Source organism: Callionymus lyra, chromosome 4, assembly GCF_982586985.1.
Source record: "Callionymus lyra chromosome 4, fCalLyr1.hap1.1, whole genome shotgun sequence".
In the NCBI taxonomy this organism is placed as follows: Eukaryota; Metazoa; Chordata; class Actinopteri; order Syngnathiformes; family Callionymidae; genus Callionymus; species Callionymus lyra.
The window spans coordinates 21,894,469-21,964,874 of record NC_141821.1 but is presented as its reverse complement, the minus strand read 5'-3'; the positions used below and the strand labels follow the sequence as shown (position 1 = coordinate 21,964,874).

Below are 70,406 nucleotides of genomic sequence, written 5' to 3'. Positions count from 1 at the left end.
AATCCAAACTTATCAACCCTCTAGGACGTTACAATCCCTAAACACTGATCTATTAGTTATACATCAAATCTCTAAATGTAGATTTGGAGCCAGGGCCTTCAGTTTTCAAGCCCCTCTGCTGTTGAACCAACTACCGGCTTCAGTCCGGAGGGCAGACACCCTCTCTATGTTTAAAAGCAAGTGAAAAGCAATTTTTGATAAAGCCTATAATTTGGGCTCTGTCTTAATCAGCCCTTTTTGTTTTTCTTAAGCTGCTATAGGCTTAGAATGCTGGAGGAGTTTTAGACACCAAGCTCCTTCCTTTTCTGCATTACATTCATCACTTGTGCAGTTTAAACCCAGACTTTTTATTTCTCTCCCGTAGATCCAGGGCTCCACCTCAAGAGCTGCTGCTGATCCAGGATCTCCACCACGTCATCAGATCCAGAGTTCTCTCCAGCACCTCCATGGACTCTTCTATACTCTCCTCTTTTCTATCACTGTATCATCCCTCACTCTTCTCTCCATCCATCTGTCTACCCCCCCATCCTTCCTCCCGGTCACAGCAGGAGGTCATCAACAATGAGTCTGGTTCTGCTCCAGGTTTTTGCCTTCTAAACAGAAGTTTTTCCTCGCCAATGCCACACAGTGCTTTACTCATGATTGAGTTGCTGGATCTGTTTTTCCTTTCTCGACTATAGTCTTATTTCAACTGTAAAGTGTCTTGAGATTACTTTGTTATGATAAGACACTTTGAATATAATGGAATTTAATTTAATTTAATTAAAAGTAAAAATCTTTCCATTCATTTGCAACCGTGTTTCCATGTCAGGTTCCTTCTGAGGAAGCACCAACTGAGAAACATTTTAAAACAAGAATATGAAAACCAAAGATAATAAGTTTAAGTAACCGGACTAAGGAAATGAGGCAGAAGATCACATTCTGGTTGAGCAAATGAGTTAAATATGAGCATATCTGACTTGTTTGTTATTTTGATAATTAAATAATATTATTTTGTTAAATCTTTTCACTTCCGTGTTCAAACTACTTTCCTGAAGTCATCCGATAATTGATGTTGCTTCTCGTTTCTTCTCGCCTGAAGTGCAACTACCACGAAAAGAGAAGTGCACACAAGAAATAATATTGCGAGAAATTATGTCACATTTTGGTGATTTGTCTGAAACTAAAGTTCTCTGAGTCTGAGCTGAAGTTGTCCTCTTGATAACCACAAGTACTGGCTAAAAAGTCTAGAAAACGTTGAGTCTGGATCACTTGATAAAAAAGCAGCACACTAATTTCACGTGAATAATAGTCACCTAACATAACTCCAGTTCTACGAATGCTCCGCCCCACTGTCTCTGTTAATAGGCTGTTCTATTATTAACCCCTGCTGCAAGTCTTCTTTTGCAAAACAAGTGATTTAAATCAAGACCTTAAGTGAAAGTCTAGAAATATTTTTTAATTTGTTTCACTAGAATAAAAATCTTGAGGTATTTTTAAAAACACAACATAAAATTACATGAAATAAAGTATTCTTTTGTATTGACTCAAGTGTATTGACCACTGCGCATCAGCAACATAAAGATCTGCACTTGAATGACACATTTTGTCATCACAGTCACATGAATTTATTTTATTTTAAAATCAATCTGACGCAAAAGAGCAAAGTTAAAGTCAAATGATGTTATGAGTCACCAGTAACAAGAAAGAGCAAGAGATGTCGACGTAAAACAAATAAATAAAAGTAATAAAAAGCATCATTTCAGGCTCCATTTCAACAGCACCGGTTGAACACTGGTATCGGACAAGGGCTACATAAAATTAACTATTAATCAAACTTTATTTTGACATAAAAAAAGTGCTAAAAAGGGACAAAAGAGTGAAAATATTAACATCAATAAGTGTTAACTTTTGACTGGGTCACTTTTAGTCTCTCGCTCTGACCTCACAGGGGCCACAAAAATACAGTCAAAGGGCCGAACTTTCCCCAATCCTGACATGGACTTCCCTAGTTCAGAAATATCCATCATTTCATTTCTTGATTTAAACTCTTGGACGTAAAATGTGATCAAGAGTGTGATTGATTCCTGTTGAGCAAGTGTCCCTGTAACCTAGCAACCGTCAATCACTTACGTGACAACCAGGACGTGGTGTATTTAAAGTTAAAAAAAAAACAAAAAACACTCTCAACATGCTCATTACAACGCGTCAGGAATAATGAGCTCCTGCCGCGGACTTCTTCACACAACCGAAACCCCCTCGATCCCTGACCCGGTGCAGGCGAGAGAGGGAGACGCTGGAATGTGTTGTTGTCACACAGCTGTGGTTTTATGGAGGAAATGCAGTGTGTGTGTGAGTGCTTCCTCCGTGTGTTGTTCCCTTTGACGCTATAGAAACAAGAGTGATAGGAAGTTCATCAGAAACAGTGTTTTTCACGACGGGCCCCTCCCCCGCCACGGCTGTTTCTCACCTGCGTCTCCTGTCAATTATTGCCTCCCCGATGAAGCAGCTGGATACCTCTGAATGTGTGTGTGTGTGTGTGTGTGACATCTTTCTCGCTCTAGATGTCTCAATATTCCTGAAAAAAAAAAAATTGTGAGAGGAAAACGTCTTATCACCGCTCCTGACCCGTCTTCAACTTCAAGGAGTTCCCGTGTTTGACTTCTGCTCACCTGACGGAGACGGTCTCCTCCTCCGGTCATTTGCACACAATGGTCAGCGACCGTCAATATCTGCACACACACCTCCACCTCAGAGGGACCTGCGGTCTTCACACATCCACCTGGAGTCGTTCCATCACACACCATGGAAGACAGAGATGAAGCTAATAAAAATAAGTCCAGTAAGAAGTATCTAAGGTTTAATCCAGAAGTATGGAGATAAAAACCATCCATCATTTGAGCTTAATGTTCAGTTACTTAATGTTCAGGCCAGGGCCGGGTCTAGACAGGCATGTATGAGGGGGCAGCCACAAATCTTGAGGGGGCATTGTGCTGTTACTTACTTACTTACATGTAAGTTTGAGGGGGCACAACATTTATTTGAGGGGGCCAGGCCCCCTCTTGCCCCTGCCTAGACCCGGCCCTGGTTCAGGCTATAGAAACTTAATAAAACGACAAAATGTTTTTTTTTTGACATGTTTGTTTTTGGTATTAAATAACTCTTTCTCAATTTGTGACCTGTTGTCGTTCATTTTAATCCATGAATTTGTTAAAGCTAGCTCTGTGTTTATTTATAAGCTGATGCTAGTTAGCGCTGGATGCCGCTGCTGGATTTTTACATTTTACATAAATGAAAAATTTGGATTAATTTAGGTTCAACGTTTGGTTACCAGAGCAGGTTGTACTCATTGAAAGAACAACTGTCTACTTAGCTAAGGTCTAAGCTATATGACCTATTCTTGTAAATGATTTCCAAAAGTTCTGTCGATATTTGTTGGTTTGTTTCAGAAAATATTCATTGGACAGAGTGGATTCATCTCAGTCTATTTCACTTCCTCTGGGTTCTTAGTATCAGGAGTGGATTCTCGACTGGCCTCTTCCTGTATTTCAGTGTTCTTTGATGCTTCTTGTTGTTTTACCTGTGGAGACTTTGTATAAATGTTTTAATGTGTAGTTAAGCAATTACAATTATATTAATTTAAATGAAAAAAGGCAATGTGTTTAATAAAAAAAAGGGATAAAACTGCCAAATAAAACAATTTAAAAAAGAGTCTCAAGCATGTTTACTATGTTTGAAACGAATAATTGAAAGAAATGTTGATTCATTTAAAAAATATTGCATCTTTTAAGTTTATGTATTTTATTCAGTCATAGAAAGGCACTGGGACAGCAACAACTCAGACCAGGGTCTCTTTTTCATAGCTTTAAATAAAGTTTGAATAAATTAATGTTTTTTTAATTGTTAAAACCAGGAAAATAATAATGTAAATCTGATTTAATTAAAATGAAGTAAAAGCTAGCAGCTCCTTCAGAGCGCCCCTGGCCCTCAGAGGTTATTCCTATACGATGACATGGGAAAGACTCTCATCAGGAAACTTCGGGAAATCCCCTCTGATATGATCACAAAGTGCATCCAGACAAAAGCTCCGTACCTATACATTTAGCATCGCGCCGAACAATGGAGGCCCCAGAGGATTCAATCCACAGCTGAGAAATGGCATCCAGATATACAGACTGAGTCACTGAATCAATATTCATGTTTAAGTGATGAAGGATTGTACATTCCTGCATGTTGTTGAATAGTCAAACATTGAAGGCTTACTTTAGATCATTTAGAAGTTTAGAGATGAAAGAAAATCATTATTTTTTTTAAAGACAATATGTTTATTTATTTATCACATAGTAAAAAGTAGTAGAAACATTTTCCCTTTAATTCACACGTACAAGTTTCCAATACTGTCTTTTTAGATTTGTATCGACTCTTGCTTAAAACTGAAGCAATGGTTTCTGGGCCGGAACACAGGTTGTGAGTGAGTTACTAAGATAATGTGTGGGACACACGGGTGAGATCGGAAACAAGACAGAAAGAAGAACCGGCAAAGTCCTGTCACCTGAAAGGGTGTTATTGAACAGCGCTCGACTGTTGATAAAAAAACTAAAATTAAAGAAGGTTAAAGAAATTTTTAAACAAGATCCTTCCATACTCGCGAAAAGTTTTGATGAAAGAAAACAGTTTTTTGCTTCTTTTAGTACGCGCAGTTATCTATTCAATTAAAATATCTACACATTTATGTCGTCCTAATTAGGGAATTAAAAAATACAAAGAAAATAAAATTGTGCAATTGTAATTAGATGTATTAATAATAAGTTAATCTTTTTTTTGTTTGCTTTAGAAATGGATTTGAAATTCTAATTAAAAAATAAATGTAGTTGACGTGATGATACGACTTAAGATCTTAGATGAAACTTTGGTGATGGAAAGTCAAATTTTTAACGATAAAAACTCTTGTTGGAAATGATTGATTTGGATTTCACACTGAGGTTAGAGATAATAGACTTTATCTCTCTATCCCTTAAGCTATATTATTTTAAACTTTATTTTAACAAATGTCTTTGCTAAGCAGTCAAATAAATCCTTTATCTAATGTAAGAATACTTGAAGTAATTCTACCACAATATTCAAAAAGACAATGTCATAGTTTTAATACATTGAGATGTTGCGGAAAAGACAGACGGCAAAATTAGACTATTAAAATACAGGTTAACACGCTAGTACAGTAGAACAGATGAATCAGATTTTACTCAAATTCAAGAATTTTAAAGATGCTAAATGTATTTCCTCTAAAGAAATAATTGTTGAACTGGTTTCCGTCCACGAACAAATGTATTTTAATGCGATAGCTTGTTGATGGTGAGCCGTGAGTCATGATTCATTCCGTATCCGTAGCTTTGTATTGTCACGACTAGATTTATGGAGTAAATCAAAGCTGATCGGAGGAAAAACCCTTCGTAGGAGAACAAGTCGATTATGTCGTACCCTCCACTTCCTCTGCGATAAATAAATACGCAAATCTAAACAGCCACTTCAGATTTATTGTTCCTCGGTGTAGCTGTGAAGTAGAAGCTGCCTTGTTTATAATAAACAAGTCCATTAACAGACTCGGACCAGGTGGGCGAGCTGAAGGGGGCCGTCCACGTAAGGCGGCCACGGTCAAGGAAGCTGGCGGGGTCAGCGCTGGTTTGACTGGGCCGAGACCGTGTCACGTTTTCGGGAGTGATAAGAACAGGAAGCTTGCGATGGGGCAGGAAGGAAGTGAGCCGGGGTCTGGGACGAGGAGTGGGGGGAGGGTCTGTGGAGACGTAGAAAAAATAATATTTACAGAGAAACGATGAGAGCCAAAGAAATCTGGAGGTTTTATTTACCTCTCCAGCGCCGGCTCTGTGGTTTCGGTCGGCGCTGGTCGTGACGGCGGGATGACGCCGAGCTCTGCTGGGAAGCTCAGAAGGGAACCTGGAGTCCAGGAGGAAGTGAGCGTCAGACCGAGGCCGCAGTCACACACATCTGCTACAAACAACCGCTCACTCTTGTCAACACTTGTGTCGAGACACAACAACGTCACCCACTATTACGGTGAATATTTAACCCGTAAATCACTGATACCAATTCAGTGACTCACCAGGTGGCTTAACAGGAAGTCACTAATATGATTGTTCAAACATCAAAATGATATAATTTTTAAAATAATGGGTTACCATGAATCTCTCTACAGTAAATGTGGTCATTAGTAGCTCTCTTTTTTGACCAGGTTTAACCTTCTTCAGGCACAGTAACACTATTTGTTTTTGAATTTATCCTTTTCTGTGGAAGTGCTACGTCAACCTTGATATGTGAGGCTCTTACACTGAAATACAAGGTTCACAAACAGGAAGTTCTGTCTGCTTGTGTGTCGCTAGTGCTAAAGACCTTTATTATCCCATTTTTTTTCAAGATGATAACCAACATCACCAAATGGATAAAAAAACGATGCTAGTTTATGTGATAAGAAGACTCATTCACCCCAAAGTAAAAACTGGACTTCAGTAGCTCCGACTTTTGACCAGGTTCAACCTCAAAATTTAAGAAAAGTCTTTCTTTTGTAGGAACTACTACATTTATGTTGTCATCTGAAAATGTTGCACTAAAATACAAGGTGCACAAACAGGAAGTCGTGTCTGCTTGATGAATAAGAAGACTCATTAACCCGAGTCACTCTGACGCTAAATGACTCAAACTAATTTGTAGACATGACTTTAATCTATTATCTGTCTCACTTATAGAACAATTCTTCATAACATTAGGACCACCAGCTTCTAAGTGAAGGAGATAAAGTGCATGAAGGCTCCTCCCATGATGCAACACTAATAGACCCAGGGACTCATTAATTCCTCGTGCTATTAGATATAATTCTGAATTTGGGGGCAGGAGTGCAGTGAAAAGATGATTCTATTCCATGTTAAAATCTTTGTATCATTTTCTTTGTTATTTTCTTTTGCTCTATCTTCTTTATCTTTAGATTTAGATTGTGTCATCTTGCACTTTCTTTTTATTGCACTTTGTCCTTGTTCTTGATTTATGAATCTATCTTCTGTGTTGCTGTTTGCTGGCTGGAAAGACAATTTATTATAAAGGAAGTTTTTCCTCGCCATTGCTCACTGTACAGTGTTTCGCTTCTTGCTCTTTGTTGAATTTCTGGGATCTATTTTTCCTTAATCAACTATAGTCTTATTTCAACTGTATAGTGTCTTGAGATAGCTTTGTTATGATAAGACACTTTAAATAAAATTGAATTGAATTGAATTGAATTGAATTGAATTGAATTGAATTGAATTGAATTGAATTGAATTGAATTGAATTGAATTGAATTGAATTGAAGGAGACCTCCAGAGGGATCAATAAAGTTGATCTACTTACTATGAAAGACTTCTGCAACAAGGTAACCAAAGCAAGAAACATGTCTACTGCATATCCACAGTGGTTTTAGATGAAATATAAAATGTAATCCGATTATCACCCTTTTTTTTCGAGCAGAGTTTCAAGTGGTTGTCATTGTGTCGTCATGTTGGGTTTTCTGAGATTGGGTTTCTTGGGAAACTCTGGTTTCTTCCCACAGTCCAAGAAACCTATCATTATTTTATTTAAATGATTCAATGAGTGCAACCAGGACTCAGACCACATAAATGATGGACAGTTCAACAACAAAACCACATTTGTGTGATTTGTTGTTAATTGAAATATTCTTTCTTGTCTGTGGTTGAAAGAGGAACGAGATTATAATCCTGGAATGACGGCAAGGCTTCCACCCGAGCTCCACTCTAACCTTCTGATAGTCCCCGGACTCTCTGAGCGAGACCGCACACCGTTTAATCAATCCAGTCATCTAAAAAGGATTTCTCTATTTTCAGGTTTTTAATCCAACGTCTGAGTTAATCTCAGGGATTGGACTGGGGGGGTGAAAGGGGGGAGAAACCGGGAGTCACAGATACTAAATTCTCAGTGATACACTCGTCAGAGCGACAATCACACTCTCGTAATGCCTCCAGGAAAATTAATTTTGGTGAGGCCTCGGTCATGTAGGTCAGTGGATGAATCTGTGTCGCTACATTTTCAGGCTTTTGCTGCCAGATTATTTCATGGACACAGAGTGATGGACAACACCTGTGGGATGTTCAAACGCCCACGGGCATCGGAGAATTTTTTTTTCTCTGAGTTAAGAGAAAAAAACATTTATTTTGCCAATACTTTCAAAACTCTGTGAAACAAGCGCCCACGTACTGTTCATTCAACAAAGGGGGCCCCCTACTGGAGATTTAGTCTACTGCACCTTTATGACACCATTTACATTTGTATTCATACTTGGTTCACAGCATTTAGGAGAATCTTTCAGGCGAATATATGTTACATTTTCATGACAGTTGATCAATATTTTACGCCACTTTACTCGATTTCATTTGTTCATGAATATTTAATATGCATCAGACTTTTTTATTCACATACAATTATACAAGAAAAGTATTTTGAATACTATTGTATGTGGTTTTCAATAGAACTTTAACAAGAGTATTAAATGGATCTTGATATTTAATTATTAATTTAAATCACAATGTCAAGATTCTTTCACCTTGAAAAAATGTTTTCGAAAATTAATATTAGGCATCTATATTTTAAACACAAATGTCTTTCAAACATATATTGATTTATTGTTAATTATTTAATTTTTACAGTATATTTCTTCGTTAATTATATTAGAAAACATGACATTTATTCCATAATATTTTATCTAACTATTGTTTTGGATAAAAAAATGTAAAGGAATGTATTTTTAAATAAAAGGCTAAACTATTATTTGTTTTTAAATGTGTTTTTGTAATTCATATACATATTATATTTCTATATCTCTCTCAATTGCGTCTTAAACGTGTATTTATTCATTAACATTGATTTATTTAATTTGTATTTAAAGTGACTATAATAAATCTATTTGTCTTTGTTTCTTTATTATTAAACAATTTGAATTTCATTAGTGCAGAGAAGAATTTTACCGATTGTTAAATACTAAATTATCAAGGGAATAATGTCATTTTATTGAAGGCATAATCATGAATTTACAAAATCTATGATTTAATTGGTAAATAAATCTGGCAACAATAGACAGCGTAGTCATACTTGTCATTCCATAATAGTTAAAAACAAACTTCTTTACACAGACATGTGAAACATAGTAATAAACTGTTAATATTTAATCGTTTCACCTCCACATTCTTTCGGGTCAGAGTCGGAGAGTCTGACCACGACTTGCCCTCCGGAGTCTTTATTAGCGTCCATTACTGTAAAGCTGCTATCAGCCATCGAGCAGGGCAGGGGGTCTCCCTGGTCGCCACTAAGCAGTAAATAAATATGAGCCTATTGTATTCTGGTTCTCTAACTGTCCTTGTTCTCTCATGCTGAGTAAACGCTGCACTACAATGGGGGGCCGGACCACTGTGTCACTTCTGATCCCCTAAGATTTGCTCCTCTGGGTTCCTCCGCCTGGGAAAGTGACTTCTCAGGAAAGAGGAAGCAGTGAAAAGCAGATATGGGAGATTGTAGCGAGTGGCATTCCAGAAAATGTTTATGATAGCAATATTGACGTGAACAATTTTCATCTTACATCCTTCACTGACTAGCAAAGGTTGCTCATTTCCTTTGTATATTTTCTCGTTTTTTTTCTCGTTTATTTTGTTTCATGTACCGAAGACAGGACGAAGAAGGTCACGGTCACATGATTAATGGTCATTTTCTAGCACAAGTTTCTTGTCAAATGTTAGATAGACGTCTGTGTGTATTGCATCAACAAAAGTGAACTCTTTAGCGGGTTTAAAACTCTTTCAAAAGTATCCGAAGTCAGAACCGATGTCGTTTCTTGTTTGGTGGCGTAATGTCGTCCAGAATAAAAAAAATGAAAAAATGACCTTATACTTCTAGATTGTTTTTTATACAAGATTTATCTCTGTCAGCGGCACAAAAAGATCTGTACAAATGAGTTTAGAATTGCGTCTTCTTTTCTTGGTGCTCATGGACATCATCAATATTTTACAAATGATAAAAACTAAAGTTAGTTATGTTCAAATATGGAAAAGCATACAACAAACAAAAGCTTCTTGATACACTCTCTTGGCACTCTCAGAATTATTATATTTGAACGAGCTAGATATCTCAATATTATGCGTCTGAGATGTTAAGCTTAGAGAAGTTTAACATTAGTTTAAAGGTGTTAACCAAGTAGAGACTGGCTGACCTGAAGTTTTTGTTTTAAAACATTCACAAGAGCGACTGTTTAAATCTATAATAAATATAATAAATAATATAATATAATATAATATAATATAATATAATATAATATAATATAATATAATATAATATAATATAATATAATATAATATAATATAATATAATATAATATAATATAATATAATATAATAAATGAATATAGCAAGAGCAGAATAATCCAACCTTCTATTTAGAAAAGGCTGGTATCAAACAGTATGAGCCTTCTCTCCAACCATCCATTACAAGGGCTGGGACCTAACCCAGCTACTTGGGGTCAGAGGCAGGGGTCAACCTGAACAGGCAGTAGACACACATATAGACCAACAACATGTCACACACCTACTCACACCGTTGGGCAATTTATATTGATCAATTAAGTCATGTTTTGGATTGTGGGAGGAAACCGGAGTGCTCAGAGGAATCTACATTTTCCATTTTTGTATTTTTTATTTGATTTTCAGAACTTTCAGAAAAACAAGACAGATGCTACTAACATGCCTTTGTTACACCACAACACACCCTTACACAGTCAAAGGGGCCGTCAAGCCTAAAGAAAGAACATTTTGAAATACAAAAACAATAGTATAACAATAGTATTTTACTTATTTATATAATTTAATTTTCAGCTTTACATTTTCAACATACATTCCAAAAGAACCATGAATATATTTAATGTAAAAAAAAGATTTACATTTTCTTTTAATATATTTTGAGAGACAACAAATATTTACATAAAGCAAATAAAATCAAGTTACTTGTATTTGGAGTTTATTTGTAATGAATGATTTAAAATATATTCAGTTTTTTGTTATTTGTTTTACAGTTAGACCTCAAAAGTGTGGCCCTCTAGAGTACTTCTCTCAGGTCTGATCTTCAATAAAACACTTTTCAAGTAGATTGTTTTAAAGAAAAAAGAGATATTTATAATCATGACTGATTTGAAACGGTTCACTCCATGTCTCGACCCATTTGTGCCTCAAACATTCCCTCAGAATACGTTTGCTGCTCCAGAGAAGCACGAGACTCGGTTCCATCGAGTTGATCAATCTTTATTAATCGACCGATTCCTTTCAAAAGTGGCTCTGGTGATGACTGATGGTGCCGGAGCTGCTTGTTGACAGGACGTGCGCTGCAGGGACTTAACACTTTCTATTGGAGGAAAATCAAGGCCTTGAGCGAGGAGTGGTGCACGACGGCGCCCCCCCTGGGACGTCGCCGCTTCGCTCGGGCATGAGTCTGCCAGCGCCCGTCCTGTAATCACCGATGACATACGCCGAGCACTTTTCCAGATCGACTTTCCTGTTCTTCCAGCTGCGACTCGCACAGGAAGAATAACACAGTGGCAGCGCGGCTCAGGGAATGTGGCTTTTCGCAAACACGGCCGGAGAAAGAAGTTGAAAGAGCCTCCTCCGGAGCGAGGGAAGTGAGGCCACGTCCTGAGAAAACCTTCACCCACGCGGGCGACAACAACACCCTGCCAATCAAGACACGTATTCCTTGCCTTGAAGCACCTGGATTTTTTTGACTCACTTCAGGGTTTATTATGACCCCTGAACAATCCGCGATCAGTCGAGGGGATTTGCTGGATAGAGCTGAGCCAGAAGACAGAGTGCCAAAGTCTTTTCCTACAATACCTGAATCATTCCAACATGTTGAGTCTTAAGTCTTGACCCTACAGTGTCTTTTTTTCCCGCCAGAAACATCAATCCACTCGCTGACTCAGCATTATTAACCCGGGAGATTTTTACGACAGCTTAACATACAGTGGCGTTGCCTTCAGGTGCCCCCGGCAGGAAGACTCATGCACACAGTTCATGACCTGCTGTGACGACCTGCGACCTTTCACGCCCCCTTAGCTTTGCTCAGTCAATCAGGAGGGGGGGTGAGAAAGACGCCGCGTCAGCACAAACTTACAGGTGCTCAGCGAGGTAGAGGAGGAGACGGATGAAGAGGTGGAGGGGTTGTTGGCTCTGTGTGGAAATCAGGAGGTTTATAAACTTTCAATTCACAACTTTTATTTAACTACAAAAGTAATACTGATTTAAATAAGTAAAAACATCACTGCTGCAGCTTTGAAACTCATTTAGAAGGAAACTTATATGAAGTGAAATATTAAAATCATAATTTGAAGAGAAAGAAAATATGAAGAACATGATTCAATGAAAAGCCTAAAAAAGAATATATATATATGTATATATATATATATATATATATATATATATATATATATATATATATATATATATATATACAGTAAATACTTTCTCCAAACATATAATAAATGCATCATTCAATTCTCTGAGATTTCTTTAAATCCATGTATCAGTTTACAGTTTTTATTTAAAATATATTCAATACAGAAATAGTTAAAATACAATGGGTTGTAACATCAAATAATACATGTCTTAATAAATCTATTACCAGAGGAAGAAGATTCAAAACATATTTCATTAGTTTTTATATATACCTAGGAAATAAAATATAGTCTTTGAGTAGATTTAGTGGAATTCAGAATATAATGTCAGGTAGGAAAATACCATATAATAACAATTTAAAAATAAAGATAATTTCATTGAAGACATGCAGAACATTTAAAAGCATAACTGCTGTTTTGAAAAGAAAAGCTTCCCTTATCCAGTTAAAATATATATGATTTTACTCAATACACACTTGTTAGAGTTGAACTTCGATGGTGAACCAGTGGTTCAGGTGAATCAGGAGCTTTTGACATTAACAAATGTCCTAAAGCGTTTTAAAAATCAAAAACAATACACAGTTAAAATACATGCTTTAAAAGGCCAAGTCACATAAGACAAACACAGGAGTCCCAGAAAATCACCGGAATCTCTCCTCTGGTCCTGAAGCGTGTTCAGGAACCATCAGTAGATTCTGATCCACAGACCTCAGAGCCCGAGCTGGGGTGTAAGGCTGGATCAGATCACTGATGTAAGGAGGAGCCTGACCATGAATAGATTTTAAGTAAGGACCAGAATTGAAAAAGTGATCCTAAAAGAAACTGGCAGACAGTGAAGGATCGGGGAAATGTGAGTTCTTCTACTAGAGCGGCTCATGTGTTGAACTCATCATGAGCTTTAAAATAAAAAAGTAAGGCTGAAATGTAAGTATATATTGTTTGATTTTGTTTGACCCTTGACCCAGATTGTGGTAAATATTCTGGTCTCTTTGGCGGTTGAGTTTGATACCCCTGCCCTGAAGTTTGTATTTGCTCAACCTTGAAATATCATTAGGAATCAAGCACACACACACACGCACACACACACACACATACATACGTTTGTCCCAGACTGAGTCATAAAGCAGGAGACTCTCAGGAAGAAGGTGTGACGTTGTTTCCACAATAAATAATCAGTTATTCCCCCCGACACGCCACATTCCAAGTCACCGCATGTTCACACGTCAGAGTCCACTGGATGTTTGAAGTTGTTTTTTTGTATTGAACAGACATTTTTCGACCATGTTTGTGTGTTTTGGTCCTGCTAGTGTTTGTCGACAGGACTTTGAGATACTATTGTATCTGCTCCGCGGGTCACTGGACCACACCCGGTTTGTCCGTTCGGACCCGGTTACAGTAACCGTCTGTCTGGTGGTCACCGACTGACCGTCTCCCGCTCGTATTTTTGGTCCCTGATAGAAGTGGGCGTCGGTGCAGGAGCCGCTGTGTCTCTGCTGGAGTGCGACTGATTTTAATCAAATTATTTACAGTACAAATCATTCACAAACATGTCTAATATTCTTGGAAAATGTGATTTGAATATACAGTATATATATAAAAAACTACATTATATTACATAACATTATATTTCTTGAGAATTGAATACAAAGCAACTTGAGGACATTTGAAAATAAGACGCTCATTTACAGACGTGTTGTGATTATTTGTTTTTTTTTAACACAATATTATTGGCCAAGAAATAATGTATCCATTGTATTCAATACTTTCATTAGCATTTGAAATACCATTGACAGAAATTAGCTGAAAGTGACAGCTTCTGGATGGTCAGTCACAAAAAGCAAACTGACTCCTTCAAGAAACATCTCAAGACACTTTTATTTGTGTCTTGACCTTTTAAGTAAATACTTTATCGGGTATTGCTTTAATTGTCTAAGCGCTTTGTGACCCTGGTCTAGAAAAGCACCCTACAAATATTACTTACTTACAAACAGTGACAAATCCTTCAAACGAGTAATGGATCCAGATGGTAACAAGAAAAATGCATTTAATCCCTTTAAGATTTTTAATAAAATCTGCCGAGATTGTTTGCTAATAGAATAAAAAGGGCGACAATCATTTAACGCCCTTCGTAGTGTTAGTAAAAAGTAAGGTTTAGCAAAACTTGAGGTATACTTAACTGAATCCAAATTAACTTAACTAAGTTAAAGATACCTTTCACTGTTGATATTTTACTAGACAAAGCTTTGCTATGCTAGGTGTGACCTAAAGTGTATACAGTGGACTTCCCTTTTACTTGAGAAACATCTCTCCTGCATCTTCCGGGTCTGCCCGGGGCCTCCTCCCAGGTGAACACTTCCAGGAGGAGAACATCCTAAAGAAAAGCCAGAGCAGTGGTTTTACTTTGAATCTCACAGATATGTTTATTTGTGAAATCGTGTTTTCATCTTTTATTCCCATTTTTTTTAATTTTTTTACATTTTGTTGTTGCTGATCATGGGTTTTCGGCTAACAATAATAATAACTAACACTTTTTAATCAATGTTTCAGACAATACAATATCATTTTTTCTCATGACTCAAAAACAAAATGGCAAAAATCCCTGATGGCTGCTTAATTACATCGTGACCGATCAGCATTGACATGGTCGGACATCCCTCACGATGAACTTCAGATTAATCTAAACACAAGTCAGACGGTTGAAAACAAATCCCCGTGTCAGGTTTGTTTCTTTACGGGATAAGAAGCCTCTCACTTCAGTCACTTCCTGTTCGAGTTTCCTCATCTGTCGCCGCCCCAGCAGACGTTCCTGCAGGATAAGACATGGATGAGCTTTATCTGCCGACCACATTCCCAAATTTAACACTCAGCACAGGAAACCAGAGGTGACCTTCATGTTCTGGACCTAAATATAGATCTCAAGAATGTTACAAATCAGGAAGCAGATCTATTTTTAGCTTGAATAAACACTTGTGTCACTCTCAAGTTGATAACACTCACAACCTATAGAACATTTTGAAATATGTTTATAAGCATGTGAGCGAGATTCTTCTCATTTCTTTTCATTTTTGTCTGTCAAGTCCTTTGGATGGCAGAGATGGTAAATCAATAACAATTACTAATAATTTCACCAACTCATCGATATTTATTTTGGAATCACTTCTTGTTTCTTGAAAAAATAGCTCCTTTTATGTTATTTGGTTGTTTTATTTTACAAAGTGCTTTTATAAACAGAAGACATTTTAAACCTTTTAAATAGAAAAACAAACATGATTTAGTTAATGAATTTGAAAAAAAAAGTTTAATTTAATTACAAACACTCTTTATAAACTTTATTTTTCGTTGATCGTTTATTTTTATTCTTTTATTATCTATTTTATTATATTTTTTTTTTTTTCAACTGTGCTTTTGTAAAAGTGTGTTTCCCCTCTGGGGATGAATAAACATTTTCTATTCTATTCTATTCTATTCTATTTGCAGGTTGTTCCAATTGGCTGCAAAATATTTTGACATCGTAAAAAAAGCCTTCATACTTCGTCCGCCAATCAGATCCCAACTGGACATTTAATAAACATCCATCAATCTCTCTGATATCATCCTTGTTTTTCCTGCAGGAACTTCCTGAATAGGAGCGTTAATTTTTGGTGAGCAGCCAAACTGGAGGCCAAACAACAATGTCCAGGTCATATTCTGGGAAATAAAAAAAACAAATCCAGGCAGATGATCCCGTCGATGTTTTTGTTGTTTATTTTTATCCTCCATATTTTTGCACGGCAGCACATTTATGCAACCTTCTGTAATGTCGTCCAGGGAATTGAACTGACGTCAGGTTTCTTCCGCTCATTTTGGCCGGTGAGCGTGTCTTCACTTTCACAATCAGCCATCAGCGACCAGAGCCGTCATCGTTGTGCTTGTTTGGATCCAGACCAGGATCGTTTCCACTGGTGACGCAAAAGCTTCTTCCTCAGATGTGTTGATCTGTTTGTGATTGAAGACATTAGCAGTGATTACATTCCTTATAATCTATTGATCAAATACGTATTATAATCAAAGAAAAAGGGTTTATCAGGTTTGATCAAGTCATAATCTCATTCCAAATATCAAAGAAAACATTAATTCAGGCCATCATTACCTCTGCCAAGGAGGTTTTTGTTGACATCCTTTACTTATCCGTCTGACTGAGAAACAGCTACAAGGCTTAAGAATGTTAGCAAAGGAAAGTTTAGGAAATATTGTTACAAGATGAAGAAAGAAGTGATTTATTCTGGTGTTGTTTAGTATTTCCATCTGGATCCAGAAATAATTTGAAGATTTGACACGTTGTATGTGTGTGTAGTGCAAGTAAGTTATTGAACATTAAGAATTGTGCATTTTTGTATGTAAGTTCTGCTCTTTAAGCGCTGTGCTATCTCAGGGTCAACGTGACCTGAAGACAAAAAAACAAATGTGTTTGTGGTATCCCTTGTGTTGCCTCAGGGTAAGGGTGAGGGTTTGTTTTTGGGCCTTCGGGTCACCTTGACCCTGAGATAACACAAGGGTTAAAATGTGAAATTGTGTCATTTTTGAATTGGTTAATATGGATCTACAATGTGCTTTACATAAATAAATGACTTACTTACTATACTTAAACTTTATTAGAACATGGACAAGCTTTATGTCCAAAATTGCCAATAGAATTATCACATAACAAATCGACTTAAAAGGATGTTTTTTATTCAAATTACTTTCATTATTAATATTGTGACCTTGAAATGTACTTGTATCACTACATTGTTTTCATATTAAAAAACGTGTGATCTATGCATGTTTTCCATACCACCCCATAACACCTGCATGTTCTGGCTTTCACAGAGACACTGTTTCTTTATGTCACTCACATCACTCTTTGCAGGAGCAGGATCCAAGTCTCCAGCAGTCAAATTCCTGCACAAGTTGGTTTATTATTTATTCGATCTTTTTAGTACGTTTCCATAAACTAACCCATAACTCGTCATAGAAAGAAACTGTTCAAACAATGTTTTTTAACTCAATAATAAGTTGCTAGCTTAGCTAGCGGATCAAAGCACTAGCTGCAGTCATTCTCACCCGAAAAAATGGATATGTTGAAAATAAGGAATACACATCAGAGGTTTGTATTAGTTATTTATTAGAGCAACACATTTCCACACATGGTTAAATTCATTAAAAAACTATAAACTTTAAAACATTTAAAAGGCAACACAACAGTATGTGAGTAAATAAACGATGGTTCACGAGAGCGAGCGTTCTTCTCTGTGGCTGCTCTGCTGATGATGATAACTGTTCGGATCCACCGACTCGGGCACGGACGGGCCGAGGTACTGTTCGAACTCACTTCTGTCCAGGTCGTAAAGCATGTCCAGCTGGACCTGGTCCAGATAAAACTCTAGGGGGGGTCCAGAGAAGAGTCCACCGAACCCCTTCGGCTCTCCTGCGTCCATGTGAGCCACTGTTGGGTTTTGGTGGAAAGTGAGCTGGGAGTGCTGGTGGCTAAAGTACGAGTGTGGCTCTGCAGGGTAGGCCGGAGGGTAGGGGTACATGGGCGATCTATCCAAGAAGTCGCTCTGACACGAGGTGGCGTAGCCGCCGGGGAGGGCGGAGAAGTGGGTCGGGCTGTTTGGGAAGTTGTGCTGGTGGTTCTGGAGCAGGTAGGTGAGGTTGTAGCTGGAGTTGCAGAAAGTGGACGGCGTCTCCGGACTCTGCAGCCGACTGGTTTTCTTCAGCTGCTTCCTCCTGCGGGGTCGGTACTTGTAGTTGGGGTAGTCGATGGTGTGCTGGACCCTCAGACGCTCGGCCTCCTGCATGTATGGTCGCTTCTCGGCCAGAGACATGGATTTCCAGGTCTTTCCTGCAGGAGAACAGCGGTTAGTTGTCAGCATACACAAGTATTTTGAACCTACTTCTACCACAACTACTTGCTAATTTTAATATTTAAAGTTGTACTTCAAATCCTACATAATCTTCAACTATAAATGAGTGTCTCTATCACTACTTAATATTAAATGCAGCTGCAATAAAGATTACGGTTCATGTGATGTTTTGCAAAAATACTTCTTAACTATACTTTATGTTCTACAAGAAACTCTAGTCATATATTAATACTGGCATAATACTTCAGGTCTGCTTATTATACTTAGCTTCTTATTTACTGTTAACAATAAAAGGTGATGCTAAAACTAGAAATGCTAATGCTACTTTTGCAACAAAACGCCAGCTACAATACATTCAGTATACTTTAAATAAAACATTAACTTTTATTAAAAAATAAGTTAATTGACATTTCTGACGACTATTATTTTTAAATTGACAGACAATAAAATAAAATAAAATAAAATAAAATAAAATAAAATAAAATAAAATAAAATAAAATAAAATAAAATAAAATAAAATAAAATAAAAATAAAAACAAAGTCTCACCAAGTATTTTGCTGAGGTCTGTGTTCTCCAGGTCTGGGTTGAGCTGAGCCAGTCTCCTGCGCTCCTCTTTTGTCCAGATGATGAAGGCGTTCAGGGGTCTCCTGACTCTCTGCTGGCTGGTGGAGGAGGATGAAGACTTGGCCTCCGGGCTGTTGCAGCTGGAGTCCGAGTTGAAAGACTGCGGGCTGGCGGGCTCGGAGGTCGGGGACCTCACGGAGGTCAGGTCGTCACTGTCGAACATGACCTGCGCAACAGCGGCGGCAGCGTTGGGGTCGTGGCTGTGGTGGAACATGTTGGTGTGTGTGGGCTTCTGTGCAGGTTCGCTGTCACCTGGTCTGGGATATATGCGGGACCCGGACCAATGAGAGTCCAGGAGGGAGTGGATTTAAGGTGTGAATTTCAGGTGTTTTCTCGTGTCGGTGAGAGATGATCTGACGCCCCAAAATCAAGCAGCCCACGAAACTTCAGCTCACGTCTGTCTAACGGTCTTCACTCATTCATTACAAGACACATCACACCTCCATCCTCTCTGGGTGGACACACAAGCACACGATGGAAATGTTTTAGGAAAATTAAATAAACCATAAAAAAACGAATAACAAGCTCTAAAATCCCGTCACGGTGTTCCTCAACAAGGGCAGATAAAATCATCAAGAAAGTTGTTATTCAATAAACTCATTCAATTATAAGTTCAAAGTGAAATATAATTAAATGAAAAAAATGAATATGAATAAATTAATATAAAGAAATCAATCGGAAAAATACTAAATGGATTTTCGCAGGTATTTCAATTTATTAAACACTATATAAAGGGGATTTTATTTTGAGTGTGATTGAAAAACGAAAACTGCGATAAAGAATATATTATTCGTATGATAAACATCGAACGATTAATTTTTTCTTTAATTTAAGTCACACCTAATTCTTGAACTAACGAAAAAAAGGGAGTAGCGATCTTAAACTAACGAAAGATGGTTTGTATTGCGGTGCTTTATCTTTTGTTGCAGTTGAAATGTACTTATAAGGAGCAAAAATTGACTAAAACGAATATTGAATATTTTGTCAATTAACGGCCTTTACTTTATATGAATTATTCATAATGGTCTGGTTAGATTGTTCATCAGAACGAACGTGTTCGTTTCTTCTTCACTGAAACAAACAAACCAAAAAACGAATAAAAGTTCAAACGTGAAAATCCATTTTATTAAAAAAAATATAAAATAAAATATGTAAATATGTAAAATTTGGTCCTAAAAAAAACAAAAACCAATAAGAAATATCTACGAATAATCTAAAATATGAGTTAATATATTACAATTAAAAAAACACATATCTTTCATCAGAACACGTCAGTATTTAAAATAAACCTTTATTATTCCGGTGACGAGGTCTTATATTATGGTGCACTAGTTCGTACGGTTTCAATAAAGTGCTTTAAAGACTGTTGTACTCGCTACTGTACACGGTGGACATCAGTGAGTACCTCGGTTACTCATCTGTGGAATCTCGTCAATAGGTCGCAGGTATTCGGGTGAAGATCAAAGTTTTGGGGAGACTGCGCTGGTTGATCATTACATTGTTGCTCTTATCAGTGGAGCTCTGTCTCTGAGAGAAGGTTCGACACGAGCGGGACCAACATGATCAAGGAGGGTTTATTACGCGATTACTTCGCACAAATATTGACTCGAGAGCTACGCAGAGTATCCGTGACGTCACCAAAGGACGCTCCCGAGTCTTGACATTATAGACAGGAGTGTATTGAGGTCAAAACTGCAGCACAGACACAGAAACCAGCTCCAACCTTTTTAGGGTAAAATGCGCCTAAATCTCGTCGTTATTAGCGAGTGAGTGTTTGGAATCAACATGTTTGTTGACTGAGCAAACAAGCAAATAAACACTGCTATTCCTGTATTATTTATGTGGTGCGACTCTGACGTTGTTTCTTCTTCTTTCTTCATAAGTCAAGGCTTGTGGGCCAGATTTAACATATTGTGCTGCAGATTAATTTGAAAATATAGCTAAATTAAATTAATAAAATAAAATAAAAAATATCACAATTTGTGCTATATTACATGAACGTCATAAATTATTTTGATACAAATATAAAAAAGTTCATGCTGTCGTTAAAGAGAAACATTCGGAATATTTTTTATTTCATCTTCTTCATCTTATTTTACCCCAATGTTGGACCTGGAGGTGCTGATGCTCATCTTTTCTCACGCTTTCACTCAAAGGAGAGCTGGAGGATGGAATGAAAAACGAGTATGACATCATCTTTAATACACACGAGAGAGTTTTTTAACCCCCCCCTCCTCCCCATCAATATTATTCGACACTTGAGTGAACGTTTGGTAATATGTACAACACCTGGCTCATGTTATTTATTTTGTATCCCTAAAGAAAATAAAAAGTCGTTAAATATAAATATCACTAAAAAACAATGTAACACAAAAATAAAAAAAATCCTCCACCATAATTTAATTGTTATTCATCAATGTCACTTGAATATCTATTTATTTTGTAACTTTACTCGTTTTATGTTTGATCATAACAATATTAATTGAATTTAAATAATACAAAGGCAACCGAGAAAGTGAAAACTTTTTAAATATTTTTCGTTAATTGATTTGTATTTCCTCATGCATATATTCATGAAATACAGTGAAATTGCGACATTTATCTTCACAAGATAATACATTGATAAAAGATACAAATAAATCATCTTAGAGTATATTCAAAAAACATTTTAAAAATACATTTTTCTTGTTACCGCTTATAGTTTAAATTACTTGTACCGTGCCTTCATCATACACATTATTAATTATTGCTAATATTGTTTTTATAATTACGTATTTGAATTAAAGACAGTCATTGAAAGGGTAAATATCTGGTAACAGGTGATACTTGAAGTTCTGAATCCGAATACACGGTTCAACAGGGTGACTCTACATCACAATGACGTCATTACAGGTGTTTTCTCTGCTCTCGATCGTTTCCATTCTCTTCTGATGACAAACATTAATAACACAAAGACTTCCATTAAACATTCAATACACTAAACTGCACCTGCGCAGACCAACCTGTTGTTTCCAGTGTTTACAGGTAAACTCGGAAGGTAATACACACTCAGGTGAGGTGGGATGTGTATTTTAATACTAGGGGATTGAAGCTGTCAACAAAGTGCCAAGACTTGGACTTTAAAATAATTATCGATTTTTTTTTGTTCGGTTTAATTTATCGTTAGAGGCGCCGATACGGTGTGAGTACAGATATGAAGGATCAATAAGACGCTGAGTGCTTCATCTTTATCTGACATGATGTTCAGGTGACGGTGGTGAGGCAGAGGCTGAGCTCGTGTCTTTCACAGCTTGTCAAGAGTGCGACTTGAATCCACATCCAGCTGTTCAGGAGCCACACGCTCGGATCCGCGTGAAAAACTTAATGGATTGAATCAATTATCCTGAAGATCACAGCGTGAATACAATAACGATGGTTTCGACTGAGCTCAGATGCCAGAGAGGCTGTTTCAAATAAAATCCTCTCTTAAATCAATCAATCAATCAGTCGATCAATCAATCACGGGCTAAGAATTGAACCCGGAGGCGAAAAAAACTACAATATGATCACAACTAGTACAAGCTCCAAGAGTATAAACGTCTATTGGTACATGGAATTAAAGCTACACAACAAGGAAAACATATTTTTGAAGTTATAGAAATTTACATTTAAATACAATTGAATAATCTCAATATTAATTTCATAAAAACGCTATTTTTGCAAACTAAAAAATACACCAGTTGATATTTATATTTATATTTATATTTATATTTATATTTATATTTATATTTATATTTATATTTATATTTATATTTATATATAATAAATATGACTATGATTAAACATGCTGAATACGGATTTGATCATATAAATCAATAAATCATTAGTTTGAAATACAAATATATTATAACTACAACACGATTTGCGAAAAAAATAGAAACAAATATTTTTTATAAAATACTATGACATACTTTCTTTATTTAAAAAATATCAAATTTAAGTTATTAAGTAATTTTATATTTTTGTTCAACCCTTCAGTTCCTGTGTATGCCTGAAAATACATAAATAAAAAGTGCATACATTGTGTTACCTTTATAAATTGACGGTGGACTATATAAGAAAAAAAAAACATATCCAGACCTCAAGACAATAAATAAATCAATAAATAATATATTGAAGAATGAATGAAGTGTTTGAATCTTAATCAGTCTCGAATCATGTCTTTGTCTCATCAGCAGCTCAAACAGACAGCAGATGAATGGAGCACTATGCATTGTGAAAGGGGATTGTTCTGCCTGTCTGATCACAATGTACCATTGTCGTGGACAGAACTCATATATGGGACGCTCCTCTGCTGGGGCGGCAGTGACGCTCAGACGGGCACAGGTGGAGCAGCAGGAGCAGCAGGAGACGCTGGACTACACCGAATGGATTAAATGGAATTTTCAAAAGAGTCTCCTCTGCTTGGATTACTGAGTGTCTTCTCAAAAGGGGGTCCCGTGTTGGACGGCGTGACCGATCTCGGGTCAGGAGTGGATGAGAAGCAGCAGGTCGTGTCTGGACGTCGGTTAATGAAGCTCTGTATTCTGGTCAGTGACTTTCCCTACAGTGTCTCATCCATAGAGAGCATCTTTGTGCCCCAGGTGTGATCTCAAACTCAGGACTGTATGGACTCAGCAGGCCAGCACCACTGTCACTCACTCCATTCTATGCACTGGTCTGGGACCCCCCGCCCCCCCTCAATCTTTCTAATCACATGATTCAACAGTGCCAGTCTCCACACTCCCAGTGTAAACACAACCCTTCCCAGGGCTACGACAGTCCAACCTGAGGGGATTACATGCCCCCTGGTGTAGACCGGCTTAATGTAGCCTCATTAGTGGAACACAATGAAGCTGAGCGCTGATAAGACTCAGCCAGACTTCAAACACACACTCATGTCAGCTGATGCTCAATAGACAAACACAAGCCCAATTTTATTTTGGAATTAAAGGTAGATTTATTTTTTCTTCCCCTACTAGTTATGACCTCTGTGTGTGTTCATTTAAACCATTACACTGTCTTTAATGAAACTGTAACTCAGTGTAGGTCAAATAAACATCATCCAACATTAACATATAGTAAAAAATGTTCAATGATTAAAAAAATGATCTTTTTAATACTTCATTCATGCAGTTGTAATATAATGTGTGAAAAAAGGTGATAACATAATAACAACAATTAAAAAAATCTATCAGTTAATTTGTATCACATCTATGGCAGCATATAATACAAAAAAAAGTTATAAAAGAAACAAGGATTTGGAATTAATATCCTGAATTAAATTGAAAATATTTTGAAGAAATGTGGAGCATATTTGTAAACCTCCTAATTAATTCATCATTTTTAAATAATAATAATAATAATATTAGAATCAATCATAATACTTGAGAACATTTTTTCAAATATTGTGCATTGCATCATTTTCCCCAAATGTGTTTTACTATTTAGTGAGTAAATACATTGATTTATTAAATTATTGACTATATGAATGTCCTGAATAATAATAAATGTTCTGTTTAGATGAAAGCATGTCCCTTCATTTTAATCGGATGAAGTGTTAAGGGCTGAATCCATTGAATGATTGTGGGAATAAAGCTTCATGATGTCAGACTCGTGTAATTACATTGGATCGCTCAGACAGAGACTGACTAATGAGGCTCTGACTTTCTATTCTGTGCAAATGAAGAATTGTCCTTGTGACAACTTCTTATCTCTTTTTGATTGTCACGATTTGGATGTTATAGCCACTTATCTTTCTAATCCTTTTCTGCCGTTTTCATTTCCAGCCGCCTGGACGCGATCCCCACGCGTCGCTCCTGCTCAGACAGAGCAGCTTCAATTAAAGCTCATTATGAGCCCGGACTGGGCCGAGACTTGTGAGACATCGTGATTTCTGTGTCTGACTGGAGGCGACAGATAAAAACAGCTCTCATCCAGCGGCATCAGGGCTTAATTGACTAGTGTGAACTGGTTAGACTCAGACATTAGATTATTTTGGAGCAGAAAAACCTGACGGCCGCATCTTTTGCAGACAAAATCATTCCTAATTGTAATTGATTGAGAAAAATAAATCCCTAAACGGCTTTATTTCATCATCCTGATGTCCTTGTCCTGGAACAAAAGATCTGCTGCTTTGAAGATAAGCTCAAGCGCTCGAGTCATAAACAATGATTGTGCTTTTTCTTTCCTGTGCCGTGATTTATTTTAGGTATTATGTTGTAAGGATTTGGGCTGGTTTTCCTGCCGGCTGGTGTGTGCGTTTCGACGACCTGTGTGCTTTATTGGATACTTGAGATTCAGGAAAACCCTCATGGAAGGCACCAGCAAAGTCATCAAAGCCTCACCTTTGACCCTCACAGTGACTGATTATGAATATGAAAAGGTACAGTTTTGATTCTTACGCCTTCACTTGGTAGACGTCTAACAGGCTATTGAGGAGATAAGCTGATCCTGGTGCAGCTCTTCTGTCTAGTGCTGGTTAAGGCCAGACATGGGTGAACTCTTGATAAAGGAACAAAAGTCAAAACAACTGATGTGGACTTTTGATGCTATAAATAATATATAAGTATAACAAAAACATATATTTTTTGCTTTTAATGTTGTAATCTTAAAATTGGTCAATAAATATGTGAAGGTTTTCTATTGAAGTATATGTCGAATGAATTTTACAAATAAATCACTTAAAGTATCAATATGTAAGACGTTATTTGATCATTTTACATTTTCTAAAAATATATCTTTAGTATTGAACCATCCTAATTCATTTGGTAGAACTCTCTAGTTATTTTACTTTTAACAAATTAATTTTGTCTAGATGACCTGCTCAGTGAGTTGTCATCTGAACGTCATGTGACCGTCATGTGACCACCAAACAGTTCTGGGTCAGAGATGTTTTTTTCAAGTACGGAGAGAAGTAAACAATTAATAAAACCAGATACTGACACAACAAAAGCAGTTAGCTTGTTTTATAAACAAATGTACAACATTGCAGTTACACTTTTGTGACACAAGGGGGAAAACACTTTTGTAAAATCAACTTAAGGGCCTTTAATGAAGCAGTAATTCAATAATATATTTTTAATTATCTCGTCAAATGGAACTTATTTTGTTTTCCTAGGTCTCACTTTATCCTGGTTTGTTCTTGGATAAGTAAACACTCATGATTGTATTACCTTTCATTTTGTCACGATTCAATCTTCAACATATCAGCCTCTTAAACAGCTGTAAAGTCTTCAAAACTGTTGAGCTGAACATGGAGCTCAGATCTGCGTTTGAGCTGGATTTCAGACCTGTGGACTTGAATTAACTCTGTCTTTGTGGGGTCGGAATTAAACTTTAAAACTGTCAACAATTGTTACTTTTGTACGTTATATTATCTATTAATAGTTTTAGACACTTTAACTCTAATAATGCTTTTAATTTCATTCATTTTCCCGTCTTTGTTTTGGTCTGACGACAATCACAGCGTCAAATGACAAATCACATACAAATATTTCCAACCTCAACCTTCTGTCTTTTATTATATTTGCATTTCATGACATAGACATTCACGTCAGAGTGAAGTGTTCACACCAGTAGACAACAATAAATGTTAGCGTAGCAGCATTGAATTGCTATAGCAAACTTAATAACCATAAAATCAGTAATCAAATTATTAAAAAGACATTTCGTCTAATGATATATTTGAGTGAATTTTTGTTAATATGATTATTTAAATAAACAAATGGTTTCATGCTTGTGAATAAATACTTTTACACAGCCCCCAAAGTTACAAATGAAATTAACATTTCTTTATAAATAAAAAATAAATGTATAATGGGCTGAAGAAAGCTTAGTTTAGTTTTTATACCAGTAATGATGACATATAGATTGACTACCACAATATAAGCCTGAAGGGAGATTAACACATGAAGTAAAAAAAAAGGATGAAACGTCAGCTATTATTTAATCAATTATCCACTGCGACCTTTTCTCCCTCACTTTTAAAATTACTTTTTTTAAGCTGTGAACTAGATAAATAATTAAATTAATTAATCAATTAATACATTTGTGAACAAATGAAGAAAAGATGTGATCCGTTTTTTAAATATTTTGCAGAAACACAAAGAAACACAAAAAAGTCAAAATTATAAAAATTATCAAATGATGTGACTGATACAAACTTAACCCAATAAAAAGTGAAAAAAAAAAAAGCACAATCTCAGCAGAATATTCCCTCTTTCTGTTTATATAATGCCTTGGTGCTGACCTGCCAGTAACTGACATGGCACCGAGGGACTTCACCGAAACACAATACACACAAACATATGCTTCCTATGATTAAGTGTTACGATAGCAGGCAGAAAAGCTCTGGCGGCCTTCCTTTGCACAACATCTGCATAAAGAAAACCAAGTTATTTTTAGTGAAGTTTGACATTTCGGCTTCGGAAAAAAATAAACACGAGCTGGAAACGACAAAAGGTCATCAAACAGGCTGGTTAACAAACTGCAGGAATTATTTTACACTTTTTAAAGAAAATGCACGAATAAATAATGATATACTGAAAACTATTCAAACCATTTGATGATAATATAAGAACAATCATGTCATTGCATGAGCAGGTGAAGAGGTTTCAATGTTTAAATGTTAGCATTAAGATGCTAGTCTGCAAGCTAACATAGTTAGCTGCTAAAGTGGTTTGAATGAAAAACCGTCTTTAGTTTTTGATCAGTTCAGTTTAGTGAAAGTTGTATGTCCATAGAAAGGAGGTAAGTAAGTAAGTAATTTATATTTATAGAGCGCCTTTCTAGAACAGCGTCACAAAGCACTTAAAAAATAAAATAAAATAAAAAAAATACTCAAAATATAAAAACAAAAAGAGTAAATATGTATATTTTAACATGAAGCCAATATCTAGCTACAAGGCTAGCTGAACGAGATCCAAAGTATATCCACTGAAAATCAAATTGAAAGAAGTTATATATTTTTTAATTATGTTTTATGATCTGATGTTAATTCATGGTTGCTATAAAAAAAAAAAAAAATCACCATTAGATAAATAATTATGACATTTGTTACATGTCTTAACGGTAATTATTTGAAGACAGACGATATATTTTCTCAATTTCATCGTACGACCTTGAATCTACTCGTCGCTTCCAAACCGGGATGAACGCAACAAAACCAGCGAATGAAATCATTCGACTGCTGTACCGAAATAATCCGACCGCAGAGTGATCTGTGGCATTTTTATTGCTGATCAAATCATTTCCTTACGTGGCTCGACTCTTTATTCATGTTCCGCCTCCGATTGTATTCTCAATAACGTACTTTGGGGGGGAAGAAGGGGGGTCTTTTGAACATCCAGACCAGGATACAGCTGCCTATGACTAATTTCAAACTCCCGTCCTAGGAACGAGACGAGCCGTTTCACAAGTAACACACACATCACCAGGCATCTGTTTCCTGTTTTCATTCTTTTGAGTCATCTTATTTTCCTCATTTCCTCCCTCACCTGTTGCAAAATCCTTCCATCACACCATCCGAGCGCCTTCATGATGTCACCAAGCAAACCGCTGGTCATGAAACAGTGATTTCACAAAGTTTTTATTATGAAACAGAAAAACATTTACAGCTTTATTTTTTTTTTTAAGATTTGTAATATTTAAGGAGTTTCTCATCCGTGGGCTTCAGGATTTTCTTCTCGGCCATGTTCACCACCCAGCCCGGAAAGAGGCCGAAGAAGATCTGGCGGACGTCCTTCCTCGTGGACAGCATCTGGTACAGCTCATCTTTGGAAATATCTGGCAACGTGTATCCGTACTTTTTGGCCAACGCTATCCGGGCCTGCTCCACTTTTTCCGGGTCCGATAAGTAACCTCTGTTCTCGGCGTTGATGTAGTACGGCAACATGTCCTGCCCCGGCAGCATTCTCCTCGGGATGGGCTTGCCACGTAGGAAGAATGGTACAGGTTTGATGACGATATCTGCAGAACAGAGTCAACCGTTAGTGAGAAAATATAAACAAAAAAGAGAACATCTGTAACTCATGGAATACCTAGACTGATGGGATCATAGAAGCCGGTCGTAATCACGCCACCGTTTCTCTCGATAGCTGCGATCGCTCCTTCAGACGCTCTCTGGACCTCAATGTTGATTTTTGCTGCAAAGACTTCAGCACCCTGCAGGAGAGAGACCCAGTGAGAAGCTGATTATATGCCATATGGCGATGTGGCGCCACCTGCTGGCAACACAAGGACCTGATACTTCATTTCTTAGCGATACAAAAATCATTTCAATAGTATAAAAATAAGATATTCGAGCAACAAGGAAAAGAAAAACAGAAAGTTCACAGTAGAAACATACAAAGACAAATTATAATTACTAGTCGGGCTTTCAAATCCCATTTTATTTTTATCATTGTTCCTTTATGGTCTATATTTTACACATTTCTGTGTTGCAATTAAACATCGGGCCGCTAGATGGCAGCAGTCAGTATTTCCTTTTAAGCTAGATAGATAGATAAGGTAAGGTAAGGTAAGTTAAAACTTAGATAGATAGCAAAAAGAACAATTAAATCCCGCTGCAAGATCCTGGAAAAAAATTTAGCTGAAAAGTAGTAGGTTCACAGTAGAAACAGAAAAGATAAAATATGAATAGTGTTGTGTTGTGAGAAACTATTGATACACATTTTATTTTTAATAGCACTGTATCACATTTAGGGTAAAAAAAAAAGAAATCACATTTTATTTTGTATTATAGTTCCTCTATGGTTTATATTTCATTCAAGTGTGTAGAAACTTAAATAATTGTATTTATATATTAAAATTAACATTGTTTGTTCATTTTTGTGTTTTGCTATTAAACTTCTGGCCAAAAGTTAGCAGCTGTCATTATGTGCTCCTCAACTAAAGGAACAATAAAATCCTGCAACAAGATCCCACTGATGACTGAGGACCAGAGGATACAGTCGACTCCAGCAGCTTTTAAAGCTGATGTTTGGACATATTTTGGTTTCAAAACAAATAAAAGCAGTAACGACTTTGTCAAGAGTCATTTGGTCTGTAAATTCTGCAACACCAGAATCAAGTACTCGACAATACTACAAATAGTATTCAACAGTATCACAATATATTAAATCGTTGCCCCTGCATCGTGATACATATTGTACCCTCAGATTTTTCCAATACACCCCACTAATAAATACATATTAAACATATAGTGCATATATTAAAAAATAAATGACAATAATATAGACAATAATATGGTAACCATGACAACTGATGCACCATTGATAACAGCAAGTACAAATATTGTAAATAATCGATTGATCAAATATCTTATGCCGATGAATGTCCAGTTTTTCAGCTACTTTGTCCATTTATTTACTTGATATTTTATGCGAGTTAGAAAAGTTTGTGACATTTTTACTGTCCTTGCGAACAAATTCGGTGACTTTATATATTTTGGTGACACAATAAACACGGTTGAATTTCTATTATTACCTCCTCGTAACGTGATTTGTATCCATCCTTCCATTTGTAAAATAACTCAAAAATAGATTTCAATGTAACTTTTAGGAAACGTTGATCATGGGAGAATGGATGACTACATTTTAGTGTTGTTTTGAATCACAATCTGGATCCACAAATAATTTGAAGTTTTGTTACTGTATAAAAAGCTTTTCTTGTTTTCTGTGTCATTTGTTGTCATTTTAATGCAGGTCAATCTATAAACAGAATGAATAAAGACAATTGCACATCTTCTATAAAGATGCAAGACACAGGCACGTACCTCATCAACAAGTTGGACTCCATAGTCCCTCTTGAGCGGCTGCACGGTCACTCCTCTGCTATTGACCAACTGCGTCAAGTCGATGGGCTGCGTCGTGTCCACTCGGCCCAGATCGATGAGGTACTGCAGACGTCTGAGGGACAGGGGCTCGTACTGGGCCCGGTGACTGTCCAAACACATCAATGTAAACAGAACCAGCTTGATATCAATCCAACAACATGAAGGGGTTTCAACAATAAACATCATGCATATGTGACATACAAATGGGTTAGAACTCATACTCTCTTGTAAGGAAAGACCATGAGGTGAGTATTCACCTGTGACCTTCATTGTATCCGTATTTGGGGATGAGCAGGTAGAAGGGGGTCGCGCCACCTTCAAATCCCAGTCTCGGCCTGTTACCCCTCTGTCTCTGTCCCTTGTGACCTCGACCGCTCTTGTTACCTCGATATTTTCCTCTGCCTCGACGTTTTTTCTAAAAACACATCAAGTAACATTTAATTGACCAGACAAGCGACAGCAGATGACGTCATCTTTGACCTCCAGTGCACGAGATGCTAGTCCTCCGCACACTAGCCATGCTCATCGCTACAAAGAAACTACCATCTACGAGCGACTCTTACCAACTGTCTGGATCCAGGCTCAGATCGCAAGTTAGTTAAGGAAATGCGTGGCAGAGTTTGCAAGACATCGAGAGCTTTACTGCCTGGTTTCTTAGGGAACGACATGTTTCTGCGGCTCACATGCCAAACGAAGGGCACTCCTGTCACGTGATCAACTAACCCGGAAACACTACACCGGCCAGAGCGCCTTATCGAAATAAAGCTTCACGTTATAAAACAGTGATCGCCATGTTATAACTGAGCTTCCTAAAAAAAAAGCACCTTAACCGTACATCCACTGTAGTTTAATAATAAAAACTGATTTCTACTAAAGTATTGTGAAATGAGTTGACTTCCGCCTTTGCGAACCTGACTGACATATTGGAGAACCAATCAGGTCTTGACTTTCGGAGTAGACGCTGATCACGTGACCGCGGAGGCAGGCCATTGGTGGCGCGCGCACACTGCTGTTAGCTTGTGTCATTGTGATCCAGCGGTCGCGTTACTTCCATTTACTTCCATTCCTTACACCTTTTAACACACACTTTACATTCGGGGGGTGTTCCGCTCTTGGTCCCTACAGAACCCCCAGAGCCTCGGATATCAGCTAGTTGTAGTTGAAGTCTTCCTGCGGTGGTGTTAGCACTGTATGTGCGGTAATAACATGTCGGCCCCTTTATCTGCTGCCATCGTGCCTGCTGCCCGCAAAGCTACCGCTGCGGTGAGTCCATCATTTCCTTATTATATACTTATTTATAAAACTGTTTTGTGTGAACTATATGTACTAACATTTAGTCTTAGAAATTAGAAATGACTTCCGCTGTTTTATTTCAGGTGATCTTCCTGCATGGCCTTGGAGACGACGGGTGAGAAAGTGTTCTCTAGAAACTTCTCGTGTTTGTTTTTTTTATCACGTTCTTTTTTTTTTGAATGTTTGTTTGTTTGTGTCTCATGACAGGCGAGGATGGGCTGATACATTTGCTGCTATGAAGATGCCACATGTCAAGTATATCTGTCCCCATGCGTAAGTATTCCCTCATATTCGGCAATATGGGGTATATGAGGTTTGCATCTAAATGGAAACTTTGTTATTAATCGTCTCAGTGTCTCTTCTTCTGCATTGGTCAGTACCAGAGGTGGGTAGTGTAGCTAAAATATGTAATTAAAAGAAAGAACAGTTGCCTCTAAATAATATCACTCAAGTAAAAAAAGTCATCATTTTAAGGACCTCAATGAAAACAAAATGAATAATAATACACATGATCAAAGAACTTTTATTTGATGCAAAAACAACTTTTTTTTTTTTCATTCTTAGTTTGTTTACTGGCTCAGCAAACGGAACTCGACTGCACATTTCATATGTTCAACATAAGGCAGAACATTAGATATGTGTTGGTGGCAATACATGCAGAAACATTTTCAAAAATACCGATATTACTCTACGGAGCTACGTGACTTTTAAGCTGCAGCTCTCGAGGTACCTGCAGTGAACAGAGTCCTGCGCCGAAGAGTATTGTTTCTTCTTTATCTAGTAAATGTAATTAAGTATAATTGAAAGGTTTTAAATGACTACTTGAAGACGTTCTCAAGGAAACGTAACATAGTAAATATCCTTACTACCCACTACTGGTCAGTACGTTTCCAAAGTGGGCCAATGAGGCTGAATGTATTTGATAGATTAATATGACAAAATACAAATGAGTCACGAAAACTCTAAAAATATGTAAGAGGACAATTCAAAAAACAAATTAGAGTACTTACAATATTTACACTAAGTTTGCGCGTCTCAATTGCGTTCCAACTTTACCTCTTTAACGAAAATCAAATTAAATTAAATCATTTTTTGTCACCGCCTGATCTTGTTTATTTTAAGTGTCCACAGAAGTATCACTGAAAATGTATGTTGTTGCATTGAATCCAGATACATGTCTGCATTCAATAATGTGATTACATCTTTTAACTTAAAAAAGTTTAAAATTGATTTCTTTCAAATGTTAGTTATTAAACTTCTCAGAATAAAAGTGGCCTGTTTCATGGCAGAAGTTTGTCTTTGTGATGAATCACATTTATTTATTATATAATGTGTATAAGTAAGTTGTGTTAAGTTAGTTTTTTTTGTGTGTGTTTTCTTCAGTCCCACCATGCCAGTCAGCCTGAACATGGGGATGTCGATGCCCTCTTGGTAAGTGTGGACATCTTTTAATTCGAAGAAGGATCTGCCTCCATTATCTCAACATTGTATGTTTATTTCTCATGTGCAGGTTTGATATTTACAGCTTGAGCCAAGACGCTAAAGAGGATGAAGGGGGTATTAAATTGGCCTCAGAGAGCAGTACGTAGAGCAGCCATGTCAGAGACGTGATAACAAGTTGCAGGTTGGAAGAGTAGATAAAAAATCTGTGTTTTTGTTTCAGTTAAAGCACTGATAGACCAGGAAGTAAAGAATGGAATACCGTCCAACAGAATTATCCTGGGTGGATTTTCACAGGTGAGCGACTCAGGATAGTGCAGGCACACAGATACAATTTATTGAATACAACTTTCAACTTTTTCATTCATTTGTTCATTGGTTTGGCTTGCATTATGGGATGTAGGACAAACTAAAAAAAACAAACCCCCTTGTATGACATTCAAACAATGTTGTCTTTCCAGGGAGGCGCCTTGTCGCTGTACACATCTCTGACGACTCAACATAAACTTGCCGGAGTCGTCGCTCTGAGCTGCTGGCTTCCTCTTCACAAATGTTTGCCGCAGGTACACGCATTTTTACACGTTATCTAGTAAACGATATATCCTTTCAACGTCTGTCATCAATATCTATATTGATCAAAACATGCAACTTTTGGATAATTTCATCGATAATATGATCCTGCTGCCATCAAAATCCTGCTCTTCCTGTGTCACGAGTCTCTCCTGAGCAATCGAGTCAAGACGGTTCTGGTACTTTTCAAGATGTCGTTTCTGAGCATCCTCTCTTCACAGGAGTGTGCCAATAGCTGCAACAGGGAGATGCCGGTTCTTCAGTGCCACGGGGACTCTGACCCGCTGGTCCCCTTCGCGTTTGGCTCCAACACAGCAGAGTTGTTGAAGGGCCTCATGTGTCCTTCCAAAGTTACCTTCAAGAAATACAGGGGTCTACCTCACAGCACCTGTAACGAGGTCAGTGGTCATATCCATGGAGTATGATAATAGTGAGAGGAATTACTTCCCTCTGTTGTATGAAGACGCATTTGAATATTTCGTCACCTTCTGAGTGTGTTCCATAAAATTATTTTTGACGAACAAAACTAGACCTGGTCGTATATTTCTGCTTCAGAGTCAGATTCTCATTTCAGCTGCAAATCTCTCATCATCATCATGTTTTGTTTCATCATCCTCAACTCGTACGAAGTCAAACATTGCTCAGATTCCTATTCCTCTCCATTTTCACTTGTATTTACTATGGAAGTCACTGAAATGATAACTCAGAACCTACTTTAAAAACTCACCAAAATGTTAAGTATATTTCCAGACAGTCCACCAACATGTTTTTTAACTAATAAATAATCCAGAAAAGTAGGTTGAACCAATCACTTCACCCGAGTTTATGTTTTTTAAACTTCAATAATAAAGAAGCGTAACAAAGAAAGACTGAAATATTTTACTGTTTAAATGTTTTATATTTCTTGATTAATGTAGCAGGGTTCTGTTAAAACGGTGGTATTGAACAAAACAATATTCACATGAAATTATTTTCATGTTTTTTATCTGTAAAAAATGTTTTTTTTGTGTTTTTTTTTCTAAATATAAAAGGTTTTTGACAACCCGTTAAACTAGACCATCATCGGCTAAACGTCTTCCTCTCTTGCAGGAAATGGAGGACATTGGACATTTCATTGCTCAGCATCTTCCTGTCGCTGGCAATGAATAACTCCAGCGCTGCTGCACTGTCGACCAGCCCCTCCTCCTCCTCCTCCTCGAGTCTCCCGAGCTCCCCGAGACCACCAATCCCACGATCCACTGACTAACTTGACAATTAATCGCTCACGGTCGTAGAGCCAGGGGGGACTGAGGGCTGCTGGTCAGTCACTGACGCGGTGCTGCATCCTGACCCGGAGCCACACGATCCTCCGTGTTACACTAGTGTGACATTAGCTGCTTGATTGTACGACTTTCCATTGACAAGCCATTTCCTGCTGAAAACAAAGTATTGGAGTTACTAGGGCTACTCTTCACGGTTTACTCTTAAATAAAGCCTGATCAGCTTTTTTTCCTCTGCCAAGGAGGTTAACTTTTCTGCCAGCGTTTATTTGTTGGTCTGTCTGTAATAACTGGAAAAGCTCTAAACTGATTTCCATTTCTGGGATGTCGAAAATGATCCTGAGACTCTGCATGCCCACAGTTGAGCAAGATTAACCAACTTAGTTTCTTACACTACCGCCCCCTGCTGTCTCATCTGAATGCCAAAATAGAATATAAACAAACAGATTAAAATTTCATTTTGGGTGAAAATCGAGATATGGTTGGAGCTGCTTGGCAGAGGTTTGCGAGTTTGAATTTCATACTTGATTATTGAGGTTTTGCTTCTTTTTCTGCGTTAGTTTCCTATAATGATGGGAGTGTGCGACCTCTAGATGATTTTGGGCTCCTGGGACCCTTCACTAATTTGATCTATTTGCATCAACTGAATTGTGGAAAAGGAAAAAAATAAATAAAATCTCTTAAACAATTTTGTCATAAAATCACTAATGAACATGCTTCCAAGAAATCACAAGCGGCGCTTTAAATGGTGACCACTAGGTGTCGCCACAGCGTAACCATAAAATCATAAATGTAAATATGTATCTATGTAGTCCCTCCAGAATTATGCACGCATTAATCGCTTATTACAGTCATGTATTCACACAGAAAGTTTTATCAGTTTCTTTTTTCAATAGTAGTATTTTGAAATCATTTACAGTAGATCCATATGAATACATTTAAAGGGACTTTATTAGGAAAAAACGCATTCTTTATTACAAAACCAAGCCACCTTTAATAAATCCCACAGCGTCTCTGGTATGGAAAGCAAGGAGTGCCATAATTAAGTGCTGAAAAATAGCTGGAAATAGAGACATTGACGTTAAATACATATTAATTTAAGTTTAAATAGATATAAAATACAATCATTTATATGGCTTACTGGTGTAAAATACACATATAAATTATTTAAACAAATAAATGTGTATATCCAATTTCAAACGCTGTATATCCCAACAACTCTTACCAACTTTTCTTTTTCCTGCTTATATATTTCCTCTTCGTCAATTCCATCCTCGTTGTTTTCCTCCTGTCAATTACACTCGGGAACATGCCGGGATTGGTAGATTAAAAAAAACCCCGCCCCCACATGCATTCTAAATTGGTTCCAACCCAGAGAAAAATTGGTCTTTACAGCCATTAGCAAACCTCAACAGCAATTTGTGTCGACAGAAGAGTGACCAGTTGAATGAAATTGATCTGCAATTAAAAAATAATAGCCTGCTTCAAGTCCTAATATAAATAAAAAATACAGTGTACTGCATGTATTGATTTCCCCTTAGCCATTTACAGCAGATTAAAATCCATCATATGGTGTTTTTCTTTTACCACATTTTGTCACTCCTGGCGTTCCATTAGAGGGACCAACCCTCGCTGAAAAAGAACCACATCACTCAGCATATGATTGTGCTTTATTACGTGAGACTTTTTAAAATGGCTATTTGACACAAACATCCTCTTAAATACACAAATAAATATCAGTGCTCATGGTCAGTTTTCTTCTCCTCTCAAATCAAATATATCGTTATGATCACAGTAGTTATACACACGAGACACGTCAGATCTATTTCCCGTCGGTTTTGTAAAAAGAGACGAGCCAAGAGCACCGACGTACGCCGCGGCACCGTCGTGGTGCTTGAAGTAGAAGATCTTATTCCAAGGCACTTCCTTCTTTACCGTTTAAATAAAATCTATAGTCTGTACAAGAATATGCATTAAGGCTCACAATATACCTAAATACAAACGCAGTGCGCACAGATACATGCTTTTCCCTCATCAGACCAGGTAGAAAAGTGCGATGTCCAGCGCTGTAGGGAGCTTATAAAAATATAGATATGTCTGACGTTCTTGTTGACTAAGAGGAAAGAAGACTGCAAACCACGGCTGGATCGAGACCAGGATTGTTAGAGTAGGGATCCCCCCCCCCCCCCACAGGAACACGGAGCTCCCTCAGGTGTGGGATGCATGCGTTGGGGAGCAGTGGTCGGAGTCTTATGGCTTGGTGGGCGGCGGCTCCTCCAGACTCTTCACCAGGTCCGTGTAGGCCGAAGAGTTCATGTAGCGCGGGTACGAGTCCCTCTGCATCAGCGTGTAGATCTGCTGCTGGGCGTCGTCGAAGGTGTGCGAGGTGGGCTCCAGCATGTTGTGGTTGATCACATCTCGGACGCGGGAATCCAAACTCACCTTCGAGGACGTGAAGAAGGAAATATTATCTTAAAGACTCGACGCATTTCAGAGGGAAGTAGCTTCTTGTGAATCCAAAACAGGATCTGAAAGTATCTCTTGATCCAGCCAAACCTAGACCAGCTTCACCTGCACATGCAGTGGCAGCTTGCTTGGGACCACCGCTCTAACCGACTTACCTCTTTAGGTGAAAGAATGGAGATGAATTCTTCGTATATCTGACGGACTTTCTCCTCCACCACAGTCTTGTTGGTCTCCTTCTTCAGCTCCTCGCAGGCGAGCCAGAACATCATGTTCTCCTCGCTGAACTCCGTCCTCAGGAACTGCCTGAAGCAGCCGCGACCCGCCGCGCTTCTCATCAGCTTCTCGAAGGACAGCGTCCAGGAGCGAGCGTCCTCCAGGGTGGGCTTCGGGCTTCAGGGAAACCACAAGGGAAGGGTCAGTAGATGGAAGAGCCGCACAGACGGGGGATCTTACCTTTCTTCACAATTACTTGTCCCATCTGTCCTGCGCTCCAGATTGGCTCGCTGTATCGTCTCGTCCTCGCTCCTGACCGTCAAACTGGAGGGACGACAACAGGACGACTGATGGGCTTGTATCAGGATAAAAGTCAAATGACCTTGACGTTTCTTTTTTTTTTAAAGAAAGCTTCTAAAAGGTCATCCTGGTGTGAAACCACACACTTGCACATTTCAATGAAGGTAATATACAGCAGTGGGTCAACATAAACACAATACAATCCTCATCTCAGTTTGGATACAAATGCACATGTGGTATATGTCAATTACACTGTTCTGACACTTGGGGGAGTCATAAAAAATATTTTCAATCTTGTGAACGTCTGGTAGTTTAAAAAAAAACCCAACAAAATTAAAAAAAAAAAAAAAATCCAAATATGGTTGAGCTGAGGCTGCTTAAAATGAGATGACTAGTTGTGATTTATTTTCCTTTTTTCTGACCAAGAATGACTGGTAAAATGATGAGAATTTTCCAAAATCCAAAGTTTTGTTGCCAGAATTACTAAAACAAAGAGGATTTTTTGTGTGGTCTTGTGTGTGGATTATTAATAGAACTTATTGTTGAAATTAGACGTGATCAATTTGTGTTTTATACTTCCGGCTGCACTCTAGTGAATCTTTTGTCATGTCCATATATATTTAAAATAAACAAGTCGATTTTGTAAATTAAACAAAAAATCACTGTGAATTATCCATTGAAGTCCTCCACTGTAATTTTTTGTTTTGCTCTATTAATAATCCCTTCCGACAAGATTTATGAATAACATATGATTTGTTTTTCACGTTTCTTGTAAAGGGTCTAACTACTTCTTTATCTTTCCAGCTGAAGCTTTTTTTTTCATAGATTCCGGGACAATCCTCTGGGAAGGCAACACGCTTGTTTTCCCACCTCACGCTGCAGGTAATTAAAGTGTTCCTAAGACCTGATGTAGCATCTGGTCGTGAGCTAATTGGTTCGGGTCCGGGTCCACTGTGATCGCTTCCCATGTGGGATTGTAGCCGTTGTAGCAGTGCAACAATTAGAGTGAACTCATGTCCCACTACAGACACCAGCTATTACGTCGCCCCCCAGAGGAGGGCATTAACCTGCACCAACCACTGGCACAGACTCAAGTCAACTTGAACCTGAGATAACAAAAAGTTTAAATCAAATCAAAAATCAAAAAAACTAATTCATGAACATCATGGCAGTCAAAACAAACGGTCCACATCCAAACACCCTGGCTGCACTCTCTTCTTCACCTCCTTTCATCGCTACAGTAACTCTGTTTGTCTGACCCCGAAGAAACTATATGTTACCACCTCTACTTCTTCTTTTTCACTTTTTCCTCCTGCCTTCCTTGACCAATCAGAAGTGTTCCTCTGTTAATATAGGTCCAGGTGCTGTCATATGTTCTGAACTTGTTTTAAAAGTTGATACACTTGTAGTTATCTATTTGTATTGTATGAAACTTATACAATAAATGAATGAATATTTTTTAATCATGAATAAAAATGTAACTACCATTTGTTTTAAACAACAATTAACAATTATTGTTTTGTTTTTAGATTGAAACTTTAATTATCATATTCTTAAAAGAGCAACTAATCTGTTGATTTAAGTGTCTCTTAAATCGATCTTGAACCTCTATTGTTCTCATCAGTATGTGTTTGTATAAAACTTATAAACAAATATTTACATTAGAAAATATGCTTAAGCCCCGTCCACGGAAAACTCGTTTTTCTGAGGTTTAAATCCTGTTTACCATGACCACGCCCACTCTGCTGTGATTGGTGAAGCAGCAAGGTTTGTCACCGCGCGTCATCAAGCCCACAAGTCTCCACAACCAAAGGACTCATTGTATAAACAAAGCTGGTCGTGATTACAGCTGGGTGGAGGAGGAGTGAAGACCACTATGACTGTACGTCATAATGGACTCCGCTCTCGTAACCTCTTGTTCGCCGAGATTACAGACGGGGGAGAACTTTATAAAGTAATAACGTCAAAACATGGTCATGATGAGAGACTTACTGCATCTTGGAGAGGAAGACTTCAATATTTGAAGTATGGGAGACAGGAACGCTTTAGACATTTGTTGCCCTTTAACATTTTTTTGGTTAAAAAAATAGTGTTTCTGGCGACATTTTAGCATGTAAGATTGTATTAATAATGTTTACGTGTGTGTGCATAGAAGTGTGTGTGTGTTATACTGTAAGAAAGTGATAACATAAATATATACATTTTAAATCATGAATGAATTACAATAAAAAAAAACAACAATGATTAACAATTGATATTTCAAAATTTCGACCAATATCAGCAACATGTGTATTCGTGTGTGTATGAGTGTGTGTGTGTGTGAGTGTGTGTTGTTACCAGGAGCAGCTGCAGCAGCAGCACCAGCAGAAGCAGCAGGCGTTTGAGGCGTTTGTAGGGGTGTTTCCCATTCTGTGGGGTGGTTGGAGGACACTGGCAGCTGCTTCCTGGTGAACCTGCATCTGTCTCTTGCGCATCTCCAGCCGCTCTGAGCCCATGAGGAGCTGGAGGAGGAGGAGACGGGACAGTGAGGACCACAGACGGAGGATGGAGGGAGGAGGGATGAGGGGAGGAGGAGGAGGAGGACGGGAGGGGAGTGATTTCGTCATCACCACTATCTTCATCATCATCATCAACTACACGGGCCTGAACCTGTGTTTCTAACGTAGACTCTACCGATGACGTGAAGCATCACACACACGGATGAAGGGATGAAGGTAGAGATGAGAGACATCCTGCCATGATAACGATGCATCCATCAGTCTCATCCTCCGGAGGTAACACACTCATGATGGTCGACCGAGTGGAGTAGTGGGCTCTGCTGCTATTTTTAGAAACGCTGGAATTGTGAAATGAGACAAATTTTCGGAATCCAGTCCACGCGCAGGGACGCAAATCTGCACGTTCTCCATTATCTGACTCTTAAATCGCATCTCTGTGTCGAATAAACCCATTAAAAAAACCTATTTATGCATCGATTTTAAAGGGGAAAACACGCGAATTCAATGAACGTATCGGAATATAAACGCAGAATAAAGATCTCTACTCACTGTGTCACCATGAATGCAAGAATTCAGGTGTTTTTTTTCGGCTCGATCACATCCGTCTGCCTCCGTTTGACACAAGCCAGTTGGTCTCCTCTGTGCGCATGCGCCTCCCGGTTCTTGCGCTTCACAGGACCAGCTGACGGCGGAACGTTTGACACTTCTGGTCACTTCAGATCACTTTTTTAACACCTGCGAGGAGAGACTCGAGGATCCGAACCAGTGCAGCCACTCGACCGGCGACGCGATGCGAAACTCAATTTATTTGTAAACAAATGTCTGACGTCATCTTTGAGAAAAATCCTTCAGAAAGAAATATAAAATCTAAATGAACAGATGAACGACAATGAATGAAAAGCGGAAGTAGCTCAATATGCATCCACGAGAGGGCAGTAGCGACCCACCCCTGTGAACAAAGCATGGTTGTTTCCTAGTTTATTAATCCAGTGTTAGATTATCAATCTACCTGTGAGGCACGGGGGCCACACGCGGCCCTTTGACAGCCTACATCCCGGTCCGAAGAGCAGCTTTGGGTTTTCGTATACTTTTTCTTTATTTGATATTAGAAATGAAGGATTTTTTTGTTTAGTTGGAGATTTGGAGAAAGCACATGAACCTTGAGACATTCACACAGGGAATAGAAATCCAGTGTAATTGGTGGAGCGTTGAACGTGAGTTGAATTCCTGTGAACTCCTGTTGGTATTAGAAACTTATTAGAAACTGTAAATCATAGCAGAGCGCACCAGACCCACTATTGTCAACCTTTTATTGTATTGTTTTACAGTGTCTGGCAGACAATTTATTTTTCTTAAATGATTATCTTATCAATTTATGACCATTGTGCTCTCGCATCTATGCATGTTAAATTAATTCAATTCAATTTTATTGAAAGTGTCTTATCATAAAAAAAAGTTGTCTCAAGACACTTTACAGTTTAAGTAAGACTATAGAGGAGAAAGGAAAAACAGATCCAGCAACTGAATAATGGGTAAAGCACAGAGTGACGTTGGCGAGGAAAAACTTCTGTTTGGAAGGCAGAAACCTCAAGCAGAGCCAGACTCATTGTTGACGGTCTCCTGCTGTGACCGACTGGGAGGAAGGATGGGGGGGTAGACAGATGGAAGGAGAGAAGAGTGAGGGAGGATACAGTGAGAGATATAGAGTATAGAAAAGTCCATGGAGGTGCTGGAGAGAACTCTGGATCATTGACGTGGTGGAGATCCTAGATCAGCAGCAGCTCTGGAGGTGGAGCCCTGGAGCTCGGGAGAGAAATAAAAAGTCTGGGTTTAAACTGCACAGGTGATGAATGTAATGCAGAAATGGAAGGATGTCGAAATTAGAACTGCCGGATATTTTTTAAAGTGAGTTTGGAAACTTCTCAATTTTATTCTCACACCCAAAGTCAACATGGAAACAAAAGTCACCATCAAGTTACTTCTTTGTCAAAGATTTGTTATTTGTATACTTTTATTTCACGAGTTACTTGTTGATGAAATCCTAAAATAAACATTTTCAGAGAAGTCAAAGTTCAAGTATTTATAGAAGTACAAACATATAAGTAAGTAAGTAAGTAATTAATATTTATAGAGCGCTTTTACCAGACCAGGGTCACAAAGCACTTAAACAATCAAAACAATCCCCAATAAAATATATACTTAAAAAGGTCAAAATAACACAGAGACAAACATAAGAGTCTCAGAAAATCAAGGAAAAGCCTGAACAAATAAAAAGATAAAAGATGTTTCTTGAAGGAGTCAGTATATCCATCAAACACAAAGAGAGAAGAAGATCGTTCCAAAGCTTAGGAGCAACAGTCTGGAAGGATTTCTCTCCTCTGGTCCTGAACCGTGTTCAGGAACCATCAGTAGATTCTGATCCACAGACCTCAGAGCCCGAGCTGGGGTGTAAGGCTGGATCAGATCACTGATGTATGGAGGAGCCTGACCATGAATAGATCAGAAAGTAGAAATGTGAGTTCTTCTACCAGAGCAGGTCAGAATTCTCGCTGCAGAGTTCTAAATCAACTGCAGGCGAGACAGCTCCTTCTTGTTAAGACAAGAAATAAACTGTTGAAGAAGAGAGAAGACACAAACACATCAATTTAAATAATGAATGAATAAATGAAAAAATCAATCAATAAAATAAAAGGGTGTGCATGTGTGTGTTAGTGCATCTGAATAAAATCAAAGATACCTACGTTTAACAAATACACCTGGAAGTTTATACAAGTGTATTTGAAAATACTCAATTACATATTAACCTTAAACAAAGTCCTGCCCAGAGTGTCCCCTGCCTCTCGCCTGAAGAAACTGGGATAGGCTCCGCCCCCCCCCATAAGGGAACAAATCTTATTTGTGAAAAAATATCTCAGGACTCAGATAAGTTTATATGTATTCAAAATAGGTACTCTACAAACCTAATAAATGGTTTGAGCAGTCAGCTAGTATGGAAGAACTCATCTCTCAGGTGCATGGAGGTTCACGCGGCTTCATTCTGAATCACCCGCCACATTAATAACGTGTCTAAACTCGCTTCTACATCACAAGTCAGCGAGTGTCAAACCCGAGACGTTCGATCTCCGGTGGCCTCAGAGTTGAACTCTTCACGGCTGACTATTAACTTGTCCGGAGCTATTCGTCAGCCTCCTGGCTCGGGGTTGTCAGACGCCGCCTCTCGCACACCTGCCCGGAGACTCGCTCACGTCATGCTTCACTTTGACGTGAAACACTCGGACAGCCTCGAAGGATTCTTGTCATGCTTCGCTTCGTAGCCTATACCGCCAGTTGTCTATGGGAGCAGTGAGTTGAGATGAGGTTACATCTTAAACAACTTCAACCAGTTTAGTGTCTAACAACGACGTGGGGAACCAGAATATTAAGTTATGAGCTGAAAGGTGGACCAGAACAACAGTCTCGTAGACGCTCCACTAGCTTAGCTTACTAGCACTTGTTTCCTCGATAAGAGTCAACTTCATAACACAAAAAAAGTGATAGTGAAAGGGTTGGTGAAAAACCAATGTGTTGATTTAATTGTGTCTTAAATAGATGCTGGACTTATCAGTGTCTCTTTGTATAAAACTCTCTTTTCATTGAAATATTTACATTAGAAAACGTTTTAAGCACCGCCCACTGAAAACTATTTTTCTGGAGATTAAATCCTGTTTACCCTAACCACACCCACTCTGATGTGATTGGGAAAAACATCAAGGTTTGTCACTACACGTCATCAATCTTGGAAGTCTTCATCTCCAAGGGACTCGATGTATGAAAAAAGCAGGGCGCGATTACAGCTGGCTGGAGGAGGAGTTAAGAACTTTATCACATTATAATGGACTCTGCTCTGGTAACCTCTCTTTTGCCAAGATTCCTGGCGGGGGAGAACTTTATAAAGTAATAAATCCAAAGATTAAAATGTTTTTTATATATTACAAACTAGTTACATTTTCAGAATATTAAGTTATGAGCTGAAAGGTGGACCAGAACAACAGTCTCGTAGACGCTCCACTAGCTTAGCTTACTCGCACTTGTTTCCTTGATAAGAGTCGTCTTCATAACACAAAAAAAGTGTGTTCCTTCCTTATGTTCTAGTGGATTCCCCTGTTTTATGTTTCTGGATTTTCCGTTTGGATGGTCTCACACATTATCTCTTCAAACAAACACTCCAGCGGCTGCAATCGCACACTTTTTCCCGCTGTACGTATTGTACTAAGAGATTACTAACGGTGACGGCGACGAAAGTCCCAACACCGTCAATATGCTGATGTTGATACCAGAGAAGCAGGAACATCCATCCACCTCCACTTTGTATCTGAGGCCATAAAAAACAATCCAATACTCAGAGGTCTCCCTCCTGAATCCATTTAATAAATCATACATGTGTAGCTTCAGGGTCCAGCAGCAGAGAAGCCTTTTTAATGGAACCTGCCCTCCTCTGTGATAACGCTGATGTACGGGCAGAACTAGAGTTTGATTCCAGCGGGTAAATAATGTTGGAGCGCCATCAATTTACCTCTTTAAATGACATTTAATAAATCACCCACTCATCCGCCTTGACATTTCCACCATTATAATTACATTCCTATGCAGCCGCGCGCTTTCTGGTTCTTATTAGAGTTTGACGCAAAAAGAAAAAAAAACTGCTTGGATCATGTTTCAATATTTGTCCTAAATAACTCACTCAAAGCAAAACAGATCATGTCGAAATTCCAAAACATTTTTTTTTTAAATTACTAGTTTTACCTCCCCCTATGTCTCACTTCCTGATTCCTCTCTATCTCTTGCTTGGTTGGACATATCTTTCGTACGTTACCTTTTGCTTCCTGTGTTTGTTAGAATTTTGCAAAAAAAAACAAAGTCGTGAAAACAAGGTCCATGTTTCTTCATATTCATGTTTGATAAGTTTTGTCCCTCAGATTGAAGTATTTTTAAATAAATGTATTTTATATAACTTTGAATAACTTTATATAACTTTTTATATAACTGGTGGAGGGGTTTTCCTGAGAAGTTGTGGGTTCAATCCCAGTTCCGGATGATATTGTGGCGTTGTGTCCCTGAGCAAAAAGGTTTACTTTGTGCGTAAAATACACCAAATCCTTTCAAGTTTGACTTGATGCAAAATCAAGGCAGAAAAAAAGTAAAAGCAGATGAACTGTAAAATAACTGTTAAAAAGAAAAAAACGTTTGGACACCTGTTGCTTATAGACAAGTGAAGCCTCTAAATGTATTCATTATACTGTATGCATATATATATATATATATATATATAATTAAAGTGATACCCTGGAATGGTATATAGGTGAAGCAAGACTTTAGACAGAACTTTATTGATTATTGAAATTGTTTAAGGTTCTGTCGAGGTTAAAATAAGTCGTGTTTCTTTTTTTTTTTTACTAGACTTGTAGTTCTTCCAACCAAAACCAGTATGTGAAGCTGCTATAGACATCTTTAGCTGACATGTCTGTGCAATGTGATGGAACTACAAGATGGTATGGATAGTGTTGCTGCACCCTAGTATTAAGTCAATATTTTAAAGATTATTATTGGAAGGCAGAAAAGTTATGTGAAAATGCGGGAGGTTCTTATCTTATTTGATGATTCTAGATGTACTGTTATATAAATATTTGATAGTAAATTGCAATTTTTAACACATGAAAATGTTTAGAGCAGTTGTGTTTTAACAATGGTCTGTTTGTATAAGAAAACATTGTGTTTGTGTCAGTACAATGTCATAGCTATTGATGTAATAAATTAAGTGGTTATTTTCATGGAGTCAATATAAATATAGATATTATTCATTGTTTAAATGTTGGATTGTGATGGATCTTTTCATATAATTTATTTCATATAAAACTCTTCAAGTTTCTCAGAAGGTCATCTGCACAAATCTTTATCACACCTCTGAACACTCTGAAGAAAACCTCTTGGCATGAAATCCTTTCTAATTTGCCTCAGAATAGCTTTTAATTAATTCCCAGAATTCCCAATTCCTCTCTCCATATTTCCTCCGACCACTCATTATTTTTCGATACACTTCGCATACTGAAGACCTCGCCAGGCGTATCTCATTTGAGAAGGAAAGCCTCCATTGTGATGAAATTGCTTTCAGCCAGACGTCATTTGCTGGTCATAAAGAGAAATGGAGAGGAACAGCAGACCTTCAACTGCACCGTCACCGAGCTTGATGCTAACATGAAGAAGAAGTACCGACATTCGTTTCTTCTCCCATCAGAAGTTTGGGAAAACAGAAACCTCATCAGTTTGGCAGGGAATCTCAATTTGAAAGTTTTCTCTCCGGCTGATGATGCCAACTATTACACTTTCATGAGACATTAGAGATGCCTTTATTGGAGAAAGAATCACCAGTTTCCTGCAGGTATTTACATCTATGCTATATAAGCATACATTTACAACTGCTTATCAGTCGCCATGGCAACGCCGCCATCGCAGCTGCTCGAACTGAGGGATCTGGAGAGTGGAAACATAATATCCGTGGTTTGGCCCGAGGGAAGTGAAGTGTGTATGAGCCGCTTCTGTTGGTCATAACCCCCGAGATTGTTGCCACGACTGAGGGGACACCTAAACGGTTTTAAAATATCAGGACCTTTTCTCTTCCATGTAGCCTCCCCTGGCGTTTTATTTAATAACAGTGGGCTGTTAAATAATATTTTTAAAAACAATTTTGAAGTGGAACATTTGTGTTATTGTATGAGGAAAACTGAGCATCAACAGACATCCGTCCTGTGCAGTGTTGACATATTCATCAAGTCCTTAATGATCATCAGAGGAAAGGTTTAAAGAAAAACTAATGTGTTGATTTAATTGTGTCTTAAATAGATGCAGGACTTATCAGTGTCTCTTTGTATAAAACTCTCTTTTCATTGAAATATTTACATTAGAAAACGTTTTAAGCACCGCCCACTGAAATCTATTTTTCTGGAGATTAAATCCTGTTTACCCTAACCACACCCACTCTGATGTGATTGGGAAAAACATCAAGGTTTGTCACTACACGTCATCAATCTTGGAAGTCTTCATCTCCAAGGGACTCGATGTATGAAAAAAAGCAGGGCGTGATTACAGCTGGCTGGAGGAGGAGTTAAGAACTCTATCACATCATAATGGACTCTGCTCTTGTAACCTCTCTTTTGTCAAGATTCCTGGCGGGGGAGAACTTTATAAAGTAATAAATCCAAAGATTAAAATGTTTTTTATATATTACAAACTAGTTACATTTTCTTGCAGCAAATTAATATAACATTCAGTCCATTTCTTTTGGACACTAAATCAGACTAAAGACATGAGTTGAGTTATCTTAAGTGAGTCACAGGTTGTTTATTAGTGATTTGTTTACCTGGAGTAGGTTTGTAAACAAGACGTCCTAAACCAGAGATGGTTGAGACCAAAGCAATGCCAACACCAAAAAAAGTCGAACCCACAAATAATACAACAAGAACTTGCTTAAGTTGACGAAGGTTAGCATCGTAGTGTCTGTGGTTCTACGGGAGGAAGTAAGTTTGTTTATAAGCAACAGAAAATGAATCCCTAGGTTTACTATGCTTCAATACCAATAATACGGTCCTGACCAGGTAAGATGGAGAGAACTAAGACAAGACTATAAACCAGGGCTATTCAACTTATATTTCCTGATGGCCAGATGTTGGGAAGGTTACATAATAACATAATAAAGATAGATACACAATGCTATAAATCATTTAGCACTTATACATCGAAGTAGCACAACAGTAAATGACAGTTTCTTCAAGTTATACTCCTGATTGACAGCTGAGACATCGTGACACAGAAGGACCTTTGCTTTGTGTAGATATTTTTCTCTTTATTTGTCATAAATCTTCTGCTCCCGTGTCAACCTTACATCGCTCTGAGAGAGTCATAGCGCATCATCTGCCATTCATTATTTATGGGTTAGATCTTGCCAGTGGATTTTCAGTTGAATAAACCTTCGAAAACCAAGCCAAGAAGTTTGCAGATATCATTTTTCTTCTTAAACGTTTTCTCAGACGTATTAAATAATTAAAATAAGTAAAATACAATTCTTTGTTCCCAAGAGGTGTAGACCTGATACAAATCCTTTCCATCTCCAGGTAAACAGTATTTCAGAGGTACTTTTTAATTGATCCAATACTCAAACTGTGTTTAGCCCTTTGCTAAATTGAGTTTGTCACCCTTGGACTAATGGGTGCTCTCAAAAATGGGGCGTGGCTGGTTGTCGTTTGCACAACTCATATTGGAGTACGTTTGGCCTCCACTTATTTAGAACACTATCAATTGAATTTATTGTTTTAAAAGAATGATGATGACAAGATGGTACCAAGTCCACTCTGACGGGCTGCTTAATCCCCACGCTGATACTGTGACAAATAATAAATAATAATAATAACAATTTGTAATCTTTATTATAAGCTATTTCAACATTTAAGTCAAGTCAAGTCAAGTTCTTTTATTTTCAAATATGCATGTATTAAGACATACAGCATAAATTAAATTGTGGTTCTCTCTGGCCCACGTTGCAAAACATTAAAGACATTAAACACTTAAAACAATAAAAGACTTAACAGTTAAAGACTTAAACTGACATTAATTAAGACATTCAAGAAAATAAATAAAAATAAAAAACCTACAAAATGAAATAACGCACCTCACAATTCACATTTCTGTGTCTTTTGTTCCTCTGCTAGCATTTTATCGCTTTTTCACATCTACATCCTTATTGATAACATTTGAGTTTTTAAAATATACATTTAACCCCCAAATATATTGTAGACTTGGCTGGAATCTGTTGCTGAAAATCTTCCAGCTTCAATTTCATTTTCAACGCCGTCAGATATCTTCAGTCTTGGTCCAATTATTTGAGTAGAACATTTACGTTGTCCGTGCCTTCATTCCACTTCTCTCATTAGCGGCTGTTCTCTCCTCACCGTGTCCAAGTAAAACAGTCGTGGAGGTGACAGAAGACGAAACCTTTAATGCGCGACTTGAGAGGAAGAGGGTGGACTCGATAACAAATAAGGAAAATGATGGAAGAGTTGTGATGAGTTGTGTTAGCGATATAGAGAAGAAACATGTTGCTAATGACTGAGGCGGAGGATGAGGCGTGAATACTGAGTGTGCTGGTGCTCATCACTTCATTAGCTCCTCTTTGGTTTCATTATGTCTTCCTCTGCAGACTTCATAGTGCGCCAGAGTTACTGCCAGACGTTTATCCTCTTATCAAGAGGCCAAATCTTTTCTTCTCCAACATTAAAATTATGACAAAGATGTTTGCTAATGATCTAGTGATTTCGAGTGAGAGCAAGGATCTAAATATTTAGACCTGAAATGCAGACATTTAACATCTATTTAAAATGAATGTCTCCTGAAGTTGACTATTTAAATACCTTATATAGGCACAAAATATTTCTGATCCACCATTAAAGTCTTACAACTAAAAACTGGTTGTGTTTATTTAAAAAAACAAGAAAACAATCAAAATAAAAAAGTTCTTGAATAAAGTGATTTCCTTTTCTTCCCGGTTTGACACCAGTATCAGATACAAGTACGGATGTGTCAGTATTTGCAACTTCAACTTTATTGTTTGTTAATTTGAGTTGAGAAAGTGCTTTTAAAATGTAATCGTCCCTTGAATACAGCAGCTTAACAATGGATGGGTCAGCTCGTCCTCAGTACTACTTGTTATGACGATTCCTCACTCCCTCGTTCATATATTGATCCTCTGGACCTGTCATTCTTTTGTGTCACAATATAAACACAAGTGCAGTTCAGGATAACCAGCAGACAGCTCTTTCAATTTGATTAAAAAACACATTTAATAAATAACAAGTCCAAAGAAAACAGCACCACCAAATACTAAACAAGTCTCAGAAAGTCCAAATTTCTCCAAAAACCAAAGCTTCCACCGAACAGGGGAATAAAATGGGAAACGACATGAAATAAAACATTGAGGTCAAAACACTATAAAGAACAAACTGAAGCACTCAGGCACGGAGACAAAGAGGCAAAACACCAAGACGAATAATCTAAAGAAAACAAGAGAAACAACTTCAACCACCACAAGACAATCTTTGATCTGTCACTCAGGTCTGGACTCAGGTGGTTAAACTGGGCATCTGGATTGTTCATGAGGTCCAGTCGGGTGCCGTTAGTTGACTGGGGAGGAAAACAAGAAAAGAGAGTTAAAAAATAAAAGTGAAAACATAACTATTTGATTTTTGTGTTTTTTTGTCAGCACTGACTGTTTTTGATGAGTTAAATTTAGATTTAACTTCATCTTTTTGTTTCCTTCTTTAGCGTGCCTGGTCCAGATCACTGACAGTTTGTTTGGACTTGATTATTACACACACCGATCAAACTGATCAAACTCTGAGATGGTTCTGCGATATGTTGTGGATACTTTAGTATCACATTTTTTCTGAACTCCTGTTTGTTTTTAAAAAAAAATAGTATTTGGGCTTTTTTACCACCAGTTTCTTGCGTTGACATCTGTGCCAGGGTCTTCCTTTTTAATCTTTCATGACAATTCAACACATTCTATATTATATATACTGTATATATTATTAATTATTATTGGCCACATATTTAGGGGTTCTATGGCTCGTCCCAGAACAATATTCTTTAATATTGTAGTTGCAAAGCCTTGGATACTGAGGTCATCACTGGAAGTGACAAAAGTTCTTTCTTTTTTCTTACACGAGACTGGGGACAGTCTGGACCCAGTGGTTAGAGTTACACATCTAACACACTTCACAGATCCTTTCACCTGCTGCTCACCACAGCTGTACATTGTTAATGATGTTACGAAAAAACCAACTCGAGGCTTGTTCTGTAGCAGCAAGAGAAAGTTGTCTCGGCTGGAAGTCTTTCGTTTGATTAAATCTGTCTTCGTTCATCAAGTGCTATGAGGAGGTATAGAATCTCCCCGAAGAGAAGAAGCTCTGGGGAGAGTGTTGGAGAACCTCGTCGGTAATCAAAGTGATTACATTATCACAACACACTTCATTCTCTTATTGCAGAGAATTATTCATTTTGTATGAGGGACTACATGCGACTTATGTCTTAATGATTCAAATATAGAGAAACCCATGTCCGCCTGAGCGAGCTGGATGTAGGAGAGCCTTCCAAAAGAATAAGAGCCACTTGCAGGAGAAGAAAAACATGAGACTTTTGTGTCGCACAGTGCTTGTCGATGCTTATGTATTTCGCCGTCAACCATGACTCACAGTGATTCATATTTGATCTTTTTTTAGAGGGGTGAAAATCTGTTCATGTCCACCAGAATCTATCTGGTTTCATAGAAAACTGTTAACGTTGCTCTAGATTAATCAAATCAATATCCAATTAGAATTCCACCAAGTTGCTCAGCTTTACCCAAAATATCACCTATTTATCTACTTTTACTTATTCAGCGTTTAAAACATTTTGAGCTTAATTGGAATTTTTTTTAAAAATTTTAATTTTTAAATTTTATTTTTATTGTTTTGATTGTTTAAGACCCTGGTCTCGAAAAGCGCTATATAAATACATATTACTTACTTACTTACTTACTTACTTACTTACTTACACAGTAGAAGCGAGGATGAAAGGAATCAATTGCTATACAAAGGCCTGACAAATACTTCAAAGGATTCATAAATCAAAATGGTGACTGTCAAGTGAAGAAATTAAACTAAAACTGTCAGTGATCAGAATTGGTTTAGCGTCGCAATACTTTTACTTCTACAAGGAGAGATTACTACAGAACCTTCTCCTGGAATGTCTGATTGCATTTAAGTAAAAACTGTTTCGGCCACATCTCTATGCTCCAACGTAAATTATTGGATTATCTGAGAGACAAGAAAAAAAAAAAAAAATTCCTGATGGTGAATCTGAGTAAACCTTGTATATGTCATTTGGAGACGTTTACAAGCTCAGTCATTTTTACATAATCATCATACTTTGTATTAACATTTTCAAACAAACAAATGCTTACAGTCTTAAGAACCAACATAGATTAAAAAAAAAATCAACATTGAGGCAACCTGCTGCCTTTCTGTGTGGACTTGGTATGTTCTCCATTCAAAAGATACAAAAGTTGATTGATAACCTGAATCGTCCGTACATGTGTGTGATTGTTTGTCTCTGTGTTACGGTCTCGCCTCATGTTCAGGAAGTCCACTGCATCTCGCCCTAAGCACGTTGGAAATAAGCAGTAGGAATAGAAAGAATGGACACCTATAAGTCACCTTGGCTGGACTTAGGGATGGCCCAACCATCTGTTTCTTAGGCATTCATTCATTTAAACATCTGACTTTTTTATTGATAACAATTCTGATTTTTTAACTGGGTATATGGACCGTTAAGCAAAAGAGGATAAACTGTCAAGATGGTCAAACCCATTCACACAAGGGGTCAAACGCCCAGTCTTCATATTGAACTGACAGTAACAAAGGTGGGCAGTTTAATTAATTATGGGGGACACCATATATCGTGATCACAAGAAGAAAGACGAGACAAAGAGGCAAAGAAGAATTTTCTTTATGGGAGTTAACAAAAAAAAAGAAAGTAGGATATTGACAAAGGTGATTGTGACATTATGTCCTTGAAAGAGTATTTGTTTATTGGTAAAATAACCAAAAACCAACATAATTGGGCTGCATTCGCCCCGGAGCGAAGTACCCAACGTTTAGCAAGAATATGTAATATCTTTTTCCCCATTTCCATTACTGAAGCCAGGTTTTAGAATGCATGTCGGTGATGTGTTCTTAAACTGTCATGCACCAGCGAGCCATGATACGAACACCCTCTTTCTTTCTTTTATTCCTTTTGATTCTCATTAAATTCACAGAATTCATAATCTCCGCCCTGAAGCTTAAGCAGTCGCTCATCATATTGACATGTATTGTTGGTGACACTTGTTTTTAGGTTCTATAAATTGGTGTGTCTAGCTCTGTGATGCCAAATGAAATGAATTTGAGTGCCAGATTTGACCCCTGGGCCTTGACTTGAACCCTCCAAGGCCACCGGAACCATGCGCACGTTTGATATAGAGACCAGTCAAGAGTCCCGCTGTACATTAATCCAATCCTTTGAGCTCAATACTTCCCGAGACCCTCGTCCATCATGCACTTCAACCATACCACCGTTGTTATGTCTCCCTCTCCCCCGACGATGTCCTTGTTGTAATTTTCTCCACGCCACAATCGTGATTTTTTTCAAAGAAGAGACAAACAATTTGAGATAAGTGTCTATTTTTCACCGGCACTAATTAAAGGAATCAGTTACTTTATTTGGCAGCAGAGCGACCCATTCATTTCCCTCCTGGCTCGGATCAATAGGTTGCGATAAAACGACTGCGGACAGATGTGCCAGACACACCTTTACTCTTTAAACCATGGGTGGTTTATGAGATATTGTGTTTTGAAGGGAACAAACTGAACCAGAAAATGAGGCTTTGTGAAAATATATTATAAAATTAAGCCCATTCTATAAAGTTCCCTTTTTTTTATTATCATCATCAACGTACAATGTGTGTGTAAAATAACTTATTGTGATGTAAAGAGTGATTGATCCATTTGAAAGACAGATGCAAAGCTCAGGTTTGGAAACAAGGTAGACAGACGAAAACGTTTCACTTATTTACGTTTCACTCTCTCACTTCAACAACTTAATACAGAAGCAGAATCTCATTTGCCACTTTTAGCCATTAAAACTGTGTAATTGGCCACTTGTGAGACTTAATTAGCAGCAGAAGAATCAGTTCTGAGGGAAAAGACGAATAAGCTGATTTTAAATAAAATTGTTGCACACCTGGTGCACACACACATACACATCTACACACACACACACACACACATCACATCTGTTTATCTTGCTTTCATTCTGGCTTCAGCAGGTTTTTCTGAAAACAGGGTTCGATCACAAATGGGATTTATTTCCCAAAACTCGAAGAATTAAACAAGAAAGAAAGTTTGAACATTACTCAATGATTGACAGTTTTAGTCAAAGAATTTGCCCTTTATTCCCCAAAATGAGTTTTTGCAATAACTCCAGACGCAGAAGCGAGTAAATGCCAAAGTTGTTTTTATTGTGATTTTAATCAAGCTGGAGCCAGAAAACAACAATGAACATTCTGGAGTATATGATTCACTGTTATGACGAGAAAGGGCGGCAGACCTATACCTTACCTTTACCCGCAAATATATATAGTCTACATAAACAATTCTATACCTTTCAAAAGGCTCCGGACAGTGGAAGGCAGTAGAGCTAAACCTCGCTCTCACAACTCCTACTGTAGGACCAGGGATGCCACAGAGAGTGACAGAAACTTGTGAACAACGCAAACGTCTCTAGATCCTTTAAATTCTATTGAATTAATTTAACTGTTTTTGAGCTATTTTTTCCAGCAGACAAAAAAACAATCCGTTGCTCACAAGAGACTCATCATTGCCATAAAAGCTACAGAAAAACTCACCTGCTTTACTTACCCACGTAGAGACGTTTCCTTGGAAAAAAAGCATCTGAAATAACTGACCCAACCCGGATTATATCTTTGTTGGCTTCTCTAAGGAATCCTAAAGGGTATTGATCGAAGGGTTGTAAACAAACAACAATCCATGTGGAATGATAATAGCTGTGTTTGTTGACATTCGAACATCCATTACTCACTGCAGATACCGACACATCGCAACATCATTTTGTCACCACTCGTTTATTGTCGTGGTCGTAAAAAAAAAAAAGTTGGTCGGGCCACAAGAAAGTGTTAAAGGGTCAGACCCAAGACAAGCCTACTCAGACTGCGCGGTCATTAAGGGAAGGTGAAGTTGGATTCTCCACGCTTTGTGGTTAATGATGTTATTTCAGTTGTCAAAGACGCGTCGATTTTCCTCTTAAGAGTGACTTTATATGTCTGAGAGTGTCCATATGTTGCTGTGTAGTTTGGGTTCTGATTGGCTGATGGCGTCCACTGATTTAAACGCTGTGACACTGCACCTAAGTGACTAACATCCCTAAATCGATGCGTGTCTGTCGTCTTGTCGCACCTTTTCATCGACTCAAAGGGCAACTGATGTCATACTCCAACTCTCCTGACTCACTCCCATGTTTCAAATGTTGAAGTCTTTCTCCAAGATGCAGTAAGTCCCTCATCATGACCATGTTTTGAACTATTTACTTACTTTAGAAAGTTCTCCTCCGTCTAAAATCTTAAGAGGTTACGAGAGCAGAGTCCATTATGATGTAATAATGACTTTACTCTTCCTCCAGCCAGTCCCAGTAGAAACTTTTGGGATTGATGACGTGCGGTGACAAACCTCGATGCTTGATGAATGACAGCAGACTGGATGTGGTTATAGTAACTAAGATGTCATCTCTAGAAAAACAAATTATTTTCAGAAGCGGGGCTAAGGGACATTTTGTAATGTAAATATTTCAATGTAAAGAAAGTTTTGTACAAACAGACACATACTGATGAGTACAACAGAGGTCCAACATTTATTTAATACACTCTTAAATCAAAACAGTAGTTGCTCTTTACGTCTGATCCATGTCCTGTACTTGACTCCACCGAGGAACACACTTCCTAAGAAGGTTGGGTTATTTAAAAGAAGAGTCATCCATGGACCTGCTCCAGTGACAGGGACTCGTTCAGGTGTGTAGGATTCAGACTCTTCTAGCACCTACACAAACTTGTCCGAGGACCACGGTGATCACATGACCCATCGACCAACGCGTTAGATGGAGAACATTAAACCGAGTTTTAACTCAGTCTTGTTGGCGTCAGAAGAGTGAAAGCATTTGTTCTTCCATCACATCCAAGCGAGCAGAGAGATATGGAGAAAAGAAAAAGCTGTTATTGATTCAACGTGTGGGGAAGATATCCGCCTCGTTTCGCTGAAGGGATTTTCTCTAAGGCCCACTCTGGGTCAAGAAAGAAGAAACCAATTACCCCGGACAAGTGCAGGTCTACCTCTGGAGTGGGTGGTTGGCCTTGAGGTATCACATGGTCCAGTAGGCAGAGGTTTAGAGGAAATGGTGTTTTTTTTGGCCTATGGTTGAATGAATATAACAGGAAATATTGTTCCTACTGGTTTAAACGTGTTGAATAATTTACCCAGAAGGTCTGATTGAAGGAATAATGCGTGCACCACCTAATCCCCGTCACATGTTTGTGGAGATTCTTACTGTGTTTCAAGCCAGCAGTAAACAGAATAGAAAAAAAAACATTTTTTTGTAAATTTCACTCCAGAAATATGAATGTAACAACAAAACCATTCAATATTTTTACACAATACTGTATCGATATTCAACAGCAATGTTTTTTTAATTAATTAATTTTTGGGCTTTCAAATCAAATCTAATTTGTATCATAGTTATTTTATTGTTTTCAATATAGTATGTAAAATATATAATAAATGTTTATTTTTCTACAATTAAAATGCAAATATTTAAGGATTTATTTTTTATTTTTGTGGTGCAACTGAAGTTCTGGCCTCTAGATAGCAGCAGTCATTTCATCCTTCACAGCTAGTGTAACCAATGTAATCCCAAAAGCTCCGGGCGATGACTGAGGACGAGAGGATACAATCGACTCCAGTAGCTTTTAAAGCTGGTTTTTGGTCATATTTTGGTTTTCAAAGAAATAAAAACAGTTACAATTTTGTCAAGAATCATGTGGTCTGTAAATTCTGCAACACCAGAGTCAAGTACTCGACAATCCTACAAAAATGTTCTTGTTTCTATAGTATCACAATATGTCATATAGTTGACCGTGTATCGTCGGATTCTTGACAATAAACACTAATAGCTAGCTGGTGCTTTTACTCAGAAATGAGAAAAGACAGAATACTTGGCTCTTATAGCAGCTGCAAACATCTCACTTTCTGAAAGAGTCAAAGATCATCATCATAGCAATTATTGAGCAGGAATCAAAAAAAAAATGGTAGGAAGATAAACAAACATCAGCAATGAAGCTGAAATACACCATTTTACTGCACTCAGACCTGTGTTGAGTTCAGGGACGTTCTTGCCACAGAAATACTGTATCACTGTGTTATTGATTCAGCTTCGCACCATGTGTGCCTACACTGGTCTCATGGAGCTTTTCTCTGGAGAGAGAAGCAGGTGAAGAGAAGCCAGAAATATGATAAGAAATATTTCAGTAAAGAATCTGTACGATGAACACTCAAAAAAAAATCTCTTAAGAAAGTCTCACACATATCTATAATGTATCTCTTTTTATTACAATTTAAACCAAATATTCATTAACAACATGAGTTAAAATGACAAGCGTGAGGATTTATGTCCATCCAATAGCTTTAGGTACCTGACACCTGGGAACTGGTCTGTTTATTACAAAGACACTGCTTCTTTAAATTACATTACAGACAGCAGATGGCATCAGTTAAATGCTACAGCTAAGGCCTCAAGAACGCAAGATTCCACATTACAATTCTAATGAAATCAGAACATTATAATTTCTATTATCAAATAGAAACATTTTCATGGCAGTAAACTTTTGAATATTTTGAAATATATTCATGAATTTTGTCACTTCTCTAGTATAATGTCAATGTCTGAGAGAAGATGATGTTGAGGATCTCTTCCCCAAAGCTCTGAAGTGAACAAAGTTTAAATAAAATCTTCTCCTGAGATACTAGAGAGGATTATCTGGGCTTCACAGATCAAACATCATAAGGAGGAGGTTCAGGGTTGAATGTTGGAGGCTGATAAAGACAACACGGTGCAGACATGGGTCTGCTCTCTCATGCCTTACATTTGATCTAGAATCCACCGGAACCAAATGCAGATCCTGCCAGCGATCAAACACTTACGATGCAAAGGCTTGTCGTCACACGGAGATGGAATCCGTGAAGCGGTCGTCTAAATTCAAATTACACGTGAGAAGTGCTGATCTCAGCATCCATCAATCCCTGTTTCTTTCTATTCCGTTCGGTCATCTCGCTTCATGAAAATGATTTAACTTTTCTGGATCGACAGTATGAATGACAACTGATACCTCTTCATATCGTTAAGATTATAGCTGGCAAAAATATTTTATTCATATAATAGTAAACTTTTTATAATTTCTGTAGTTTTGCATTTAAAAATACTATTATTTATTTGGATTGAATCAGCCCATATGGGGTTAATTATGTAGATCAATGTTTCTTTCACCACAATATTAGTACCAACAGTTTTGAAAAATGTATTTTAATTCAGAAAGATGTTTCTTGTTTAAACAAATGGACTTTTTTTTGGTAAAAAGCAAAAAAACTTTAGAAACCACTGAGTTTCAAGCCAGATTTTCTAACAAAAAATGTAATTAAATCTGAGACCATTTTATATATGTATACTTAGTAAAAAAAAGAAGGATTTAAATCTTACAAATAGATCAAATTTGATTTGATAATAAAAATATATATATATAAAAATGTATGAACCTTTCATTTAAAAAAAGGAACACAAACAAAAAACTAATATAAATTGACCATTAATCACTTTTATTTAAATGAAAGGGAATGAGATTAATTTTTCAAACATTCAGTGAGTAAAATGGGACTTTTAGATTTTAAGAACATGAAAGTTGACACCATTACTTAACTGATGATCCACCTCGAAGTACTTTTTCGGACTGTAATGACTCGACTTATAACAGACTACAATAATAGACACGTCTATTCCTCTGCTGACTCTGCAGATAAGAAGTTAAAAGACATTTTTAAAACGTAATGACCATTTCAATACTTTTGTGCTGCTCCAGTTTGTGGTAATAAAATAAAATTTTAAATCTTTGTTTGCTATTTCGCTAGCATGGTAATGTTTATTTTAGCTACATAACTGTCCAAATATGGCGTCTAGATCTACTTAGATGAGCGGCTACGATGGTCGCTCTGTGACTGGAGGGTCAAGGAAACATTTTATTACTACGAGTCATTAACCTGGAATAAATGGCATCGTGACTGATCTGATTTGGATTCACAGCAGGAGATTGACATGCGGTGAATGGAAAGTAATGGATTTAATGGAAATCAATGAGGCAATTACAATGATTCAGACCCATGTACGAAAACAAAACCACATTTCAGCACAAACAAGCTCTTAGCTCCGTCTAAAATTGTAGTTGAACGAACAGAAAACCCAAAGTTAAAACATACTTCAACGTAAAATAATATCTCAAACCTTCCAAAAGAATTGACTCACCAACCTACCTCTTTCTCCTCAAGACTCTCTTACAGTTATTGACTATCTTTTTATCACCTCTACAGAAAAGGTTTTGTTTTGTCAGTGGTTAGCAAATTTATAGAACAGGAAATTGTGAAAAAGCAAGGTGCATCCATGGTCACATGATCGATGCAACTTAGGTTGCAAACTCGGATTTGATTTTGAAGCAATAGGAACCAAAGTGTGAGGAATATATTTAAGGATGGACCATTACAGTGTTTTTACTCTCTATCGTTACAATGCTGGATGACAAAAGGGCGAGAGGCAAGGGTCACCGTTAGCAGGTTGCCAGTCAGAGACACTGCAGACAATTCAAGTTCTCAATAACCGTCTCTATGTTTTTGGAATGCTGGAGGTCAACAGGAGTAAACCCATCCAAACTGAAAAAACATACTGTATGTATTGGGAAAGGAAGGATTTAGCCATGTGGAAATGCTGTCCTTGTTTAGATAAGGAACGTTTACGACTCTTGAAATATCAAGACACAGAATTTATGGTCTACAAACCTGGTTTGAGATAACAGGTGTGAAAGAAGTCTGGAGATTCTTTGTTTAGGTCAGTGATTAGGTCAAACAACATCTGTTGTTCATAATGGAGTCAGATTTACTTACTTCACTTATTTTGGGAGTGTCTTGAGGTCTTTAAAAGAAAGGACGACCTAAAGATTAGCTGCCACTCTCTGGAAGGATCTGGTGGGTGAACCAGGATGTCTGACAGAGACTGGACCGAGCTCGGAACTTCTGGTATTTCTGAATAATTTGCATTTCTTTGTTAACTGTTGTATTTAAGGTCTTGTTTGGCCTACTTTTGTAATCCTTCTTTACTTTTAATAAATTGACTGTTTTAATTCTAAAATGTTACTCTTCCTTGGATCAAACGAATGCGCAGAAATCATTAGACAGGAAAGAGAATTGAGTTTGCTTCAAAACACAGGGAGAACTAGCAAATTCACACACAGGCAGTCGCTCTAAACACTACGCCAATCTGGGAACATTGTTTTTTCTGTCCAAAAACTTGGTTTAAAATTGACTTGTTTTGCCTTTAAAAAAAAGTTTAGACAAGCTTGTTATTTTCACCTCTGTGTCAAAGAACGTTTATCTAAAACACCACTTGTTGTTGTATCAAGACGAACACCCATTTGAGACTAATGATTTAAATTTTCTGTTCATTTCTTTCTTGTGTTCTTTATCTGATAATCATCCTCCGTCGCGGCTTCTGCTTCCACTGAGTTTCTCGTGCTGAGCGCAGGCGTACGACTCCTTCGATCACGTCTGATGAATTTGTTCAAGAGCAAGATGCTTATCAGACGACAGAAGTGGGAATTGTTTTGTTGTGGCTCCGAGCTTGGTCAGCTCCTTTCAGAACACAGAGCTGAATTTCATTACGATGATGCATTTCGTCAAAATTGGATTTGTGGCTCGGTCACTGCAACGGATTAGAATAGAAAGACTGAGCGAGTGATTTGATTACGGGGGCCGACTGCTGAGTTTGAAGAGGCGACGTTTGTTCGAGCGCTCACGTCGAGAATCGAACTTAACGCAGAAAATATCATTCAATCTCTGAGCGTGAAACATTTGAATGAAATCAGAAACCTGATTTAATCCAGTTTAAAGAACTTTTACTGAACTTTGTATTAATATAGAGACGTCAAGCCGACGTCAAGCTGAATTTGATGATATTGGATATTGAAAGTGTAGTTAATCAATGATGTTATGAAAATAATTGTATTGGAGATTATTATGTTAAGATTTTAAACAAGTATAAATCTTAGTAGTACTACTGAAAAGTATGTTAATGTTTGGTGAAAGGATGCTTTATTTCTTAATTTCTTTTTTTCTTGTTTAAATGCATTTAACAGGAACAAGTTTAAGAAAAACCTTCTGAAGCAAGTTGTATTTGGAATATCGGAGGAGCCCCTCGAACAAAGAAGATTTATCTCAGTTAAAAAAGATCTCAAAGATAAAAGAGACCTTAAGAACTTAAATAGATTTTGATTAATTAAAAAACATCTTGAGAAGTTGAAAAAGATATTGAAAAGGTAAAAAAGACATCAAGAAGTCAGAAAAGATGTTAAAAAGGTAAAGAAAATATCCGAGAGTTAAAAAAAAAGATTACGAAATTGAAAAAGATATCAGGAAGTTATAAAATATATTGAGAAGTTAAAAAATATATTGATAAGTTAAAAAAGATATCAAGATGTTATTAAAAGATATCAAGAAGTTAAAAAAAGATATCAGAAAGTTTAAAAAAGATGTCAAGAAGTTAATAAAGATATCAGGAACTCGAAAAAGATATTAGGAAGTTTAAAAAGTTATTAAAAAGGTAAAAAAGATAACAGGAAGTTAAAAAAGATAACAAAAAGTAAATGACGATATTAGGAAGTTAAAATATATATTGAGAAGTTAAAAAGGATATTAAGAAGTTGAAAAAGATATTGAGAAAGATATTGAGAAGTTAAAAAAAACATATCAGGAAGTTAAAAAAGATATTAAGAAGTTAGAAAAATGTATGAAGAAGTTAAAAAAGATAATAAGAAATTAAAAAAGATATTGGGAAGTCAAAAATATATCAGGAAGTTTAAAAAGGTTGTCAAGAAGTTAATAAAGATACCAGGAACTCGAAAAAGATATTACGAAGTTTAAAAAGATTTTAAAAAGGTAAAAAGATAACAGGAAGTTAATGAAGATATCAGGAAGTTAAAAAAAGATTTCAAGAAGTTAATAAAGATATTAGGAAGTTAAAAAAGACATCAATAAGTTATTAAAAATATTAGGAAATTCAAAAGGATATCAAGAAGTTAATAAAGATATTAGGAAGTTAAAAAAGATATTAGGAAGTTAAAAAAAGATATTAAGAAGTTTAAAAAGATATCAGGAACTTAAAAAAGATATCAAGAAGTTAATAAAGATATTAGGAAGTTAAAAAAGATATTAGGAAGTTAAAAAAAGATATTAAGAAGTTTAAAAAGATATCGGGAACTTAAAAAAGATATCAAGAAGTTAATAAAGATATTAGGAAGTTAAAAAATATTGGGAAGTTAAAAAATATATCAGGACGTTAAAAAAAGATGGCAACAAGTTAATAAAGATACCAGGAACTCGAAAAAGATATTAAGAAGTTTAAAAAGATATTGAGAAGGTTAAAAAGATATCAGGATGTTAAAAAAGATATCGAGAAGTTAATAAATATATTAGGGAGTTAAAAAAGATATTAGGAAGTTAAAAAAGATATCAGGATATATATATATATATATATATATTTGTTTGTTTGTCATAGTTAACTGACTAAATCGTTATTTGTTATTAACAAGAATATAGTGTTAATATATTCATTAAAGTTTTTTTGGTTCATTTTCAATGTTAAAAACTGGGTGATTGATTCTTTTTCTAGGTTAATTTTAAAGTAAAGTTTAAAAAAAAAGAGGGTGGGCGTTGCCATGTTTATGTTGCTTTTGCTCTATTCTGTTGAATAACTTTCCTGGTTAGTTTACCAGAGTCATGGTGTGGTCCACGGACACAGTCCCGTTATCATGGGTTTTTCTTTTCTTCTTCTTTTTGTAGGGGTAGAGGGATACCAGGGGTTGTTCACTTTTTTTTCTTGTTTTAGTTTTGTTTTCAGCACTTACTCAAATGTGTACATCAAGATCCAATATTTTAAACATTACATGCAATGGTAAGGCGAACTAACATTGAAAATAACGTCAATATATGCTCTTGGAATGTAAGAGGTTTGAATAACCCGGTTAAGAGAGCAAAAGTGTTTTCCCATCTGAAAAGTTTGCATAGTGACGTTATATTCCTGCAGGAGACGCATATTTAACATTCAGATGCTTTGAAATTGCGGTGTGGATGGATAGCACAAACTTATCAGTCAACATTTTCTAGTAAAGCACGTGGTGTTGCAATATTGATTGGAAAAAATGTGCCCTTCAACCACATATCCACCCAGATTGATCCGAATGGTCGCTTTATAATTGTGACAGGTTTGATGTTGACGCTACATGTCATGTGATTTCAACTGTGTCTTAGATACAATAATGGATAGATCCTCCTTGCGTCTATCCAATATCCGACTCAGAGAGAGTATTCCTTTTTTTCTCCAGTTAATAAAACCTACACACGGATTGACTATTTTCTCCTCATCAAAATATTGCAACATTTTAATTTCTGACCACAGCCCAGCCATTTTAAACATTGATTTTGGAAGGAAGAGAGGGTATTATAATTGGCGACTGAATCCAAGTTTACTCAATAATGAAGAATTCTCAAATAGATGTTCGTAAAGAGATTAAGGAATGTATTAAATTGAACGATAGGGGAGTATGTTTCTGATTCGATATCAGAATCAGAATCAGAATCCTTTATTTGTCCCACGAGGGGAAATTCGGTTTAAACAGCAATATACAAAAAATAAAAAACACCCAGAAATAAAAATAAAATGAAAAAAATCGAAATAGAATAGAATGAAAATCTGCCCTGTATTATATATATACACTAACATATTTACAAAAATAACAAGAAGAAAAAGAAAAGGTGCTGTTAAATATTATCTGGTGAGGGTGAGACAAGTTCTTCCTCATGGAGGCCAGCTTGCTCTGTATCCTCCTCCAAGACACTTCCTCCACAGGATCCAGGGGGGATATTATGGGAAACTTTTAAAGTAGTAATCTGAGTTACAGTGATATCTTATGAATCTATGCAGAAAAAGAAAATAACTGTCAGGCTAGTTGAAATTGACAAAGAGTGAAGCTGAAAAACAGTAATGTTAGTAAAACCAATCTGCAACTACACTTAAAAATATTGTTAGGTTGAGGCATAAATATAATACAATTTTTACCAACCAAGTTAACAGACTTCTTCTCAAGATAAAACATAAACACTTTGAACTCGGGGATAAACCGACATCGTTACTTGCTCGACAACTGAGAGGAATCCAAGCCAGCAGAGCCATACATCAAATTCTGTCTCCAGAAGGAGAGATTCGGACCGACCATCAAAAAATAAATTATTGTTTCAAAATGTTTTACTCAGAATTATACACATCTCATACTAAAACAACTGAGACCGAAATTAATGGCTTTCTCAGTTCAATTCCATTTCTGCAATTAAATGACAATGCACAAGAATAACTAAATGCTATCACTACAAGAGGTCTTGAATGCTATCAAAGAATTCCCAAATGGGAAGTCAAGTGGACCAGATGGATACTGCATAGAGTTTTATAAAGCATATGCTGAGAAGGTGGCTCCTTTATTGCTAAGAATGTTTAAAGAGTCCATCAGGAATAGAAGACTTCCGAGTTCGTTATACGATGCAAATATTTCACTGTTGTTAAAAAAAGAGAAACCAGAAACTGACCCATCATCATATAGACCTATAGCTCTTTTTAACTGTGACCTTAAAATATTGACAACAATTTTAGCTACTAGATTAAATGAACACATATCAATGGTAATACACCCTGATCAGACTGGTTTTATTCCCTGAAGATATTATTTTTTTAATGTGCGCAGATTGTTAAATATTGTCTATAATAAATGGAGCAAAGATTCCATAATGCATTTCCTGGGAAACTTAAAGACACAACACCATCCTGGGTTGCCATTGAACAGGATATTAATGGTATATCTCTCCCAGCACTACTACACACTAGAGAAGGTAAAATGAAAATTGAGAGAAATCTTAGTTTTATAGTAAAAAACTCTGTGAAGATCTGGAAACAAATAAAAAAAGTATTTAATGTACCCCAATTTGTTATAATCATTTATTCACTGCCTCAAAACTCGATTCGGTTTTCATAGCTTGGATGAAAAGGGACTTATTTCTGTTGCAGACTTATATATTGACAATGTTTTTCCATCATTTGCCCAACTACAGCAGAAATGTTCTCTTCCTACGTCGCATTTCTTCCGCTATCTCAATATATATCTCAAATTATGAAGTTTACTCCCCCCTTGATCAGCTCGAATCACTCATATCAACTAGACCTGGAAGAAAGCGATTAGTTTCTCTGTTTGTGAGGTTTTTTGATAATTACGAGGCTCCACCTACTGACCATCAGAGGGTCTTGTGGGAAAATGACTTGGGAACAGAATTGACTGAAGAAATGTAGTCTAAATGTCTTAATAAAATCTACACTTTTTCAATAAATTCCAGGCACCAATTGATACAATTCAAGGTCATACACGGACTTCATTACTCCAGAGAAAAACTACACTCCTTTTATCCATCCACATCCCCAATATGCGTCAAATGCAAACAATCAGTGGGAACTTTACCTCACATTTCTTCTGCTGTAGACTAGCTAAGTTTTGGGAAGAAATATTTCACATTTATTCTGCAGTTTTGGGGAAAAACTTGGCTCTTGATCCCTGAGCCATTTTAGGTTGCTCACAACAACTGGAGCGTTTCAATGATTATGAGACAAAGGCAATTTTGTTTGGAATGGTTTTAGCGAAAAAAGTTGTTCTTCAGTGTTGGAACAAAGAAGTACCTCCTAGTTTTGAAATGTGGCTTATGGAACTTTCAAAGACTCTTTGTATAGAGGCAATCCGCTATGAACGGACAGGAAAAGCGGACAAGTTTTGACGGATATGGAAGCCTTTCTTGGACTATATTTTGGCACAAAGAATGGACTCCTAAAATGTTATATTTTTCTTTTGTACACAATATGTAACTGTTGACTGGATTGCCAAATATTGTTTTGTAAGTGCTGTTTCTTTTCCTTTCTTATTCACTTTTTCTTTTTTTTTTGAGGGGGGAGGGGGGATGTGGTTTTTGTTTTGTTTAGTTGTTTTTTTTCTGGTGTGTTTTGTCTTGTTCTCTGAAAAATCTAAATAAAATAATACAAAAGATATCAGGAAGTTAAAAAAGATATTATGGAGTTAAAAAAGATATCAGGAAGTTAAAAAAGATATTAGGAAGTTAATTAAAGATATTCGGAAGTTAATAAAGTTATTAGGAAGTTAAAAAAATATATTGGGAAGTGAAAAAAGATATCAAGAAGTTAAAAAGATATCAGGAAGTTCAAAAAGATATTAGGGAGTTAAAAAAGATATTAGGAAGTTAAACAAGTTATCAGGAAGTTAATTAAAGATATTAGGAAGTTAATAAAGTTATCAGGAAGTTTAAAAAAATATCAAGAAGTTAATAAAGATATCAGGAAGTTAAAAAAGATAGCAATAAGTTAATAAAGATATTAGGAAGTTAATAAAGATATCAGGAAGTTACAAAAGATATCAAGAAGTTAATTAAAATAATAGGAAGTTATAAAAATATATTAGGAAGGTAAAAAAGATATCAGCAAGTGAAAAAATGAATCAAGAAGTTTAAAGAAGGATATCAAGAAGTTAATAAAGTAATAGTTAGTTGAAAAAGATATTGAGAAGTTAAAAAAGGATATCAGGAAGTTAAAAAAAAGATATCTAGAAGTTAATAAAGTAATAGGAAGTTAAAAAAGATATTGAGAAGTTAAAAAAGATATCAGGAAGTTTTAAAAAAGATCAAGAAGTTAATAAAGATATAAGGAAGTTAAAAAAGATATCAGCAAGTGAAAAAAGGAATCAAGAAGTTTAAAGAAGGATATCAAGAAGTTAAAAAAGATGTCAGGAAGTTAAAAAAGATATTAAGAAGTTAACAAAGTTGTCAAGAGGTTAAAAAATATATTAGAAAGTTAAAAAAGATATCAGGTCGTTAAAAAAAGATTTCAAGAAGTTAATAAAGATATCAGGAAGTTAAAAAAAGATGTCAAGAAGTTAATAAAGATATCAGGAAGTTAAAAAAGATATTAGGAAGTTAAAAAAGATATCAGGATGTTAAAAAAGATATTAAGAAGTGAAAAAAGATATCAGGAAGTAAAAAAAGATATTAGCAAGTTTAAAAAGATCTCTAGAAGGTAAAAACATCTTCATCCAAAAAGAAACAAAATCTGAGTAGCTCCATACTTGTCATATGTAAATCACTGGAAAATAAAACATCAGATCTCAAAAAAGCGCTTTAAGAAGAACATTACAGCTCACTATTACAAAATAAAAGACAACTTTTAAGTTAAGTCAGTTCGTTCACCTGGGCAGTTACCTTAAATCTCCTTTATCTCTCAGCTCAAAACTAACTGTAAAAAACAGTAGGGGAGGAAAGTAAAAGCTCTTTTATATACAAGTTCTGACATCTGCAGCTCAACTTCTGGCTCAAGGGATTTGTACTCTGAGTTGTCGTGGAGAGAAAAAACTTCAGGGTCAATGTGAAGAAAATGACCGGCAGGTTTCTTGGTTATCGGGGAGCATCAATATTTAATTTCAGTCCTTCCCTCTGTGGCGTACCTAAGGAGTGAGAAGTCCGTGAAGCGTCATCAGAATCTGCTGCTGAACATCCCTCTTAGTAACATGGCTTGTATAGATTCTCCGGTGCTGTCGCTGCCATTATGCCAACAGGATTACAGGAGTAATGGATCAATATATTTGTTACCTGTTGAGTCGGAGCGGAGCTGATGATGTGGAATATGAACCTTCACAGTCCTAACCTTGGGAAGTCTTCGTTAGACAAATCCATGTAGTAGAAAGAAACATATAAAAGCAGATGTTGTTTTAATTCCAATAATTCAAAAATTGATTTTCTAATATATTTTAATTCGGTATCAACATTTTGATCCTATTATACCAACATTTTCATATTGAATTTAACCTTTGTGTTAACTCAGGGTCAAGGTGACCCGATGAAATTGTTTTTACCCATGTGTTGCTTTTGGGTCAAGGTCAGATAACAGAAGGCTTAAAAGGCTAGTCATTAAAAATAAATATTGTATTGAGAACATTTTGTTATTTGAATAAAAATAACAAATTGTATGCATAAGAAAGCAATTTTATCATTTTGAAAATATCCAAACATTTTGTTCAGTTATTAAAAATAAAAAAAGAACAATTCAATCTTGTAATATACAATCATTTGTATTCAATTAATCAATAAAGCAAATCAAACATTTAAATGTAAAATTATTAAGTTTCAATTATTAAATATTTTTATTTTATTAAAAAAAAGAAGCAAGTTCTGAAATAAGCAATGTTAAAATTCAACCATTCAATATTCATAGTGTGCAGCAACTTCATCTCACCATCTGCTCCTTTGGAAAAAATAGCTTTTGAACTGACTTCATTTCAGATGATCTGTTGTTATTCAGTTATATTTGGGATAATTTGGCATCACAAGGGGTCATTTGGATTTATAATTATACACAGCTTTCATCAGGTGAGCAGTGAAGGTGAAAACAGTGACTCACTCTGACAATGATTGAGCCAATATTAAACCTGATATCCCAGACAGACTGTGATGTGCAGAATCTTTTCTTTCAAGTTTGAAAGTCGTAGTTAAGTCCCTCCTATGGAAGAATATCAGTTCCATCAGATTACTAAATGGTTTAATTAATTGATTTTTTCTCATTTTTTAATTGAAAATGTTGTTGTTTGTATTCATTTTTTAAATATTCTAATTTTTGTTCAATTATTTAAAACCCAAATAAATATATCTTAACCTTTCATTAAGCAAGTTATTGAATTCAATTATTCAATGAACATAAATTCAACCTTTCAATACAGAAATCATTGAATTCAACTATTAAATAAAACATAATACAATGCATGAAAAACCAATGGAGCCTCCGAGGTGAAGTGAAAGTACTATTCTTGTATCTTGAGATATTCCTATCTCGTGATAGCAATATCTCAAAATATTGTTATCTAATGATCACTTCCATACCCTCCTGAAAAGAATGTCTTCACTATAACGTAACAGCGTGACACAGTAGTGCACACAGAGTTGAGCCTGCAGGGACTGATCCACAAGATTCCTTTTCTTCTCCATTGCTGTGAGACAGAAGGTGAATTGTACAAAAGCTTCTCGGGTCAATGTGTTATTCAGGTCCAGAAACCACACACTGGCTTCTACAACTGATAATGAAAAATTCCCCTGAATCTAAGAATAAAATGAATCAAATGAAACTAGCTCTAAAGTTCAAGGTGCGCAAATGCGGCCATGTTTACTTTTAAAAGTGGGGGTCATTTTGCAGCTAGTGGCTTCAGTATAAAAAGAGCATTATTAAAGGTAAAGTTTTATTGAGGTTAAAATCCTCTCCACAGCCTCAGGCAGGGTTGGTCTTCTGACTTCGGCTAGATCACAATGTTTAGAAGGACATCTACAACACTATTATTGATAAAGAAGATCTGTTCTCATTTTCACGTGAGTGATGGCGTGTCCGAGCATTGTATCCAAGTCACGGTCAGTATCGCTCCCTAGTTAGGC

At 36.9% G+C, this 70,406-nt stretch overlaps 4 protein-coding genes across 4 annotated transcripts; 1 reads left to right on the top strand and 3 right to left on the bottom strand.

Moving 5' to 3' along the window:
• Positions 1 to 17,706: 17,706 nt before the first annotated feature.
• Positions 17,707 to 19,184, bottom strand: sox32 (SRY-box transcription factor 32). The gene is made up of 2 exons (XM_087790184.1): positions 18,893 to 19,184; positions 17,707 to 18,323 (listed from the first exon to the last, which is right to left on the bottom strand). Exons 1-2 carry the CDS (start codon positions 19,182 to 19,184, stop codon positions 17,707 to 17,709), a joined length of 909 nt encoding a protein of 302 aa, XP_087646310.1.
• Positions 19,185 to 28,558: 9,374 nt separating this feature from the next.
• Positions 28,559 to 31,527, bottom strand: mrpl15 (mitochondrial ribosomal protein L15). Its single transcript, XM_087788119.1, has 5 exons — positions 31,388 to 31,527; positions 31,082 to 31,239; positions 30,765 to 30,930; positions 29,029 to 29,152; positions 28,559 to 28,957 (listed from the first exon to the last, which is right to left on the bottom strand). Exons 1-5 carry the CDS (start codon positions 31,490 to 31,492, stop codon positions 28,620 to 28,622), a joined length of 891 nt encoding a protein of 296 aa, XP_087644245.1. The 5' UTR covers positions 31,493 to 31,527; the 3' UTR covers positions 28,559 to 28,619.
• A 299-nt stretch (positions 31,528 to 31,826) lies between these two features.
• Positions 31,827 to 35,569, top strand: LOC148082092 (acyl-protein thioesterase 1-like). The gene is made up of 9 exons (XM_087789195.1): positions 31,827 to 32,087; positions 32,201 to 32,232; positions 32,325 to 32,390; positions 33,501 to 33,548; positions 33,628 to 33,698; positions 33,781 to 33,854; positions 34,019 to 34,120; positions 34,349 to 34,525; positions 35,217 to 35,569. The coding sequence occupies exons 1-9, from the start codon at positions 32,016 to 32,018 to the stop codon at positions 35,274 to 35,276; spliced, it is 702 nt and encodes a 233-aa protein (XP_087645321.1). The 5' UTR covers positions 31,827 to 32,015; the 3' UTR covers positions 35,277 to 35,569.
• Positions 35,570 to 37,069: 1,500 nt separating this feature from the next.
• Positions 37,070 to 41,482, bottom strand: LOC148082091 (regulator of G protein signaling 20-like). The gene is made up of 5 exons (XM_087789193.1): positions 41,413 to 41,482; positions 40,703 to 40,866; positions 38,306 to 38,389; positions 38,008 to 38,242; positions 37,070 to 37,828 (listed from the first exon to the last, which is right to left on the bottom strand). The coding sequence occupies exons 2-5, from the start codon at positions 40,858 to 40,860 to the stop codon at positions 37,637 to 37,639; spliced, it is 669 nt and encodes a 222-aa protein (XP_087645319.1). The 5' UTR covers positions 40,861 to 40,866; positions 41,413 to 41,482; the 3' UTR covers positions 37,070 to 37,636.
• Positions 41,483 to 70,406: the final 28,924 nt, after the last annotated feature.

Bases quoted from the DNA above. Each gene is read 5' to 3' on its own strand.
- sox32 (XM_087790184.1), bottom strand. From the start codon at position 19,184: ATGTTCCACCACAGCCACGACCCCAACGCTGCCGCCGCTGTTGCGCAG. The intron at 18,324-18,892 runs GTGAGACTTTGT...GTTCTCCTGCAG, and splicing joins AGACCTCAGCAAAATACTTG to GAAAGACCTGGAAATCCATG.
- mrpl15 (XM_087788119.1), bottom strand. From the start codon at position 31,492: ATGTCGTTCCCTAAGAAACCAGGCAGTAAAGCTCTCGATGTCTTGCAA. The intron at 31,240-31,387 runs GTAAGAGTCGCT...ATGTGTTTTTAG, and splicing joins AGCCTGGATCCAGACAGTTG to AAAAAACGTCGAGGCAGAGG. The intron at 29,153-30,764 runs GTACGTGCCTGT...TCTCTCCTGCAG, and splicing joins GAGTCCAACTTGTTGATGAG to GGTGCTGAAGTCTTTGCAGC.
- LOC148082092 (XM_087789195.1), top strand. From the start codon at position 32,016: ATGTGCGGTAATAACATGTCGGCCCCTTTATCTGCTGCCATCGTGCCT. The intron at 33,699-33,780 runs GTACGTAGAGCA...TTTTTGTTTCAG, and splicing joins TAAATTGGCCTCAGAGAGCA to TTAAAGCACTGATAGACCAG. The intron at 33,855-34,018 runs GTGAGCGACTCA...TTGTCTTTCCAG, and splicing joins TCCTGGGTGGATTTTCACAG to GGAGGCGCCTTGTCGCTGTA.
- LOC148082091 (XM_087789193.1), bottom strand. From the start codon at position 40,860: ATGGGCTCAGAGCGGCTGGAGATGCGCAAGAGACAGATGCAGGTTCAC. The intron at 38,390-40,702 runs GTAACAACACAC...TCGTCCCTCCAG, and splicing joins TGCTGCTGCAGCTGCTCCTG to TTTGACGGTCAGGAGCGAGG. The intron at 37,829-38,007 runs GTAAGTCGGTTA...ACGTCCTCGAAG, and splicing joins CCATTCTTTCACCTAAAGAG to GTGAGTTTGGATTCCCGCGT.